Here is a 72,089-nt window from a genome sequence, read left to right as displayed (position 1 = left end):
TCCTGGGCTGTGGGCTTTTTATAATTTAGCTACCAGTCCAGGAGCAGCAAGTCAGGAGTTGACCTAGCCCTATAACTTGAGAGCAGGCCTCCGTAAGGAAACCTCACATCACCAGGTCACAATGTGGTTGATAGTGTCAACAATGGCATGAACTTTCTTGCTTCAAGGATGCTAAATGTTCTCAAAGTGCTAAAGAAGATGTCAAGAACTGCAAGCATAAGAGCTGTGTATCAAGAACCTCTCTCTTCCCCTGGGTGAGGCAGAACCCTTGTATTCATGCCTAATTAGAAGGGCCAGAGAGATGGAATTTAAGTCTTTGCACCTGTATTTATTTCCCACTTTCAATTCCACATCTCTTCAGGGTTGCTGCAATAGATCCTTACCAAGCTTTCACTTTTTATATTTTGTGCTACATGGGCTTGCTTTTAATTTTTTTTTTTCTTACAGGAATATCATGAACAAAGGACTAAGGGAAGGATTTTCTTTTTCTTTTTTTTTTTTTTTTTTTGAGACGGAGTCTCGCTCTGTCGCCCAGGCTGGAGTGCAGTGGCCGGATCTCAGCTCACTGCAAGCTCCGCCTCCCGGGTTTACGCCATTCTCCTGCCTCAGCCTCCCGAGTAGCTGGGACTACAAGCGCCCGCCACCTCGCCTGGCTAGTTTTTTATATTTTTTTAGTAGAGACGGGGTTTCACCGGGTTAGCCAGGATGGTCTCGATCTCCTGACCTTGTGATCCGCCCGTCTCGGCCTCCCAAAGTGCTGGGATTACAGGCTTGAGCCACCGCGCCGGGCAAGGGAAGGATTTTCTTCAGCTTCTCTGGAAACTTGCAGCCTTCTAAATGCTTTATGCTTCAGTTTCTTCATCTATAAAATAGGGAATTAGCAAAATTAATGAACCCTTGTCTTTCATAAAATGTCTTATAGGGTAGGTGCTGTGCAAGTAATATGCTATGGAATGATAATGTTTTGTTAGTGTTTATAAACATAATTTGAATTTTCCATTAATTGGAATTAATCCTGTTTATAAGAAAAGACCTTTCCAATTAAATCACTGGTGTGTGACTTCGGGTGGTTGAAGCCTTTATTTTGCTTTACTTCTAATAAAATGGGTTCCTACTTTTTTTTGGGTAAATTTTTTTTTTTTTTTTTTTTTTGAGACGGAGTCTTGCTCTGCCGCCCAGACTGGAGTGCAGTGGCCGGCTCTCAGCTCACTGCAAGCTCCGCCTCCCGGGTTCACGCCATTCTCCTGTCTCAGCCTCCCGAGTAGCTGGGACTACAGGCGCCCGCCTCGTCGCCCGGCTAGTTTTTTGTATTTTTTAGTAGAGACGGGGTTTCACCGTATTAGCCAGGATGGTCTCGATCTCCTGAACTCGTGATCCGCCCGTCTCGGCCTCCCAAAGTGCTGGGATTACAGGCTTGAGCCACCGTGCCCGGCTTTTTTGGGTAAATTCTTAATTTGCATCTTGCTTTGGCCAGTTTCAGTGAAGAGTCTCACCTTTTATTTAGTCTCTCTAAACATTTTTTGTATTAGACAATTTTCTTGGATATTATGCCTCTTATTATTGAAAATCACTTTACAGCTGAAGGTTAATAGCAATGTTTATTCAAGGTAATGTTACAATGTACTTAAGATTTTAAAACAAAAACAAATAACCTTTCATTAAACTGCTATTTTGGCTGGGTGCAGTGGCTCACACCTGTAATCCCATCACTTTGGGAGGCCGAGGTGGGTGGATCACCTGAGGTCCGGAGTTCAAGACCAGCCTGGCCAACATGGCAACACCACATCTCTACTAAAAATACAAAAAAATAACTGGGCTTGGTGGCACACACCTGTAATCCCAGCTAATTGGGAGGCTGAGCGGGGAGAATTGCTTGAACCCAGGAGGCGGAGGTTGCAGTGAGCTGAGATCACAACACTGCACTCCAGCCTGGGCACCACAGAGCGAAACTCCGTCTCAAAAACAAAACAAAACAAAAACCACTATTTTAGTGAGTCATATTTTATTTTTATCCTGGATGCTTGATGTTCCATCTCCTTAAGAATGAAAATTGTATTGAACACCACGAACCCAAAATGGTAATGAATTACAAAGCTATTTACATTTCGGCTTTCTTATAAGTAAACTATCACCTGTTTCTAACATTGAGCTATGTTTTAATGCTATTCCCCCAAGAATAAGTCTTTTAACCCTGGTATAATTCTTTCTTGTCTTGAAAAGTAAAAGATCTTTAACATTTCTAGATATGCTTTGAATCTAAACTTTAGTTTCTAATAGTGTTAGTCACTCAAGTCATACTTGAAAACATTAAATTGGAGTATCAGTTTGTCTCTTTCTAAGTGGTACCAATAAAATTAGCAGCCATAGAGTGTCAGAGTGTGTCCTGACCTGCTGTGACCTATTTACTCACTTGATGACTCTGAATTTGATGCTTTGAATTTGAACCCATTTGAATCCAGACAACTCATTGCAATCTAGAATCACCCAAGCTAATTTCTTTTGACTCAAGAAAGCCCTTGGACAGAAGAAAAAAAAATAAGTCTAGGTTACCCCTCTTTCATCCTAAAATTAAGAGTTCCAAATAATCTGAGACAGAGGGATGCTAGCTCTCCTCTCTGAAGCTCTTTCTGTTCCCCAGATAGCATGCTAACCTGACTAAAATCCTGAAGGCAGGTTTCAAGACGGTATTTAAGGTATATAGTCTATAACGTCAATTAGGAAGTTTTTAATAAATATAACCCCCTCCCCTACCGAATCTTTGTGATTGATATAAACTTGAACTGAGTACTCCAGAATGTCTCTAAATCAAAATGGTAGTTTAGACCCACTCTAAACAAGACCATTCCCTGTACCTCAAAGAGTCTGCTTACAAATAATCTTTATGGCAGGGATGTTGTAGAATCAGGCAGTGGTCTGGATGGTCCATCATCAGGTAAGATTTCTTAGCCCATTATTTCTTGGTACATAGTTATGGAAAAATGTGGGCCTGAGGTTAACTCACGTTAAGTATTTATAGCACAGTACCTGGCTCATAGACACTTAACATATATTAGTGTTTACTTTATTCCTTCTTGAGAGGATTTGGAATATGAGAAAGCTAGGAGAAATATGGCAGAAACATGGACTTTAATTCAGGCAAAAGATATTTAGCTTCATTCTCCCCTTTAGAAGAGTTCCAGCATACACATCTCCTGTGCCTAAAAGGTCTCCAACATCAAAGGTCTGCCGACTGCCACCTGCTGTGCTGGACTGAATGTGGGAGGAAGAGCAACACTGCTTCTAAAACAGCCCTGGTACAAAGTGTGGGGTGATGATGATCAGAGCTCCTGTGAAAAATGTCTTAAGGATAAGTTGACAAGTGGGTTTTTGAGCAGTGATTTTTCTGCTATCTGAGAAGCACAGCAGAATTGTTGAATGAATACAGTTACATGCCCCTCACAGAGATTTCTGTGTAGCCTCTACAGTCACTCTCAAGTCACTTATAAACACCCATGGTGTCAGATATAATCCACTCACACCCAAAACATTAGTCCATAATGTAAAATTTCCTAAGGATTTTGGAAGGGAAATGAAGGATGATTTTACAGTGTCCATGGGATACACTCTCATAAACCGTTTATTCACCAGGGCTTCTCTTCCCAAGTCTCTCTGGCCTGCACTAGACACACACCACAGAATATTTCCTCTTCTTTTCTTCCTCCCTCCCCCAGTAGTGTAATGCTCAGCCTTCCAGACCCTGTCCCTCTTCCCCAGTCCCTTCCAAGTGCTTTATGCATAGCCATTTCACCAAACTTCTCCCACTTCCCCAAACTTGCCTGCCCACATGCAGGTGCTCAGCACAAAATAATTCCCCAAAGCAACCCTCAGAAGGGAGAGGTAGGTGGATTCATGAATAACAACCCCATTTCCAATTATTTCCCGCACACATTTTCCATTTATAACGCCTAATTTTATAGTTATTAATTTGTTAATTGACTGCATGAAATGACAAAGCTAACAGAGACAAAGCCAGATTTAGAATGAAAGCTAGGTTTAGAATGAAAGATTCCAAAGATTTCACTTCCTCCTAGCTTGCTTGGATGACAGCCTGGGATGGGCTTATCTACTGAAGATGTAACCAAGTGAGCCAGCAGCTCCTTGCTGGATTCTACCTCCTAAGGAAGGAGGATAGATCTATGTGATCCGAAGACTTTTGATCGCTGGTGTCTTCACATTATAGACCTTAGAAGCCTGACTTGTTTGGAAGCCTGTAGAGAGACTCAGGAAGAAACGTACTTTAAAAAATGTGTAATAACCATATGCTGATTTCCCCCTTGTCCTCTTTGAGCTTCCAAAATCACAAAACTCTTTTTTGTATAAAAGCATTAATTATCAAAGTTAAAAAAAAAATAAAGGAGGCTTATTGAAGATTTACTAGGCTGGATGGAGAAGAGGTTTCCATCACACACCACATAGGAAACAACTTAATAAAGCCTTCATTGTGCATTTTCCCCAAAGTCTTTTCTAGCTGGGCCGTAAGCTAGAATCTTCTTTTCTTTGATTTCCTTCCCTGGGGAAGCCCTTGGCCTTGCACCTGGTTGCTCTCTCTCCTTTATTAGGCAGAGTCTTCTTCTTCTGCACAAAGCCTGGACCCCAGCAGGAAGCTTGCTCCTACCTCATAGCAGGCTTATCAGAGGCTGTTTATAGCAGAGCAAGCCTCTTCCTACAAAGGAATTCTCACACCAGCTGCCAAGAAGATAGCGTTTTCTCCATATGTTATATATCCCTTGTTATTTGAAAGATAATATTATGTTTTTGTTGAATTTAAGTGTGTCGATTCAGATTAATCTCTTCAACAGATAATTACTAAGGGTCTTTTATGAGCCAGGCAATGGGCTAGAAGCTGGGGCTACACCAGTGAGCAAGACCTGATGCCTGCCCTCAGTGAGCTCCCTGTTGAGTGGGGAAGAAGGAAAAGAAAACAGGCATTTCATCACCAAGTCTTCAGTGTGATATTAGGGTATATATTGGTTGATATGAAAGAGTCAGCCCACCCAGTTCTGAGGGAGGAAGGTCTGGGAAGGCTTTCCAGAGAAAGTGATATTAGCAGCAGCCTGCCAGATGACTGGTGTTGGGGGAGCGGGAGGGCCGAGGCAGCGTTCCAGCAAGGAAGCAGCAGGTCCAAAGCTCAGGGGGACAGGGAGCACAGCCTGACTCAGGCGACAGTTCACAGTTCTCTGGGGTGTGGGGTGAGGAGCAGAAGAGTGGAAAACGATGAGACTGGAGAAGGAAGCATGGCCAACCATAAATGACTTGTAACAAACACCACGTGGAAGTGTTCATGATTTTTTTCTCCTAAAATCAGCGAGAGAGATTTTGAGCAGGCCAGCAGCATATTTAGATTTCATTTTTTAAGAAAAATCTCAATGGATGCAATATAAACCAAACCAAACCCAAACAAAACAAAATAAGGCATATGTGTGATAACGGCTATGTGTGAACTGTGCGCAAAGTACTGCAAAAGCCCTGAGGGGCCAGGTGCCTCCCCATGGCTGTCGAGGGCCCAGGAAGGCCTTCTAGAGCAGGTGGCCTGGGTGGTGAGGGGGGCACCTCAACAGTGCAAATACCCCACCTTCTAAATGTGTTGGTTTGATTCCAATGCACATCCTTTCATTCTTGAGAACTTTGAAGACAGTATTACTCAAGCACCTTCTAAAACCGCAGTCCCATTTATTATTTATCCGACACTCCTGATGACTTTCTTTCTTGTCAGGTCTATGAATCTGAAGGAATTTTAGAGCCCAGATGATATTCTTTAATAAATTATTATAAAATTTTCAATTTCAAGGAAAATCATCAAACTACAATAATAATGCTAAGCACCATAAACGAATTTTGGTGTCATTTCCTGTATGTTCTACAAAAATTTTACAAAAAATAGTTGAAGAATGACGTTTGCATGATCATTAGTGTAGCTCTTTTTCCAGCCAAAATAGATTCTCTCTTCTAATGAGAGCATTAAAATAAAAAAAAAATTGAATCTAGTTAAAGGGATTTGGGCATATCATGTATAAAGATAATTTTGATGGAAGTGAAAGTCAAATTTTTGTTTGTCAACAAAGAACTATTTAAAATAAACAATATTGAGCAATTAGTAGTATACACAAGTGTGATTTTTTTTATTTTTTATTTTATTTTTATTTTTTTTTTTTATATTTTTTTATTTTTTTATTTTTTGGAGACAGAGTCTCGCTCTGTCACCCAGGCTGGAGTGCAGTGGCCGGATCTCAGCTCACTGCAAGTTCTGCCTCCCGGGTTCAGGCCATTCTCCTGGCTCAGCCTCCCGAGTAGCTGGGACTACAGGCGCCTGCCACTTCGCCCGGCTAGTTTTTTTGTATTTTTTAGTAGATTTTTGCATTTTGTCATTTATTACTCAAAATAGTCCTGTAAACCACATGCCAGTAACCATCATCCCCATTTTATTAACAAAGAAGCAGAGGCCCAGAAAGGTTACATAACTTGCCTAAAGTCATGCAGTTACTAAGCACCACAGCTGGGATTGAAAACTGAATTTGTCTCCAAAGTTTATATTTCATTGCATGGCTGCTGCTCTTTTTCTTAGAGATCTTGGGGCTCTTAGCCCGTTCCTTTGGGCTAGATATAAGATTTCAGCTGTGGGTACTTGACCAGACCTACAAGTAGGAGACTAGTACAGAAAGGATAACTTGTTTAATAATCTCATAATCACCAATGATTCAATAATTTAACATTAACATTAACCTCTATAGCCTTCCTTTCCATCAGCACATTATCATCTTTATTGAAGGATATAGGATATGGCCCTAAATTACTTATTTTTCCTAGATTTGTACAACTCTGCCCTATTGCATTGCTTTCTATTCTTGTCAATCCGTGGGGCATTATTGGCTAAGTGGGACTGAGTATTTCTTCCAACGTTAATTGTTTTCAGTTGTCAAAAGGGCGTTCCTGGAGTGGCAGGAGGGTAGCACAATGGTAAAGGGCAACTCTGGCTTTGAATTCCAGCTCTGCCATTTGCTTGTTGTATACTTCTCTTGATAAGCATGTACAGCATATGCCCAGAAAAACCTCCTTTCAGAGGGTAAAAATTAAGCCCCCTACTCCGTCATCTTCTAATATGATCTTTTCTCATTAGGTAGAGGTAGGAGTTTTAATACTCATATTGCTTCCTTGATTCAAAGATCCTGTTCACATTTAGTAAGAATAAATTAGTGTTTGCTTATCATATTTAAACTTTTGATTTAAAATATTTTACTTTCAGTGTAGCCACTATGACACTATCTTTTTAAAAACGTCGGTTTCTGAAAGAGTGGACAAATATGTGCCATGGCTTATATATATAGATAATACTATAATACAATGGACCAATAATGTCCATGTAAAATTGTCGTCCACTAGGAATGAAGAATTTGTATCAATATTATAATCAGAGCTGTAGGGAAATAAATATCACAGGCCAGAAGACTACCAGCCAGGTAATGCCAGTGATGGCAGAGTCATGTAGGCACAAATAGGTCTTCTGTTACTGGCTGATACGAAACTAGTTGTTTTTTGAAGGAAGCATCAGGGATGAACAAAGAGTCTAGAAGATTTCACATCAGGGCTACAGTTTCACACTTAATTCATTCAAATAATGATAAAAATGGTAATGAAGAATGAAGGCCATGCTAATAGCAGTTCAATAATTTTAGTGATGCCTTTGCTATATAGTGGGGAATCCAGTTTCCATTACACATCTATTGCAAATCATTCACTTGTACTAGTGTTTATTAAGCATCTACTATGTATGAAACTGTCTTAGGGACTATTTTGTTAAGGATCTTATGACCTAGTGGAAGGGTCTGTGCACTCCCACATGACAAAGAATATGGCTGCGAGGTCAAATTCCTTTACAACATAATTGAAGGAACATCCAAATGATTGTATTTCAATACAATCTTATTGTATTGGATTTCTGAAATAAGTAGGTTATTGGCTAAGGCTGGGGAATCTTTTTATAATAGTGAAGTTTTCATTATGATGGTATTTATTGTAAGGAGATCTGAACTGTAATATAATACAATTACAATCATAAATATAATTATGAGGTGTAAGTGCTAAGGGAATACAGGAGAGATTAATTAGAGACAGGTGGTTCCAGGGCTTCTCCAAGGGCTTCTGATAAGTTCAGGGGGAGATCTTGATTCTCTTCAGATTCTGCCTTCGCCCAAGGGACTCTTCTACACTGAGAGCTTACGGTGGAGAAGAGGGTCTTTTCCTCCACACTCAAGTCAGAAGGATTCTTTGGCTCCAGTTTTTAGGAGTCTCACCTTATTTCTTTAAAATAACTAATATTACTAGAAAATACTCTGTTATCCATTAAATAACTTATCTTTTGAGACCTTTGATGATGGCTCCAGATTTGAAAAATAGCCTTTTAAAATGAAGTGACATGCAGAGGACTGGGGTCAAACCCCCAAACGCTGTTGAGGAGAAGCATGCTTAATAATGGGCCCCGTGAGTTATGAAACATTAATGGATCCTGACACAGCTGTCACTGGGGCACCGTGGTCACTCTCATCTGGTCAGTCGTGCATGAGGTCTCACTTTCATTCAAATAGGGATGTGACCACTCTGCATCTTTTTATCTTCCCATTCACCTACACATTTCACAGCCTTGCACATTTAATATTAATGAGACTCTCCTAATATTAAGCCTCGATTGGCCAACTGCTGGGTGTATTTGTTTTGTAATAAGCTGTTTGGATGGATGTAAACATTTTGATCATGCTGACACTAAAGACAATTTTTTTTTGAGACTGAGTCTTGCCCTGTCACCCAGGCTGCGATGCATTTCATACATCTTCAAACACTCCCACTCTTCGCCAACTTTTCACCTGAGTCTACTAGTCTCTGCCTTTTTTCTCAGCCCTCTTTAATCCATCTTTTTTTTTTTTTTTTTGAGAGGGAGTCTAGCTCTGTCGCCAGGCTGGAGTGCAGTGGTGCAGTGGCCTGATCTCAGCTCACTGCAACCTCCGCCTCCCAGATTCAAGTGATTCTCCTGCCTCAGCCTCCCGAGTAGCTGGGATTACAGGCACGTACGACCACACCCAGCTAATTTTTGTATTTTTAGTAGCGAAGAGGTTTCACCATGTTGGCCAGGATGGTCTCAATCTCTTGACATCGTTGACATCGTGATCCACCCTCCTTGGCCTCCCAAAGTGCTGGGATTACAGGCGTGAGCCACTGCGCCCAGCCTTTTTTTTTTTTTCTTTTTTTTTCTTTTTTCTTTTTGAAACGGAGTCTCGCCCTGTCGCCCAGGCTGGAGCACAGTGGGGTAATCTCAGTTTACTGCAGCCTCCACCTCCTGTATTCAAACGATTCTCCTGCCTCAGCCTCCGAAGTAGCTGGGATTACAGGCGTGCGCCACCACGCCCAGCTAATTTTTGTATTTTCAGTAGAGATGGGGTTTCGCCATGTTGGCCAGGCTGGTCTCAAACTCCTGACCAGGTGATCCGCCGCCCGCCTCAGCCTCCCAAAGTACTGGGATTACAGGCGTCAGCCACTGCATCTGCCCAAGACAATTTTAAAACTAACTCAGGGAAATAAACATAGCACTAGGTTTTGCTGGATACTCTTAGCACGCTAAACTTCAGTATGCCTGTGCACGGCAAACAGCAATTGGAAGTTCCTTGATGGCCTTACGTAGAGCATCCCTGGCCTTGTGGTTATTTGAATGTATCGCCACATGTTTAATTGCCATTAATAAGAAGCAGAAACAAAACTAGTCAAAGCCCAGCTTAAACCAGAAATGAGAATTTTGTGGAGCTCTAACTCCCAAGGCCGTATAATCGAGTGTATCGTGCTGGCCATCAGCTGTCAGGAGCACGGAGTCCCCACTTCAGCTTGGTGATGACTCACTCTGCTGTCCTAGGTGAGTCACTTAAATCCTCTGCTCCTCAGTTTCCCAACTCGTCTCTCTTCACATGTATGCAAAGGACTTGCAGAAAGAGTCTTTTTAAAAATGATTTGTTTTCGGCCGGGTGCGGTGGCTCACGCCTATAACCCCAGCACTTCGGGAGGCCGATGCGGGCGGATTACAAGGTCAGAAGATTGAGACCATCCTGGCTAACACGGTGAAACCCCGTCTCTACTAAAAATACAAAAAATTAGCCGGGCGTGGTGGTGGGCGTCTGTAATCCCAGCTACTCAGGAAGCTGAGGCAGGAGATTCGTTTGAACTCAGGAGGTGGAGGTTGCAGTGAGCCGAGACTGTACCACTCCACCCCAGCCTGGGTGACAGAGCAAGACTCCGTCTCAAAAACAAACAAACAAACAAACAAAAACAAAAACAAAAAACCTATTTTCAAGCGTCTGAGTGGGTAATTGACAGGAACAAAGAAAAGAAACTTTTTAAAAAAGCAAATTTCTAGCTCCTGTTGATTTTATATCAGTAACAAATTACACTTTGTTGCTATATAGGGTTGGAAATCAGCAGTCAAGCAAAAGCGAAGTTCCAATAATCTACATTGTTGAAGTGCCAACAAGCAAAAGTCAGCTAGTCATGCTTCTAAACAACTGGAAAGATGGGAGCAGGCTGAAGCAGTAAGGAAAACCTTAGGCAGGATGGAACAGAGCTCTGGGTTAAGAGGAGGTGGTAAGGGTGAAGTGGGATCTATGGCTTAACAAAGTGGTTAATTGTCATCACATGATTCAAATATGTTTATTTCTTAAACCTTCACTCCAGACCGCGGCGGACAGGGGGCCTCTTTGTAATTACAGATGACTATTAGCAACCAACAGGGAGAAAGAAAGAAAAATGAAGACAAGAAAAAAATGAATGAAAAAGAAAAGCACTGTGATCCTTTGCATTATCAAAAGTGATCAACAGTCGGTTCTTTAAAGGCTATGAGAACAACATTTCAACATTATTTTCCAGTCACTGCTACCCGCAGAAACTCCCTATAGAAGGAGGCTCATAGGAGCTACACACAGACAACAGAGAAGGAAGCTGCTTGGTACAACCGTCACCTTCAGGACAACAGGCAGCCAACAGAGCATTTCATCCCGAAGGTGTACGTGTGATTACACAAAACCCTCACTTGGTCATTTTTTTACGGGTTTTAATTATGCTGATGCAAAATAAGAGTAAAATTACAGGTGCCAGTTCCCATTGTAGAATGCTGATAAACAACTTACCATTTTGCAGTGGCTGGTCACATCTGGAGCCTTTTGGGATGCAAAAGTACTGGAAGGATTATTGCAAAACTTAAAGACACTTTTGCTGCCATTACTTTGTTTTTAACCTAAATTAGTGTGGGTTTTTTTTGGGGGGGGGTGCTGGGGGGATGCTTTTTTAGAGAGTCTTAATGCTTATATTATAAACTTATTTAGTTAAACACTAACCAAATAACAAAATGAAAAAGGGGGTTAGGTTTAGAGTAGTTGCTTGAAAACTTTTCCAAATTGACCTCAAATAGACAGAGGCTGGTATAAAACTATGGATTGATGGATTATGACTTATTAATTTTGGTGCTATAAAATCTTCTATTTAAATAACCTGATTAAACTTGATTTGTCATTGTTGATACCTCTCTTACAAATGTTGAATTAGCGTGTAATGTGCACAGTGTAAGAATAATAATATAAATGGAAGTGCATTGTTCCTATTCTTTATGGAGCTATGGTTTTTCATAACCACAAAAGAATATTAACATAAGAATATAATGTATTAGGGTATAGTTAGTATTTTGACTCCTTTTTAATAAAACTCTTCTTTTAGGATATAAATATTTCTCTGTATTTTGTATCTGCTGCAAGGTAATTTGGGCTGGTACAAGACTAGACATGGATGGGTGGAAAGAGTCTGGGTCTTCCCCTTTAGGGTTTCATGATTCTTGTATGTTTTTCATCAGGTTGCTTAGGGACTAATTCTGCTTGTATGTAGCTAGTAGAGCATGATCCCCTTGTCTTCTTTTCTTTTTGTGCTCCTCAGATGAAAATATGCAATCTAAATCCTTAAAGTGCAAACTAGTCATAGCTACCGAAGTCCAGCTTCCAGCAGATTCTTTGCTATATCTAACATGTACGAAATCAGACATTTTAATGAACGCAGGTATTTTCCTGTAGTGTTACGTGGACTGACAGGCTGTGGAGATGTCTGAAATGATTTGGCTGGACTCATTGCAGTCCTCCAGAATCATTTCCTGTGATATCATGCAGTGCATTTCTTCTAGGATTTCCTTGTCAAGAATATTCCTCTTTAAAGCAAAATAATAACTTATGGAGCTTAATAGATTTTATAGCTGAACATTGAAGTAGTGTGCCCAGTACATGAAGCATTCTAGCTTTCTTCATGCAAATGAGCAGATACACTTAACAAGTCAATCTTGAATCTATTTGGTGAAACAAGCCACTCTGTTGACTGTGTGTTATTAGCACATGTAGACACAAGCACACACGGGCTTGGACATGTATTAGCATCGGATGTTACTTTACTGAGAAAGTGATCTGTTGACCGAAATATGCATATCTGAATGGAGGGAGGCCTTTGTGATGCTCTTTTCAATTCTAATCTGCTATGGTCTGAATGTTCACATCTCCACAAAATTCATGTGTTGAAATCCTAACCCCCAAGATGATTGTATTAGGAGGTAGAGCCTTTGTGTGGTGATTAAGTGAAAAGACCAGAGCTCCTATGTGGGATTAGTGCCCTTATAAGAGGCCCCAAACAGCTTATTCTCCCCTTCCACCACGTGAGGACCCAGACAGAAGGCACCATCTAAGAGGAAACGGGCCCGCACCAGGCAGCAAATCTGCCAGCACCTCGATCTTGGACTTCTCAGCCTCCAGAGCTGTGAGAAATAGATTTCTGTTGTTTATAAGCCACCTGTCCAGTCTATGATATTTTCTTATAGCAGCCCAAATGGACTAAGACAGCTATTTTAAGCCTACATAGTAGGAGACTTTCTGGCTGACTAGATCAAGAAGTCAAAAAGAGATTTCTGTTTTCTTCCAAATAATGCTTATTGATTTGGAGTAAAATTCTGTGATGGGCTGTAAAGTAATAGGACTCACATCATGAGTCAGAGGAAGGAGGAGATTAACATTTATTGAGTACCTAATATGTGCCAAGCTTTTTTCATAAATTAACTCATTTATTCCTTACAACAAACTGGAAGGGAAATATTGTTACTCTTAATGTATAGATGAGAAAACTGAAAGAGAGGTTAAATAACTTGTCCAAGTCCAAAGTTCATATTTAGAAGAGCCAGAACTTTAATCTGGGTCTAACTCTAAAGTGTATGGTGTTTCCAACTATAGTGTGCTGCTTTCTGTGGATTATGAAATTTCATATAGGGGGGCTCAGAGGGAGAGAATTCCTTTGGAGGAAAATATCTCATATTGTTTGAAGCAGATTTTCAAACCTACTTAGTAAATCTATGTGCTGCAAAGTGGGCCTGTTCCTCTGTTGTCTATGGTCCCATCTGTATTTTACATCTGGAAAAGCATATCTGGAAAGAGTTTCATCCTGGTAGCTACAAAGAACAGTTGGAAACTTCTGCTTTTTGTACAATAAAATCTGCAGTGGTCTTGGTAATGACCTTTTCAATTGTGGTATTATTGTTTAATCTCTATTGGTTACGAGGAAGAGTCATTCCAAGGGAGTTTATTGTGAGGTTACAATGGGCCATCTTCTGGCCATCCTAGGAAAAAAAAAATGATTGTACGGCCCATGGGCTGGATTAAGGACCGGACCTAGAACTAAGGTACTTCCTTTGTCTCCCCTGCCACCCGATGGCACTTTTTCCTTTTTTCTGGACATCTGCTTCTTCTCTTATTGCTCTTCTCTGTACCTCTGCTCCACTCTCCATTGCCTTCTGCCTGCCATCAGCATGCTCATGGTTGAACATGGCTACCATATATCTCAATTTCTTATGATCAGCATATTGCTATCTGAGGACACTCTTAAGTCTCTTTAATTTCAAGAGAAGATCTGAGTCCCCACTGCTATTGAGTGTCCTTGCTCAGGTGTCCATCCCTGCTTCACCAGTGTCACTAGGGAGGGTGGCACAAACATGACTGCTATGCCTACCACTTTAGCAAAGGTTATAGGTAAGGGCAGTTCCTGGAGAAAGGGGCTCTGAGTAATGCAGACCCTTCAAATACATCTCCAACCATAAACCAAAAATACATAAATGTGGCTTTATAGTTTTGTGAATGTTTTCATATAATCTTTGATCTGGAATAATTTATCCCCATTTTATACGTAAGGAAACTATGACCAATGGTTGGATGATTTGCCCAAGCTCATTTGGCAAAGTAAACTAGAGACCAAAGCCTAGGTTTCTGCCTGATTAGTTTCCACCATATTAGGCTGCCTCTTTGTCTACGCAAATGTACACAATTTATGGAAGAAAGTTGTTTTGTTTTGTTCTTTTTAATCTACAGTTTAATTCATAATTAGCATTCATGAATGAATTTGTTAATTTGAACCACAGTGGACTTTGGCTTCTCTTCCTAGTACCACACTTCAGTGTTGTACTTAAATATTTGTGTTGTACTCCACTGGAAGCTTGTGAATTCACTTTCTTATATTGGTATGGTACCAACTTGTAGGAATTATGGCTACTACACAAAGGAAAAGTTGAACAGTTTGTTTTGGGCTGGAGAGTAATTGAGTTCAATTTTGTACAGTAATAGAATATGCCTTTAAATTATCACGCGCAGTGTTTGGAGATGGAACATTTTGGTTAAGGGAAGCACCAGCTCCATAAAAGTGGGGATGTACTAAAAGACATCATTAAAATGCATAGAGAAATTAACCCTTAGTCAGGTCTACACCTGAGCACATTTATGCCAATTTTTTAAAATGACTCCTGAACATCAAACCAAAAATCAAGAAAAAAAATGAAATGAAAATGCTCAGAGTTATTCTTTTTTGCCCAGAGATAATGCAATTTCCCTGTGCTAAATTCTGTTAAATTTTCCAAAACTTAAAAAAGTGGTAACATTTTAAAGATGAAAGGAATTTGTTCCTTTCCTCAAGAAAGGAACAATCTGGTATAATGGACAAATTGAAATGCATCAAAATATAAAGTGTTTCTTTATTTCATTCCTAATGGACATATCTGTTGGCAGTGGCCACCATGGCAGAAAATAGATGTCAATTTTTCATGCAGGAACATTACAAATAAATTCCTGTATGCTTGAAATGTCTGGAAAAGTCTATGGAAATGGACCTTAAATGGTTACGCAGTTAACATTCAGATATCAAATAATTTTGCAAAATAGAAACTGTTTAAATATTAAACATCAAATTTTCCTTCTTTCAAAGGACTAATAACTTAGCAATAAAAATTGTCTTTGAATCTTGCCATCACAAGGTCTCAGTCAGGCAGTGGATTTTAAATGAAAACTTGCAGGCAGTTCTTATTTAAGCAAAATTAACAGCTGAGCAAAGAGGAATGAATTAGTAGACTGCCCCAAACTCACCTTGACCAGAAAACAGTCCACCTCCCTTGCAGCACAAGCCTCTCTGTGGAGCTGCCTGCAAAGTGAAACCGGGATCAATGCTGTCAGGGAAATGCTTCTGCACAGAGACAAGGCACTAATCAAGTTCTCCTGCAGCTGCTAACCTGACCCCCAACCGTTAAAGAAGAAACACACAGCCATGAGAGAGGAGCAGATGGTGTACAAGGAATCAGAGAAAGGGAAACAATAAACGAGGAATCTGGGGGCATGAAAATATTGGGCCACCCCAACAATAAAAATCCTCTGTCCATAGTGATCAGGAAACGTTTTATTAAGATGTTCTCAAATAGGCTCACCCACATGAGGCAAAGGGTAAAGTCTGCCCGTACAATACCTGAGGCTGTTTCTGGGTAGGCAACTGGGGCCTTTGTACCAGTTTCCAAATGGGAGCCCTGTTACCGAACCAGAGGAAGAAGGCAGGGCCCAGTCAAAAGCAGCAGAAGGAGTCATAACCTGCGAGGAATGGAAAGTTAGGAAACATCAACATTTTTTTTTTCTGTACAGTCATGTGCCATAGATAAACGTTTTGGTCAATGACTACATATAAGAAGGTGGTCCCATAAGATCATAATAGAGGAAGCAGAAAGATGCCTATGGCCTAGTGACATCATAGCCAGTGCAGCATAACACATTACTCAAGTGTCTGTGGTGATGCTGGTGTAAACAAACCGTCTGTGCTGCCAGTCTTATAAAGGTCTAGCATGTATAATTATGTACAGTACATAATACTTGGTAATGATAATAAACCACTAAGTCACTGTTTTATGCATTTACTATACCATACTTTTTACTATTTTACATACCTTCTACTTATTAAACATAAAAAACAAAGTTAAGTGTAACACAGCTCCAGGCAGGTCCTTCAGGGAGTATTCCAGAAGAAGGCATCGTTATCATAGGAGATGACAGCTCCATGACTGTTATTGCCCCTGAAGACCTTCCAGTGGGACAAGATGTGGAGGAGGAAGACAGTGACATTGATGATCCCAACCCTGTGTAGGCATAGGCTAATGTGTGTGTTTGTGTCTTAGTTTTCAACAAAAAATTTCAATTAAAAAAAAAAAGAAAATTTTACAAATAAAAAAGGCTTGTAGAATAAGTTTACAAAGAAAGAAATTTTTTTTTGGAGACAGTCATGATCAGTCGTCCAGGCTGGAGTGCAGTGGCATGATCTCAGTTCACTGCAACCTCCGCCTCCCAGGCTTAAGCAATTCTCAAGCCTCGGTATCCTGAATAGCTAGGACCACAGGTGTGTGCCACCATATCCAGCTATATTTTGCATTTTCTTTTTAGTTGAGATGTGGTTTCACCGTATTGGTCAGGCTGATCTTGAACTCCTGGCCTCAAGTGATCCACCCACCTTGGCCTCCCAAAGTGCTGAGATTACAGGTATAAGCCACTGTGCTTGGCCAGAAAGAAAATACTCTGTACAGCTGTACAATATGTTTGTGTTTTAAGCTGTTATTATAAAACAGTCAAAAAGTTAAAACCTTATAATGTTCATAAAATTAAAAAGTCATAGTAAACTGAGGTTAATTTATAATTGAAGAAAGAAAAAATATTTAATACATTAGCGTAGCCTAAGTGTGCAGTGTTTAAAAAGTCTACTGTAGTGAGCCAGGTGCAGTAGCTCACACCTGTAATCCCAGCACTTTGGGAGGCCCAGGCAGGTGGATCACCTGAGATCAAGAGTTCGAGACCAGCCTGGCCAAAATAGTGAAACCCCATCTCTACTAAAAATACAAAAAATTAGCCAGGTGTGGTGGCTTGTGCCTGTAATCCCAGATACTCGGGAGGCTGAGGCAAGAGAATCGCTTGAACCCAGGAAGTGGAGGTTGTAGTGAGCCAAGATCGTGCCACCTCACTCCAGCCTGGGTGACAAAGTGAAACTCTGTCTCAAAAAAAAAAAAAAAAAGTCTACCATAGTGTACTGTAGTGTACTGTGATGTCCTAGGCCTTCACATTCACCTGCCACTCACTCACGGACTCACTCAGAGCATCTTCCAGACCTACAACCTCCATTCGTGGTAAATACCCTATACAGGAATACTATTTTTTATCTCTTATACCTTATTTTTACTGTACTCTTTCTAAGTTTAGACAGATTTAGATATACAAATACTTACCATTGTGTTGCAGTTGCCTGCAGTATTCAGTACAGTAACATGCTGTACGGGGTAGTAGCCTAGGAACAATATGCTACGCCACATAGCCTAGGTGTATAGTGTGCTATACCAGGTTTGTGTAAATAAACTCTGTGATGTTCACACAATGATGAAATTGCCTAGTGACACATTTCTCAGAACATATCCCCATCATTAAGTGACACATGACTGCATATTTTAGAATCAGCTTATGAATTTCTACAATAAAGCCTCTTGGGATTTTGCCTGAAATTGCATTGAATCTATAGATCACTTTGGAAAGAATTGGCATTATGACACCATTGAGTATTTCAGTCCATGAACATGTTATCTTTCTATTTATTTAAATCTTTTTTCATTTCTCTCTGCAATATTGTATCCTTTTTCAGCAGAGAAGTTATGCACTTCATTTATTAAGTTACTCCTAAGTATTTACAATGTTTTTGGAATCTATTGTAAATTTTGTTTCTCAATGTTATTTGCTTTCTTAAAATGAAAATCCTCATTGTTTTCTTATTCTGGAAAATATAAAGATATACAGAAGAAAGTATCAGTTATAATATTACAACCTAAAGATTATTATTAATATCTTGGTGTATATCCAATACTCTTATTTATATTCATACCTACATACACATATTTTAAAAATATAAATGGTGACTCTGTCCTTTGAAAATAAAAATTAAGCCAAATCAACATCAACGTAACCTAAGAAGCACTGAATGACAATCCTAGACCTACTTTGGGCATTGTTTTAAAAATCCCTGTATATAGTCACTTTGGGGATATCAAAACACATTTTTTTCCAACAGAAACAATGTTTAAAATGGTAGATTATCAGGCCAAGCACAAACAAACAAACAAAAAACCCGAAAAAACCCTACTTAATCCATAATGGCTTTTAGCCTTCTGTCCTGAGCCAATTTTTATTTATTTATTTATTTATGTTTATTTATTTATTTTTTTTGAGACGGAGTCTTGTTCTTGTTGCCCAGGCTGGAGTGCAGTGGCATGATCTCAGCTCACTGCAACTTCCACCTCCCAGGTTCAAGTGATTCTCCTGCCTCAGTCTCCCGAGTAGCTGGGATTACAGGGATGCGCCACCATGACTGGCTAATTTTGTATTTTTAGTAGAGATGAGTTTTCACCATGTTGGCCAGGCTGGTCTCAAACTTCTGACCTCAGGTGATTCTCCCCACTGGACTTCCCAAAGTGCTGGGATTACAGGCATGAGCCACCACACCCGGCCTGTCCTGGGCCAACTTTTAAAACCTTCTAAGGAAGCACAATCCCTATGCCTTTATTCTCTGTAAGCCTTGGATCTCTTAACACACTCTAAGGAGAAAGACCCGGGATGGAACTGGTGGAGGAGCTTGAGCAACAGCAGAAGCTGGGAGTTGGGCAGGGAGCCTTGTAGGATACTGACTCTAGGGTTTCTGTGTCTAAGCCTCGGAAGTCAGGTGGACTCTGGCAGTAGAACGGAGTAGTGCCAACTTTTTGTCTGTGGTAATCATTCCCAAAGAAATTCTCCTGAGGCTGAAATTCAAGAGGTCTAATCTCAAGGTAGTCATGTTGACCAAGAAACATAGCCAATACCTAAAAGGTAATTTCAAAATAATTGATTGAGTTATTTATTTGCCGTTCTCCAACACCATGCTGTCAGCACACAGTCCACAACCTCCTTTTGTACCCCTCTTGACTTCATCCTGTAGCTTTTCAAGAATTCTATTCTCTAAATCCTGAAAACCTTTTTTCCTAGATATATCCCTTGTACCCTTTTCCTTCTTCTCTTCTCCTCTTTCTCCCAATTCTGCATTCCCTAGCTCTAAAGAAGCATCTGGCAATAACAAGACGCTCCCTGTGGACCCAGGGGCAAGGGCAATGCTGGGAAGGCCCCCAAAGTGCTGGGATGACCAACCTCCACCAAACGTCCCTGAGTGGAAGCTTCCTAAGTCAGGAAGAGCCTGTGTAGCTTGAAAGACCTGTGAGAAGTTCTGAAGGCTGGGAAAAGATAAAACTTATTCATAAAAATGTATAGCTCATTCTCCTACGTAAAGATCATAGATACCTCAGAGGGAACTTTAGAGGCATGTCATTTTCAGGAATGTTTTATCCACTTTGCTTTGAGCCTCCATTACTAAACCACACAACACATTTTCTCAGCCCTGAGCTCCAGAAGGGCCTAGGTTTGGAATTCTGCAGAACTGCAGGTCAGGAGGGAGCTGTTTGGGCAGCGCAAAACAGGGAAGCTGGCGCAGTGGCTGTCTGTGCCGTGTTGATCTTTTGGTCTGATACTTGTTTTTAGTTTCACTTTCTTTTAATTATTGTCTCTCCATATCTGACCTTAACAGCACCATTCTTTTGGTTTGTTGGTTAATTTTAATGATAACAGTGTATTACCATTAGAGTGGTTTCTCAGGTCACAGTGTATTGCAGAGAGCAGATTGTTAATTAAATGGTAATGTTTTCTGAATTTGGAAGTAATTTCTAAAGTTAATAGTTATTAGTTACCTTGAAATTGTAAAACAAAATCATCAGTATATAAAATCAGTACGTAATTAGCAAGCTGTCCTCCAAGAAGCAGATCGCATCACACTCTGTCCAAAAGGAACAGCTTTGCTGACAAGGCACTGACATAGTTAAGAGAAACCATGAATCACGCAAGGGGCCAGGAAAATGGTGCTGCCCAGCTCACATTCAGAGGCAGCATAATTTATGAAGCTCTAAGGACAGTGGGAGGTAGGCTGTCAGAAATGCTAAGTCCTCTGTGGAATTATTACATTCCCTTTGAAAGATTCGATGTCATTGAAACGAGGTAATCTGGGGAAGCTTGGAGGTTCTGTGCAATTGGGGAAATGTGCAAAGATACTTGGAAATGAAGCCAAATTTTTTTCAGCCCTTTTCCCACTGGAAATCAGGCCCAAGGTCTTATGAAAACAGACTTTCTTTTCAAACATCAGGAGGAAATACTGCAAGAAGGATGCCCATGGCACTTTGAATGTTCCGGATCCACCAATATCAGAAAGGTCAGAGCAATGTAGAAACTGCATGGACTGTGACTTTCAGATCTGTGTTTGCTTCCTCTCTAAGCACATTCTTTTCAATTATTTAAGATCAGATATTGTCTATGAGTTCAAGGGGAAAACAAAATGAAAAAATTAGCACTATGTGTTCATGAGTTGTGCAAACTTATCAGTTATTATATTTATTATTACTTTTGATAAGTAATTTCTAACACCATTGAGTGCTTACTGAGTGCTGAAAACAGTGTGGAGAGCTTTGCCTGGGTTATTTTACTTAATCCTGCCATAAATATAAGCACCACCTTCAGTTTAGAGATGAGGAAACTGAGGCTTAGAGAATCCAAGCAACTTGCCCAAGATCACACAGTTTATCAGTGCTGGAGTCTGTAATTCCAGTCAGTTTCTTTAGCTTTTATAAAGGTATCAAGTTTTAATCTAATAAAAAGATTAAAATGGCTAAATCTACTTGACATTTTGGAATTGAATATGATTCACCTTGAGGTAGAGCACTCTGGATTTTGGCATAGCACACTGACTTTTTTGTCAAATCATTTTTATACAATTCCTGTCTGGTCCATAATGGCTCTGTGCATGTCCTCTCTGAATATAGATGCAGTCACTTCACTGTTAATGGCTATGGAATGTTTCCTCAGTAAGAAAGAAAGTTTATGCAACTTTGGAAAATGGTGTCTGAACACCAGTCCAAAACCACCTCATATGACTGTCAGATTCATTTTTTTCCCCTTTCCTGTTCATATACACAGTTCATCCATTACGACTTGGATCATAAAAAGATTTCTTTTAATGAGTTATATTATCTTCTGTCACACAGTCACTTATTTCCTTGGAGGTCCATTGTATACACTATCCATTTTCCATGGGAGTGGGTAGTCCTGTTTCTGAAGTATTTATAAGAAATTTTATCATGGTTTCTATGGCAATAGAGCATGAGAATATTCTTTCAAGCCATTTAAGATAATAATTCACCAAAACAAGTGCATATATTTTTGCTTACTATCCAGCCATTGAAAGGTCTGGGGTAACTTGGTTGGCAGTTTCAAGAAACCTTTTCCTTCTCACTTCTGTGCATCAGGCAGCTACCTGGTCAAAAAAATGATTTTAAGAAACATGAATGGCCACAGAGCAATTTTAGCAACAGTCTTTGCTGAACCTTTTGTGGTAAACATTGCCATTTCCTAGGTGCAGAGTGATTGGACTCCAAAATGAACCATCAAGCCCACAGGCAAGCTTAGTACAGAAGACAGGCCTGCTTTCCAGGATAGTAGTTAAGCTTTTCTCTTCTGAATCAAATATCAGAAATAAGCCATTCTCATTTGTGTATGATACCAGAATAAATAGAGGCCCCTCACAAGGGAAGCATTTTGATTCAGCTCAATTCAAGAGATGGTTATGGGGACGTAGTGTGGCATTGCAGAAGGACAGCAGGCTTTGGGCTCACCAGAACTGGATTCAAATCCTAGCTTTAGCTGGGGAGCCCTGAGAAAATGACTGGCCTGCTTTAAGGCTCTTTCCTCACTTGGATATTAAAAACAATAATGCCTACACTGTCAGGGTGTTTTAAGTATTAGAAATAATACATATGTAAACTGGGACCTACTTGGTCCTCTCTTGGAGAAGAGACAGAGGCTGGAAACAGAAGTAAATCACATTCTTTACCTGGGTTTCTTAGAGCACAATAAAGGATACCCTGTTTGTAATCTATGACAAATTGATTGGGAGAAACATGAATGGCCACGCCTTTCTCTCATCCTTCTCCCCAAAGTTCTGCTCTCCTAGAGCTAATCTTTCCTTTCCTTCCCCTTCCTCTCACCTCATTAGTTCTGTCCCTCTGGCTCCAGGTCTCTTAATTCTGCATCAGAAATGCCTAGGAACCTGGAAAAAGTCTGATTCTCCTCAGAGCAGAGAAGAGGAGAAGCTGCAGAGCAAAAGCCAGAATTCTCTATAGATGGCAGAAAGGGTGTGGCCAAGGCTGCAAACACACACCCATAAAGAGGTATGCGCTGGCATATGCACAGAAAACTCAACTCAGTGCCTGGAACCCAGCAGGTTCTCAATGAAAAGGTCCTAGATTAATAAGCATCCACAGTGTGCCAGATACCTCATGAGTATGCAGGTTAGAGCTCAATGAGGAGGAAAATAAGATCCCTACTTCAAGGAGTTCATAGGGTAGAAGTGGTTCTTGAATTTAGGTGTCTATTTTAAGCTGCTACATCATCGCTAAAACAATGAACATGCGCTCAGTTATTTCCATCAAATACCCTAATAGAACATCTACATGGCATAAATGACAAATTAATATATTAGTTGCATTCCAGACAAGGAATTTCAAAATGACCAAGAAACATTTTTTAAGAAACAAAAACAAACAACAAATCAAATCAAAACAAACACAACAACCCAACAAAAGCAAATTACCTAACGTGTGCATTTATTAGTTTTATGTTTAGCAGCAAATGTTACTTGTGGGCTGTATAATAACTAAAGTGTTACCATCACCACTTTTTGCCAATTATGATATCCTGACTAGAATGATAAACACATAGACTTCATTCACTTTTTGCTTCCTTCTGCTTTTATAACTGCCACCCTATTCTAGTTTTAAATGGATTATGGGATATGAAATTAGCTACTTATTAACTCTATTTTGTGGCAGATTACTTAACCTCTTTGAGCTTCAGTTTCAAATCTGCTAAATGGGATTAAATTTAATAGTAGCGGGTACCTCACGGAATTATTGGAAGGACTAAGTAAATTAATGCATCTTTAGCATCTAACAGTCTGGCACAACTATAAATGCTCAACAGATGGTTTTTCTTATTATTGCTGCTATTTTCATTGTTTATTATTGCTTTCATATCATGTCATTATTGGATCTGGACTCTATGAGGTACGAACAGGAAGTAGTTTTATTTTTAAATTTCATTGCCTTCAAACATGCTCTGTCTTACCTCCCTTTCCTACTCCTGAATGATACCTCAGGCAGATTCTGTGTATTTTCCTGTTACTTGAGGATATTAGACAACAGTTCATTTTTAGAATTTGAAAACATCTAGTCCAACCTAAATCAAAACTTCCATTTTCCACCCATTTGAAAGCGTTTCCCCTTTCCTCAGCTCAGGCCAGGCCAGGGATCCCACAGATCCACAGAGGCAGCAGCGCGGGATCTGCTCCTTGGCCCTCCTGGTTCTACCTTCTCTGTCACCTGCCTCTGGCCCCTTTAGGGTTGAGGATAGGATAGTGGCATGGGGCAGGATTGGGGGGCAGCATGGACAACCAAAGGAGATGATAGCTGCTGTCCTTGTACTTCTTTTTCGGTTCTCTCCTGATGGACTCTCTCAAACGGCCTCCATCCAGGCAACTGTCCATCTGCTGGCCTTTCCTTTCATGGAACACTTTTGTGGGTTCTTCTGAGACTCTCACCCCTCCATCTGGTCACTGTTAAGAATGTCAAACACCACACTCTTCTCCCAAGAAAGCAATACTCTCTGGTCCAGCGTGCAGTCCTGGAACTCAGCTACCTTCCAGGTTATCTGTTGAACTTATAGGAAATTCACCTGCCTTTCCCTGTCAAATTCTGGAAGATCAGGCTCTCCCATTGCTGTCCTCTCTGTCCCTGCCCACCTCTAGTCAAGGGTCAGGCATGAGCCTCTGTTCTTTAAACTCCAGGGAACATGTGATTTGAGGGGAGAGAGAAACCACAGCACTTTCCATTTTCCCAAACTCCCTTACACGTTAGAGTCTTCTCTTTAATGAGTCACTAATTTCCCATATAAATAGGATGAGAGCATGATGGAATACACAGTCAAAAACCTGGTGAGCAAGTCCCGCATTGATGTGCTCAGGAATTGTCATGAGAATGAACAGACTCCCACTGCCTATTGTCTCCAGCTCTGGTGCTTCAGCGGAAACCCTGAGACAACAGGAAAAGTCCCATCCAGCATCCTGTTACATTTTTATTATGACAACATTTACAATAGTCTCTTAATTGGTTTTCCTGCTGCCTATTTGCCACTATTTCGTTCCATCCTATATGCAACCTCTAAATTAATCTTTGCCCCAAAACTCTCTGATTCTTGTCATATTTCTCTTTTCAGTCAGTCACTGTGGCTTCTACAGGTTGGCTACCATCCCAACAGCCCTTTTAATAATACAGGAAAAAGCTTAGGGTCCCCAAATTGAGTGTAAACACCAGATATCACAGTAGCAGAGTTTCTGTGGTCTCAGAAGCCCATGTGACAATGGTTGTTTTCAACTGCTTATTATGTCAAACTCCCCCGGCTACAAACAAAACATAAACTCCACTAATTCAATGAGGCATTTACAGTATGATCAGAGATCCCTAAGGCACTAGAAAGTATGTCTTTAATATGTAATTCCAGCTTCATCATTTCATCAAAGTCCTCTAAATTTTTACGAGTGACCTACAGGCTGAATATTACCTAGATTGCTTAGAGCTGATTTCTCCAAGAGCCAAACTCTACGTCAAGAAAGTGCAAAACACATAATCTAATGAACTAGAATTTTGGAACCCAGAGAACATCGAATTCAACTTTCCTATTTTACACATGACAGAATGGTGACTCAGAGAGACTGTGACTTGCACAAAGTCCCCAGGTCACTTGAGGCACGACTGGAGAAAATACCCAGCTCTCTTGATTCCTAGACTCAGGCTGGTTTCACTATCCCAGGTGATCACTTGCCTGTTAGTTTCATTACTTTGTAAACCACCGTCCAATTAGTCCCCATACTTCAGAAGGTCACCTGCCTGTAATGGAAAGGGAATGCTCTTTCTAAAATTGGTATTAAAGCCTTCTCTGATAGCATGTAGGGAGAAGAAGAGTACCTATTAAAAAGAATTAAAACAGACTGCAGACACAGAATTTGTTTCAGAAGATGTTGATGGATCTTTTTGGTTATGAAGGGGAAGGCCCAGGATTTGGCCTGGATAGGAAAAGCTAAGATAAACCAAGCCAAATTGCTTTAAATAATAAAGTAACAGGAATTTTCCATTTCCAGTGAGGATTGGGAGGGAGGTATTTTGGCAGGCCTGGGGCTTGGAGAAGAGAGAATAAGAGGGAAAAATTCCCTGGAGATGGGGAGAGTGGGCAGACCAAAGGGAAAATAATTATTAAAAAAAACTCCCAAAAATCTTAGAGCAAAAATACATGATATTCAAATGTGAGTGCTTTTCTGTGATACTGTGATCACCCTTGGTGATCCACACATCTTCAGTAGAAGTCTGTTTTATACAGCAATGGGTATTACAGATGCCTTGAGGAATACAGGATGAGGCAATTTGCCTATGCTTGGGGCAGGAGCTGTGGGACAGTCAAAAAATCATGGAAGATCCTGACTGCTAGGTTGCTATGGTAGGCAGCAATAGTAGCCGCCCCCCACCCAAAAGATGTTCCTGATGTTCCTATCCTAATCTCATGAACCTGTGAACTTGTGAATATGTTACTTACATGGCAAAGGAGAATTAAGGTCCCTAATCAACAGACAGGGAGAGTCTCTGGGATTACTCATATGGGTTAAATATAATCACAAGTGTTCTTAAAAGTGAAGAGGAAGTCAGAAGAGGAGGTCAGAGTGATAGGATGTGTGAAATCTCCACCCACCATTGCTGCTTTTTAAGATGGAGGACTGGGGCCATGAGCCAAGGAACGTGAGTAGTCTGTAGAAGCTGGAGAAAACCCAGGAACATTCTTACCTCAGACCTGTAGAGACTTTTCTCAGGCCTCAAGAGGCTTCTCTAGAGGCTTGAGGGAAGGATGTTCCTGCTGACACCTTGATTTTAACCCATTGAAACTCATGTTGGGCTTCTAACCCATAGAGCTGTAGAAGAATAAATTTGTATTGTTTTAGGCTAGTAAACCTCTGATAATTTTTTTTTTTTTTTTGAGACAGAGTCTCGCTCTGTCGCCCAGGCTGGAGTGCAGTGGTGCCATCTCGGCTCACTACAAGCTCCGCCTCCCGGGTTCACTCCATTCTCCTGCCTCAGCCTCCCGAGTAGCTGGGACTACAGGTGCCCGCCACCTCGCCCGGCTAGTTTTTTGTATTTTAGTAGAGACGGGGTTTCACCGTGTTAGCCAGGATGGTCTTGATCTCCTGACCTCATGATCCGCCCGCCTCGGCCACCCAAAGTGCTGGGATTACAGGCGTGAGCCACCGCGCCCGGCCAATGTTTTACAGCAGAAATAGAAAGGTAAAATGAGTGCCTAAACCAGATTTGATAAAAATCTTTATATTTATATTTAACTCATATGTTTTGAAGTCCCTCAGCTTTCTGGCTTCAACCTTGTAAAGGTGCGGAGATGGCCCCAACATTTCCAAAGTTTTCCAGAGCAGTAAGGAGCTGCCGTTCTACTTTGTGGTTGTCCCAGTCTGCTACTATATAATCAAAGTTTTCAATTATTTCTTGAATTTATTATATCCATTTGCTATATGTTAGCATTTAAGTCACCTACACCGGCTTGCCCAGCTTAACTTTCTGAACTTCACCTCCCACTTGTCCTCTTCACGGATCCTCTACTGCTGCCAAATTGCACCATTAGCACCTCAAACACACTCTTCTGGGCATCTGCTGTCCTGTCACCTGGAAAGGTCTATCTCCCCTTCCCTGTGCCCCCAGACTGTGAATAATTAGCTTGTCCCCCCAGGCCTAGTTCAAGCATGGTCAAATCTCCAAAGTGTCCTGTAGCCTCCCCTCCTCAGAACTTCCCAGCATTTTGTTCTTAGTGCTCTGATAACCTTCTGTGATCATTTACTTGCAACTTGTGTATTTGAGCACATCCCCTAATTCACTGTGTTGACCAGAAGCTCCTTTGGAGCATAATGTGTATTGCTTATCTCCACATCGCCTATAGGACGGAGCACAGTGCTTTTCCCATCACAGATGCCCAATACATATTTGCTGAATGGGGTCATGAAAACATTTTTGGCTAAATAAATTATTTGAAGTGGAAGTCATTATAACTAACATTATCAATACATACTTCCTTTTCTTTTTTCTGAATGCCATGGTTCATAGTTCAAAAAGGAACCACCACAATCTCCAAATAATTCCTCCATACTTTCAACTATCATTTAATATTGGATAAGGTGAACACATATCTTTGCATGCCTGGAATAGGCTCAGTTTACATCTGTTGTCCTCACATGGTGATTAATAGTGCAAAAATGTCTTTGTATGGATGACAAATTGGATGGTCACCCGACTGTTGGAGGACATAGGGTACAAAAGCAGCCTCTGGTTTTCATCCTTTCCTGAGAAGAACAATTGGAAGCCAGTTACTACTGCTAGATGTCCTCTTTGCTCCAGCTGCTTGGCATTTCTCTCCTCTGGTCTTCTCCTTCCATGGCAGCCCTCAGTGCTTGGGTCCACCCCTCTGTGCCTCTGCCACATCCCTGCTTCCCAGTCTTGATTTTGTCCAGGAGTGTGTCTGTAGTGGCAGGACCAGAGGAGGGAGAAGAACGAGGAAGACAGGACAAATCCCAAGCTAGCCGCTCTCTTGGCACTCACCATTTATGTGTCTCCAGCCTGTCCTCCTAGTCTCGTCTCGGTGTTCCAAGGCATCATTCCTCACCTTTATCATTGTGTTCCTTATCCTTCCATGTCTGGCTCTGCGTTGTATGTCCCAATAACACCCATCACTAATTCTAGTCTCTGACTGATATCAAGGGAATGATCACCAACATCCCTCTTGCCTTCAGGGTAACCCTTAATCTCACAGCAGAAAAAGTGCTCCAAATATCTTAAATCGTCATGCATTTTATTTTTCTATAGCAGCGATTTCCAAAACGTGTTTTGGGCAACTGTAGTTTGGGGTGTTCGTATGTTTTACTCACTAAAAAGATTTCAAAATCAAAGAAAGTTGATGAATTCTCAATGGAACCATTTTAAGCAGTTTTCTTTTCTTTAAAGAAAACTTAAAGCCTTTAATATGCAAATGTACATTATGAATCTCTGAGAGGGATGTATGCTATGCTGTACTTCCCAAACTTATTTGACCTTGAAACTTTTTTCCTTGAAACTTTTTTGAGGGAATATTGTTCTGTGAAGCATATTTTGTTTTGAAGTAACGTACTTAACTCTTGTGGATCAATCATAGGTTTTTGAGAATGGACACGGGTTTATAGAACATAGGCATGATTGCTCTAGTGGGACAATGCATTCTAAGTTCTACAACAGCAGTTTTGGAACCTAGAAGGTTGTGAAGGGGACAATTGTATATAAGACCCTTCCAGCTAAGAACTGTGCGACTGTCCAGAGAGCAGAGGCAGATGATCCAGCGGAAAGCATCTAGGACCATGGGTCAGAAGAGCTGGTATCTAGTCTCAACTTCACAACTGTTAGCTAGGTATTCTCAAGCAAGCTTCAACCATTTTTGTCCTCAGTTTTTTCATCTACTAAATGAGACAATTCATGATGATATTAAAATAAAAAATAAATAATATCAGCTCAACATATGTCACAGGAATTTTAGGAAGATCAAAATAAATAATTATGTGAAAGAACTTTGAAAACAGTAAGGCTTTTGTTAGTAAGTACATCTAAAAGTACCATTATTATTATTATTATTATTATTATTATTATTATTATTGGGTACAGGGTCTCACTCTGTCCCCCAGGCTGGAATGCAGTGCTGTGGTGTGATCTTGGTTCACTGCAACCTCTACCTCCCAGGTTCAAGATATTCTCCTGCCTCAGCCTCCCAAGTAGCTGGGATTATAGGCATGCGCTACCATGCCTGGCTAACTTTCTGTATTTTTAACAGAGACAGAATTTCACCATGTTAGCCAGGCTGGTCTCGAACTCCTGGCCTCAAGTGATCCTTCTGCCTCAGCCTCCCAAAGTGCTGGGATTACAGGTGTGAACCACCAAGCTGGGCTTATTTCTTAATTAACTTGGTTTTCTAATAGGGATAAAGATGCAGACCCACAGATAACGTTCAAACCCTACTTTTTGTGCAAAATACTTTGATCCAAATAATTTTCCCCAACATTAAGCACAATTAATAAACTAATTTCACTTTTTTTCTCCTTCTAGATCTTCAGTGAGGTGGAGGAGCAGTGCAGTGGCCAAGAGAAAGATGGGATTGACAGAGGGAAATAAAAAGAACTCTGAAATGTAATAGACTGGATAATCAGGATACAGTAGGCCATGGTCACATTTGAGCTCCAGGTGGTGTCTGATTGACTTGGAAATAGTGCAATAGGGGCAAATTTTGCCCTCACATTTCCTGGCAACTTTGGGTTCAAAGATATTAGCTGTTACTTGACATTCCTACTGGCAAAAATGAAGGGCATGCCTCTGTTGACAAAGCATGAAATGTCATCTATTGCCTCTGTAATGCCATAAATAAAAATAAGTCATTGATTCCATAGAAGAGCAAGAAAAAAGAGCAGGAAGAGCAGTAAATGTTAGTTACCATATTTCTCCATCATCCATGTCATGTGATGGGGCAGAACATGTCTCCAGGCAACAGCAACATGGGACTGTTTCTTGGCCCTCTCAGCTCCGGGACTGGAATAATCCATTAAATCATCTCACAACTTTGTGGGTATTCTTGAGCCCTATTCATCCTCTTTGGTTCCGAAACTGATTTGGAGAAGGGGGACTCTGAGTAATCTGTAAAGTATTGTTTATCTACAAGATTTTGGTATGCTAAGCCTGAATCAGCAATTAGGTTTAATGCCTTGCTATATTTGCTTGAAAATGGAACCTGTAGCAAAAGTGATGTGCTATGCTGAAAAGAGCATTTAAAAAATAATCTCAGCTGGGTGTGGTGGCTCATGCCTGTAATCCCAACACTTCGGGGGGTCAAGGCAGGAGGAATGCTTGAGGCTAGGAGTTTGAGACGAGCCTGGGCAACATAGTGAGACCCTATCTCTACAGAAAATACAAAAATTAGCCAGGCATGGTGGCACAAGCTTGTAATCCCAGTAATCCCAGCTACTCAGGAGGCTGAGGTGTGAGGGTCACTTGAGCCCAGAAGGTCAAGGCTGCAGTGAGCCATGTTTGCACCACTGCACTCCAGCCTGGGCAACAGAGTGAGATCCTGTCTCATAATAATAATAATAATTTTAAAATAATTGTAATTGTTACTCTAGTGATACAAGCCATGGACGATAGTAGGAAAGTGAATTACACATGCAACTATGGATAAGGGGGGCACTGCATTATAAGAATCACATGCGTTTAGGATAAGGGGCTACTTGGAGAAGGGGAGTTTCTCTGTACATAACACAAATAGAGAGTTTTTCTCTAACTCATCTGCTTGCTTTTCCTTACTAGAACCTGTACTTTGAATATTCCTTTGTTTTATTTTTTTTTTACTTTTATCATTTGATGTAAAGACACTAACATTTTATGAAAAAGCATGGCTTACATGGGATTCTTTCCAAATTGTTTTATTTTTATATGACCACTTTCATTTGTTATGTTTCTTTCTAAACAAAGAGTCTCAAAGCACATTACGACACCAAATTCATTAATCTGAATGTATGGTGAACCACTTGTTTGCCATTTCATGAACACAATTACTCTTGCTTTTACCTCCCCATAGTGATTCAGTGTTAAAAAATGATAACAGAACCCAGTCTCCCCTTTATTCCCCTGCTCAGGTCCAACTTTGATTACTTAGCACATGCCGCCACTTCTAGGCATTAAATTGAATTTTTCAACAGGGAATCAATTAACACACATTCTTTGTTGTGGTTGAGGAGGGTGTGTCAATAACAGAGAAACAGGATGGAGAAGAGTTGAGGGAAACAGGTTATTTTATCTTTCAAAGACAAAGTCTGTGCAAGGAAGCTTCTTGGTGCTCATTAGGAACACAAACCTCCATACATGCATGAAGAATGGGAGCAAAAGGAATTTCAATCCCTTTTTCATGAAATCTGACCCAGAGTTGAACAAAGAGCATTCTAAATCTTTTGCATATGCCATTTTTAGGGGCAGACATCAATCTTTTCCCCCCTCTCTTGTGTTCCTTGAACACAAAGAATTATTGAAACTGAACTTGTTCAGGTTTTTATAAATCAAGATGTCAACAAATACAAGCACTAGTCTAGTTACAACAAGAGATTGTAGTTTATAGAATAAAGCTAACCTTTTTTTATTTTATTTTAAGCTCCACAAAGAATGCATTGTTTATTCTTATGTAGAAATGTCATGTAAAGCAGCTCTCTGTCAGGTATTCTATTTTTATTTAGTTGTTTCATAACTCAATTATAATGTTCTCCTTTACCTAATAATTAGGAGATATAGAGTAACAAGGCTGGAAACCTCTTCTTTACCCCACTATGTGTCAGTTACATTTCCAGATTGTTAATGGAGAGCAGGTTATGCCTGTGTAGGTGAGTCCTTGTCCCCGCTGGCCTGGCAGCTTACCCCTGCACAGTAGCAAGGGTCAGTTCGTGGAGAAAGGCCCGGCCAGAGGCCTGAGCAGGAACTTCCTGCCATCTGGAATTGTCCGGGACACAAGGAAAGATGTCAGCAAAAGGTGCTCAGATGACTCTTTAGTTCCCCTGGGAATACCAGTATTTTCCCCTAGTTCCATGATTGGGAAAATTTAACACCCACTACCGGTAATTTGATGCACACATTTCAGGATCTGTATTTGGTTGCATTTCACTCTTACAGAGACATGCCTAGGTTTTTGTGGCCACTTACTACCTTTTGAACACCCTTGCTGTGTTTCAGGAATCCCCCACAGCAGGAGTCTGGTCTTTCTAAAGTATGAGCCCCAAAGACACTTTCCAAGCTTTTCTTATAGCAAAGTTGCACCCTTAAATATATATATATATATTTTTGCACACATGTGACCTAGACTCAGCCAGTACACCTTAGTTGGAGAAATTGTTTTGGAAGAGAACAATAAGAGGAAGTAGGTGCTGCACAAAATCCATTTTCTGGCAAAGGTGACAGTCGAGCTTCTAGCTGTGGGGGACAACAGTGGCAGACGGTCTGGCATCCAGTGCCAAGTGTTAGCAGCGCTCATCGTGATAGAGCGGGAGGGCCACAGGGGTCTTCTTGTTATACTCATGATGGATACTGTGCCTAAGACCAAGATTTTCTTTACAATTAAAAAAAGTTACAGGCATCTAATGTAATTGTTCATTAAATATAGACACTTTTAAAATAAATGCATTTAACTTAATTTGTTGGATTTTTTAAAAGTTATTAAGACAGTAGCTTTTATGTGCATTATTTTCCATAGGCAAGTAATACAGCTTGTCATAAAGAAACTCAAGGACCGAAGTGTTTGTGGGAAACTGGCCTGGTCTGGTTACTCTTGAGATATTTTGGGGGCACATATGGGTTTATATTTAGTTTAGATATTATAATTTACCCATTTCTGAACCTCCTTCCTCCTTTTTCCTTCTCTTTTCACCCTAGCATTATTGCACCAATCTGTTTTTTCTGAGCCTGAGTGGACAGAGCTCTCTGAAATACAGAATGGCCTGTAGACAGAGTTCCATTAGTTGGGTTGGGAAAGGGGTTACAATGGGACCTATGATGTGAAAGTGGAGCAGAAAACCCCATATCCAAATTTTGGTGAAAAATACATTTTTTGAAGTTGATGCTACTTGTAATTTTCTAAATAATTTGCATTTTATGAAAAAATGATATTTTCTAAGAATAGGTCAATTAGTTTAAAAAATACAAGTCATTATTGGGCCATGATAATGTATCATGACCACACTTGACACTATGGAAATAACTGCTGGGCTTAGAATCTGAAGGTATGCTCGAAGGAGATTAGTAGGCCCCTGCTTTATAAGGGGGGAAACCATTGTAAAATATTTTCTCAGCCAGAATGACATACTACAACTGTATTACTGCAACATTACAAATTTATGGGATCTAAATCAATGAGTTTTAACCATAGAGATAAATTCCAGGGGATGAGGAATTTATGAACTCAGTGCATAGTACCAAGTTACAGGAATCACAATTAAAGATCTTCACTATTTTCTGCCTCACTCTACCATGATGTTAAAAAAGACTGATATTCTAAACTCTAATGAGCTAATCTTTATTTAGTCATTCTATTGGTTTTTAAAATTATCTCCACTTCTATCCTGTACCTTGTGTCATATTTCTACATAATAGTATTCCTGTTATAAATACCGTTCAGGTATTAGTGATGCAAGCAAAGAGAATTTAAATGTCTTGGTAAAGGTCCCTCAGGTGAGGCTGTAACTGACTGAATGGAGGAAGGAAACCAGTTTTCTCCTAGCGTTCAGGAGGGCTCTGTACCCCTTTCTAATCTGCCTTCTAGTTCTACGAACCTACATGTTTGCTTTGTATGTCTCATTTTGTGATTTCCACTATATACACTGAAAGGTATGAAAACAATAACCTCATATTAGTATTAACTTTTTTCTGCTTTTTTTCATTTCATTCCCACTGGTATCTTATTATTAATAAATGATTTTAAACTCAATTTTGAATTCTTTTCTCAACACAATTTTCATGTTTCTATAACTCCAAAATAGTACTTCTAAGTATAGGAGATATAGCCATCTGGCTGGAGCAATCTAGATATAGTTCTACCAAGGCCAAGAATATGGCCTGGTTCTATCTTTGAGCGCCATCCAAACAGGGGTGTGCAGGTGTGGGAGACACAGAGATCTTCTTTTAAGAAAAAACATGCTACTCTGCTCTGGGGAGTGCCAGCATCTTCAAGGTCTGCCTCAGTTGCAAAAAACCACCTCTCGAGAGATCACATCCTCCCTGAGGCAGCTTGCAGCTGGAAAATGAGGCTGGGATGTAAAGACCAGGACATTTTGGCCAGACAGAGGACACTCTGATGGCCAGTGTTTGCTCCAGAGATCTCTGCCAGATTGGTTTATGCGTTGTCAGGCCTGTAATCCACGTAACGTCTTTCTCTGTCCAATCCTACTTCCTTCACTTTTTCTTCACAAGGTCGATCCCTAATAAACGTATGGTATTCCATACTCATCTCAGAGTCTGCCTTTGAAAACCCAACCAAGACAGCAAGTGAGTAGCATGGGATCTGGAGGCTTCTCCAGCCAAGGTCTGAATTATCTAAGTCAGAATTTTGAGATGTTGTTTGTCTTTAATCTATTTATCTATCTATCTTTTTAAAAATACTTTTTTCTTTCGTTTGGTTGCTGTTTTAATTTTTTTGTGTTTGTGTATCTGTCTGTCTGTCTGTCTGTCTGTGTTTTTCTTGTTGTTTTGTGTTTTAGGGAGAATTAAACCTGAAGAAAGTAAAATGTTGATTTCCTCATCGACTTCCATTGTTATTAAAAAGATGTGTTCTGCAAAAGGTACTTGGTTCTATCATGTGAAATAATTTAGTTAAAGGACATGTATAGGCGATATAAGTAAATGCATTGTAATAAAAGTAAATGCTTTTTGCCTATGTTAAATCTATGGGTGTTTAATTAATATTATCTTGCTAGACGTTGGTCAAATAGATCATCTTTGCCCAGTCTTTTGAAATGGGCACACACTAGTCCCAGCTTTTTGAAATCTTTAGATTGCATGCAATCCTCTCCTCTCCGTTCCTTACTCTACCTAGCGTGGCTCATACTTTTATCAGTTCTCACTTGGATCCTTGTGCTGTCCCCTCCACTAGCTTCCTCTCTCTCTCTATCTCTCCACACAGCTTTCAGAGTGAGTTTTCTAAATTGCAAATCTGATCAGGTCATTTCTCTACTTAAAATCCTCCAGTGGCTCCCCAAGGCTATTCAAGGATTTAAAACCCAGTCTTTTTCATGGTACTTATAGAAAGCTGTTCATGAATCAGTCTGCTTACTCTCCAGCTTTCTCTGCACAACTGCCTCACAATCACCCCACTCCAGGCAAATTTCCTGTAACTTCTGGAATGTGCATGGTCTCTCTTCCCCTTTTGCCTTTGTACATGATGTTCCCTTTGTTCAAATGTCCTTCTCTACTTTTATCCATTTTTTTTTTATGGTAAGTCATATTCTTCCTTTAAGTCTCCACTCAAGCACAAAGCAAGCTCTAGGTGGGAGTATTCTTCTGTGGCCCAGAATATTCACTGCCACTAACATCTTTCACAGCACTTATAAGACTATACTGAACATATAAGACTCTTACACTCACCTCTAGACTACCGAATTCTCAGTCAGAAATTTTATCTGTACACACCAAGACTTAGTGCAGTGTCCAGCCCATAATAGGTACTCAGGACATTTTTGTGCCTTTCTCTAAACTTCTTTACAGTTGCTTCTGCTTCCTATACATTTTTGCATGCCCTTCATTGCTTAGCAAACACTGTGTCGCTGAATACTGCACACTGTAGGTGCTCAGTGAATGTTTGTTGAGTGGACGACTATACTGCTGTTGTTGTATTTCCATTCTACCACCAATAAATGCTTAAAAGACTGCAATTACCAGGGGCAGCTTAGAAAAATATTTGAAGTGTTGATTGACCGGTAGAAATCTCTGAAGATGTTTTTATTTCACTCCAGAACAGTCACCTAAACCGTGAACTACAAGCTAATAATATTCACAGGAGAGCGACTTTGTCTGTTTGCCTAGACCGTTTGTGATATTAGTTATGCAAATAAATATTTTGATTGTACATTTGGGAGAAGAGGATTACTTGATGACTGTCTTAAAGTATATGTAGGCTTATTATTAGGAGAATGATGACTAATTTTTCCCCGATTGCTACAGCTGATTCAATGAGGAAAAGTACTTAAGTTGTATCACTAGTTAAAGGTAAGAAAGAATTTCTTTACTGGAATCTAGGGACATTGTGGAAACTCCTTTGCAGATGTTACTAGATGACATCAAAATTCCAGTTTTCACCCTTGAATCTGTGAAACTCAAAAGGATATCATTACAATGACTAACTGCTACCCATAAAAAGTCTGTTGAACTTGGTGTTACATATACTATTCACTACATTCAAAAATGGGTTAGCGGGTACATTCTATGAGTACAAGACTATCTTGGGCACTGCTGGAAAATCACAGCATTATCTCTGCTCTTATATCCCTGTTTTTATGTCTTGGGACAAAAAGACACAGGAAAAGTTTAGTTCTACTAAAAGGCAGTTTGTCTGTATGATACAGATTGTGTCTACGGCCATACCATCCTGAACACACCGGATCTCATCTGATACAAATTGTAAGTGCAGAGAATGGCTAACAGAGGAGCTAGAGTCGGAGGGCAACAGGGAAAGCCATTCAAGGTAAGGAGAGTTGTATGCATCAGGTATGTGTTTGTGTGGTTACAGACCCTATAGGTTATAGACAAGCTCTACTGAGAAGAAAACATTCATATTTACTAAGCACTTATGATGTGCTAAGCTCTGTGCTAAACCCAGTATGTGCATTTTCTCATTTAATCCTCATGACAACACTAATATGTAGCAACATCATCTCACTTTGTAGTTCATGAAACTGAGGTTAAATGACTTGCCTAAGATCATACAGCTGATAATTGGTGGAACGGGGCATTCAAATCTGGTTATCAGACTTCAGCAAATGGGACTAAAATTTAATTCTAGAAACGTTAGCAAGTAGCTCCCAAAAGCAAGGCACAAATTGAATTGGTAATTTTGGGGCTTGAAAGCAGTGACATGTCTTCCTCAACCATGTATTTTCCCCATATCAAGCTCAACATGTAGGTAAGCTGGAAATGCCTTTGAATGAATAGACTGTTTTCAAGGAGTACATACTCTAGTAGGGAAGACAGACATGCCTAAGTAACTATAATCTCCCCAAAGCTGTAGGTGCTGATGGATCATACTGGATACAAATCTGAGGAGAGAGGAAGTTATCCTATAAGCAGTGGGGAGGCATTGAGGTTTTTGAGCAGGAGAGTGACATGATGAAAGCTTATTACTGAAAACTTAATCTGCTGACTCTGTGCTACTTGTTTCCTTATTGTCAGCAACATTAAGCCACGTGGAACTTCAAGCAAGTTAGATCTGCGATGATAGAAAAGAGAGGAAATATTTCTCTCTTTCATGTCCTGCTCACCAAAACACTGCCAAATTGGTTTAGATGCTGGAACAATAAATTGGAGTAAGAGCAGAAGCCTAAAATCTAAATGTGTGCTGACACTTTCTGTTCAATCACTGTTGTTTCTAAGAATACAAGGAGCCCCACATGGTGGGGGTAGGGTAGAGGGCTGGAAAGATTGCATCCTGCAAATATCTAAGAGAGATAAGGTCTCAGGTCAATTTTGTGTGATATTTTTAGAGTAATCCATTTATTCATTCAGTCAATGAATATTTGTTTATTGAGAGCCACTGTGTACCTGGTACAATTCTGGGTTTTGGGACTCTAGTACCCCAGAGAAGAACAATAAGACTGCTGCCTCTGTGAAGTATGCGAGCTAATGAGTAATTCAGACCACGAACATTTCAGATAGTGACATGTGACTATAAAGAAAATAAAACGAAATGACAGGATGAGGAGTGACTGAGGATGAGGCACTAAGCACTCTAGAAAGGACTCTCAGAGAAAATGTCTCTGTGGAATTGACCTTCCAGAAGACTTGACTAAGGAGAAAGAAAATCAGCCATGCAAAGAGCAGAGGGAAGAGCATTCCAGTCAGAGGAAATAGCCAGGGCAAAGGCCCTGAGGCTGGAAGTTAGAAAAAGAGGCAGCAGGAACTATGAGCTTTGCCATTAGCCACATTTAGGACTCGGAAGAGCACATCTGAAATAATACCTCTTCAAATACCAAGCCAGTGAAACATTTTAACAATGAACAATTTGATGAAACTCCTTGTTAACGTTGTTCTTAATAACCAATTTAAATTTTCTATCTAAAATGGGTATTTAAAATATTTTGGTTATAAACTGACAAATAGCAAAAAAGAAATAGAGATTATAAATAATAAAAAGTCAACAAAATGGATAAAGAGTTTCAGAGGCCGGGCGCGGTGGCTCACGCCTGTAATCCCAGCACTTTGGAAGGCCGAGGTGGGCGGATCACAAGGTCAGGAGTTTCAGACCACAGTGAAATCCCGTCTCTACCAAAAATACAAAAAATTAGCCGGGTGCAGTGGTGAGCGCCTGTAGTCCCAGCTACTCAGGAGGCTGGGGCAGGAGAATGGCATGAACCCGGGAGAGCTTGCAGTGAGCCAAGATCACGCCACTGCACTCCAGCCTGGGGGACAGAGAGAGACTCTGTCTCAAAAAAAAAAAAAAAAAAAAAAAAAAAAAAAAAAAAAAAAAAAAAAGACTTTCAGAAGATCACCTTGGGGAGAGTAATAGTGGTTGGTGAGGGTTGGAAATGAAAGGCTGAAAATCATGTACTATTTATTAATTTAATAAATCTGTCTTGATGTCAATGTAATCGAATGTTGCCACAAAATAATGGTCTCCTGCTGCTATATAAATGTTGAGGCCAAGCTCTGATGTTTATTTTCAAGACAGGAGACATTGATCCTTCACTAATAGAATATTACAAGTTTATTTCTATTATGCTAAGTAACCAAAGTTGATTTCATTGTTGGATTTGATGGATGTTGGTGCTGTCAGAGTTCAGAACGGTCTGGGGCTAGGAAGCCAAGAGGATGAGTATTTTCTTGTCCTAATTAGGCATACTTGGATTTCATTCTAGTATGAAATCAATAAAGGAAAACTTTGGGATACGGAGTCTCTGGGATCCTTCTTCTGACGTCCCAGGGAGTGGAACTATTTGGCATAAGATTGCTCTTCCCCTAAGACCAAGACGACTCTGGAGCCAGGCAGTGAGTGATTTGATGGGGCCCCACCGAACTGGAAAGGCAACAGGAAATGTGATGAGAGGAAAAAGACAGCTATAACAATAGAAGGAGGAAGTGAAGCCAGAAAAACAAGGCAAGAAGAAAAAGTAACAGTGAACTACAATAATCCGTGAGGAAACGAAAACCAGACAGAAAACAAAACAACACAACAAAAAACCCAAAGGGAATTGCAACCTGCTGATTTAGATGCAGAGGACCCGTTTTTGACCATTTCCAAAGGTAGGGCTCTTATTTGCAGTGATCCGGTAAATGGATGGTACTGCCCAAGTTTCCCTTTTCCTACGCAGAATGTGAATTAAAACAAGGTTCTTTGTTTTCAGGTTTTATATACCACAGATCACACAACCACATGGAACTGGGAAATGTGATCGACTTGAAGGAGAATGAATACAGCCAAGATTGGAAAGCAGACATGAACTGATCAATTTTGTAGGAGTAAGGAAAACACATTTTTTTCTTTTTCTTTTTTTTCTTTCTTTTTTTTTATTTTTGAGACAGAGTCTCACTCTGTCACCAGGCTGGAGTGCGATGGTGAGATCTCGGCTCACTGCAAGCTCCGCCTCCTGGGTTCAAGCGATTTTCCTGCCTCAGCCTCCCAATTAGCTGGGATTACAGAAACACGCCACCATGCTTGGCTAATTTTTGTACTTTCAGGCCGGGATTTCACCATGCTGGCCAGGATGGTCTTGATTTCCTGACTTCATGATCCGTCCGTCTTGGCCTCCCAAAGTGCTGGGATTACAGGCATGAGCCCCACTGTGCCCGGCCGGAAAACACGTCTTTTAAATATTGAAGGAGAAATGGATACACACCAAATCATTTCTCTTCCCCATTGAATCCTATAGGGAACCAAAATATTCACTTTATAGTGGTGAAAATGGGAGGAAATGATGGACTTGAGGAAAGATGAGTCTCCAATAAAGCAGGATATGGCTTGGTGTTTCTGATTCCGCCTAATCAGGAGGTTTAGGGGCCAACTGTGCTGAAATGAATATCCATAAGCCCTATTTGAATGGCCCAACTGTATTTAACCCAACCTGAATTCACAGAAAAGCTTGTCCTTCTAGAATCATAGTACATGAAGGAGTAAACTTTAAGGGGTAAGGGTGGTTGGAAGAATTTGTGTATCAGATTCCTGAAAGGCTTGATGAGATAGGGAGGCTGCATGTGAATCTCAATCTGGTTATTTACTGGCTGTGTGAACCAGAAAAAAATGTGCAAATGATAACTACCTCACAGGATTGTGGTTTTTTTGGTTGTTGTTGTTCATTTGTTTTTGTTTTGTTTTGAGACAGGGTCTCACTCTGTTGTCCAGGCTGGAATGCAGTGGTACAATCACGGCTCACTTGAGGCTTGACCTGCTGGGCTCAGGTGATCCTCCCACCTCAGCCTCCCGGGTAGCTAGGGCTACAGGTCCACACCACCATGCCCAACTAATTTTTTATTTTTCATTTTTTTTTGTAGAGATGGGCTTTTGCTATGTTTCCCAGGCCGTTCTGTAACTCCTGTGCTCAAGTGATTCTCGACCTTCCAGAGTGTTGGGATTACAGGTGTGAGCCACTGTGCCTGGCCTCAAAAGGTTGATAAAAGCATTGAGACACTGTAGGTAAAACACTCAGTGCCCGGCACATTGTATGAGCTTAATACATGTTAGTTCGTGTTAACACATAAGAAGTCTGTAGCATGGGATGCAAGAACTGAAATTATTGCATGGTTGAACCATATAATGTTGCCAGCAGTCACTACCTTTGACTTACAAAAATAGTGATTTCATTCATCTTTGTTTCCTCCCTCCCTCCCTCTCTTCCTTCTGCCTCTTTCTGCCTCTCTCTCTCTCTCCCCCTCCTTTCTCTCTCGATGGGGTCTTACTCTGTTGCCCAGGCTGGAGTGCACCAGTGTAATCATAGTACACTGCAGCTTCAAACTCAGAGTAGCTAGGACTACAGGCGTGTGCCACCAGGCCCAGCTAGTTTTTAAATTTTTGTACAGACAAGGTCTCTCTGCATTGCCTAGGCTGTTCTAGAACTCCTGGGTTCCAGCAATCTTCCTGCCTAGGGCTGCCCAAAGTGCTGGGATTACAGGTGTGAGCCATGCACCTGGCCAATTTCATATATTCCCACTAAACTTTCCTCTTCCTTCCATATATATATATATATAAAATATTACAGATCTTACATATATATGAAAGATTATATATATCCATTCCATGTCTTATATACATATGACACACATATATATGATATGAAATATATATAGTAACATATATAAACTAGGAGATAAGGTGATAAGATGTAGTACTGTGCCTCACTTGCTCATTACCCTTTGGTAAGCTCCTTATGTCTTCAGAAAATTTCTGGGGGCATGGATGTGTCTCCTTGTATAACAAGTGATCAATGCTTCTTTAGAATAAAGAAAAAACCCAAACTATAAAACAGAACTGGCATCTTCTAAAAGGACACAAAAGCCAAGGCAAGAACAAAGGAAGCAGTATTGGAAAGTTGGGGTGTAGGGACAACTCTTTCAGAGAGGTAGGAGAGTGTGCCCAGACTTTGGCTTGCCCGGGCCACACTACTCCCCAGACTACCCACATCCGTTCCCACAGTGTGCTCTTTGATATCTCCCTTCCAGAAACCAGACTAGGCTGAAAAGCCAGGATAAATGGATATAGTGCCCCTGAGTCTCTAATTTCTGGGCACCTCAGGGTCAATAATAGTACTGCAGAGGAATATTCCAAAGGTCAGTATCTTTGGCAAAAACTATCTTTAACCCAGAGAGTTGCAGCAACTTTAGCTTCAGGTCAGATCCATAGAGTTGTAGACATTGTTTAAGGTTCTCCTCAAAGAACTGAAAATCTCATGAGAGTTACAGGGAGAACAGTGCAGGAGGTAAGCACAGAATAGTAGAAGACTGACCATTAGACAGAAATATATTCTTTCTTATCTTCCTTTAAGTGGGCCTCCAAAACCACAGACAACATGGGTCTTAGAAGTTGGGCAAGGCTGGTGGGAATTTGCCTTGTTACTGTCAATACCTCAGCACCATATAGCAGGTGGATCTTTCTGCTCTCTGCCTGAAGAATTTAGGTGTAAAGAAAAAACCATGGCCGGGCGCGGTGGCTCAAGCCTGTAATCCCAGCACTTTGGGAGGCCGAGACGGGCGGATCACGAGGTCAGGAGATCGAGACCATCCTGGCTAACACGGTGAAACCCCGTCTCTACTAAAAAGACAAAAAACTAGCCAGGTGAGGTGGCGGCGCCTGTAGTCCCAGCTACTCAGGAGGCTGAGGCAGGAGAATGGCGTGAACCCGGGAGGCGGAGCTTGCAGTGAGCTGAGATCTGGCCACTGCACTCCAGTCTGGGTGACAGAGCGAGACTCCGCCAAAAAAAAAAAAAAAAAAAAAAGAAAGAAAGAAAAGAAAAGAAAAAACCTGAAGCGTTTGAAAAGCATTTGAAGACAATGACACTGTAAAATTAATTTTCTGATGAGGAATCTGACTGTACATGTATCACCTAATGGTATATGATGGTGCTGGCAGGTGGCAATTGCCACCACAGAATACAAATAATTCTTAAAAAACGACTGTACTGGACATAGCCCAGTTGGTTTCAAAGACTTGTTGAGGAACCAGCCCTCACCCCCAAAATTTAAACTGTCCTCTATATGTTTGACAAGTGTATATGACCATGATAAGATTGTTTATACCTTATAGCTTATGATTGGCAATGGCAATACTCAACCCTTGTCTTAAACAGATATTACTTGGCATAATATATTTTTAACCACTTATTTTAAAACTATCTAAAGGCAAACAAAATGCAATAGTAGTATAAGGTGTCGTCACCTTCCTTTCCTGCCATACTTGGTTAAGAGGATCTGATTATGTTGGAAAATTATGAAAAGCAAATGTAGTAGGTGTTTTTTTCTCTGTTTCCATTTCTAACTGAAGGGAATGACACTGTCTGGAATGTTGCATAGCCTCCCTCTTGAGACTGGGGCTTTTGTTAGCTCTGAGAGTGCAAAGATATCATATTGCCATAACCTCACTAGGTGAAAAACCATTGTGAAGATTTAGGAATGCACTAAAAAAATAGTAATACTTTTGAATAAAGAACACTCTTTGGCACACTTCCTATTACATAACTCTCAACATTTAATGACAAAAATCCAGCCAGTGAACATGACAACACTTGGAATTTGTTTTGCAAAATGCTACAGTGTATGAAATTGCCATACATGGTAGCCCTGGTTTTTCATTTTTCATCTTCAGCTTATGTATAATTCTTTGTATCAGGATAATTTTATTTTATTCCAAGTCACTAAACTTTACATTCTTGGTAGTGCTAAAAAAGACTAGACACTCTAGGGCTGGAACTCCTTGGAACTGGTAGATCTGCACCCCATGGCTCCTAACACATTGGTAAGTGTTTATGAATATGTAAATTGGGATTTTAAAAAGCCAGGGCAATAGGTTAAGGAAATAGTCATTGCCTCAGATTAACTGATGTTAAACCAATAATAGTGTGTCAAAAAATGTTAATTTGAGGCCCAATTTCATTTATTATTCTGGTGTAAGTGAGTAAATTGCACAGTAGTATAGTTGCAATGACTATTCATTTCATTACTTTGGTACATGGCACTTCAGCATTTTGTGAAATCTGAGCATGCTGGTCTGTTCTGCCTGTGAGTGAAGTTTCACAAGGTAGTCTGAATGACAAACATCTCAGAGCTTGCTCACATTCCTTGGTGGAATAGTCACTTTTGAGAGAAAGAGGTGTGGCTTCGTGGTCTGGGAAAAGGACTGCCAGCCAGGAACATGGAGTTCTTCTTCTGGAACTAGTTCTGTTTTCTTTTTGGATCAGCTAAGGCTAACGAATATATCTAGAACTCAGTTTACCCAGTTTAAAAAGCTGGTTAGGGAAATCTAATTAACTGAGATGTATTGAGTAATAATGAATGAATATCTGTTAAATGATTTGAAATGAAAAGTGAGGCCGGGCGCGGTGGCTCAAGGCTGTAATCCCAGCACTTTGGGAGGCCGAGACGGGCGGATCACGAGGTCAGGAGATCGAGACCATCCTGGCTAACATGGTGAAACCCCGTCTCTACTAAAAAATACAAAATCTAGCCAGGCGAGGTGGCAGGCGCCTGTAGTCCCAGCTACTCGGGAGGCTGAGGCAGGAGAATGGTGTAAACCCGGGAGGCGGAGCTTGCAGTGAGCTGAGATCCAGCCACTGCACTCCAGCCCGGGCGACAGAGCGAGAGAGCGAGACTCCGTCTCAAAAAAAAAAAAATGAAATGAAAAGTGGTATGAATGCAACTGAGTTATTTGTATAAACTGATTAGTTTTATGAAACAAATAAATAATAGAACAGTTTTATTTTGGAGAATATTACTCTAAAACAAGAAAAATTTATTTTAATGTTTAAATATATTTATAAATATGTTTAGATCTAAGTGAATTTCTTTTTTAAGATAATAAGCTAAATGTTCTATATGATGCACATAATTAAATTCATGATTAGCTTCCATTTAAACATAAAGAGGTGGTCTCTTTGTTGTATATAACACTTTGTTATATATAAATACTTTGTTATATATATATACTTTGTTGTATATAAATCTTTTCTGAGGTCCTGTGCACTGTAAGAATGTAGACATTTTTAACCTTAATGTTCTATTGAAAAAAAATTTAGGATCAAAGAAATGTATAGTCAATCTAGAGCTTGAGCAGGGTGGCATAATGAACTGCCTCTTTTAAAGTGATAAAGACTTCCAAGAATTACATGTAGGTTCCAGAAAGAGAAAATTGTGCATACGTGTCCAAACGAAATGGGGGTAGGGATGAGGGAGACCTAATGATTGAGTTATAGTCATGTTCTAGATCTGAAAGAATAAAGTTTTTTAAAAAAATCAACCTCAAGTCCAAATGTTCCATTCTGGTGACATTGCTGGTCGGGGTTCCCCTATCCCAAATCCAGGCTCCCCAAATTAATCAATCTTATATGTGGGTTAAGAAAAAACTCTCTAAAAATACATTGTGATTCTCTACACTAGGAAGCTTTAAATCTCCAACCTTTCCCCCCTTTTTAAAAAATGAAAACAAAACAATGGATCTTCAATTCTGTGTCTGGGATCTTAAATTTGGCTCTGAATATGTGTTTCAAATCTCATTAATTACAATATTGGTCCCAGGAGATACAGTTGCTGATGCAAAGAACACTCTTTGTACTCAAAATAATTTGAACAAGGGCAAAGAAGCATTTTATTTACATGTGTAAACATTTAGAGGAAAATAAAACAGAGATGGTTCAGGTAGCTGCTGAGCTGTTTTAATGATAATTGATTTGATTACTTAAGCTTCAAGGTTACTATATACAGGATACATACACATATAAAACTCATGTTTTCACTTTGTATATTTGTCAGATGAGAACATTCTTATAAAGCTAACTCTGACATTAACTTGGCAAGTTCTGAACTAAGACCGTTTAGCATTTTATTCAGAGACTAAAACCAAATTGTTCTCAATTGCATACCCCACTGTGCAGATCTATAATGTATTTATTTTTTAAACATCAGAAAATATGCCATTACCCATAGGACTTCTAAATGTAACAAATCTGGGTAAAAACCAATCAAATGAATAAATTACAGCAGTAGACAGCAAACAGTTTCTCCTGTTCTCTTTCTTCATTTTCCTTTCTCTATAGGAAATAGCAAATTAAACCATGGCTATTCGTGGTCTTGTACTATGAGAACACATATGCGCACACATTTTCATCCTATAAACAAGTTTGTTGGCTTGGTGGCAGAAAGTAAAGTACACTGTAAAGACACCTTAATGCCTTAGTTGAGTAGAGTCATTTGTTAATGCACAGCCCAATCTAAAAGTCTTGTACTAAACTCTTACGGTAACCACTGGCTCTCTTTAAATGGATACTGAAGAGCAAAGGCAGGCAGCCCTGGTTATACACAAGAACCACTTGGAGCTTATAAAAAAAAATGCAGGTACCTGGGTCCATCCCCGAGGTTTCTGATCCAGTTAGTATATAAACAAACAAACAAACAAAAACCAACAACAATGAAAATAAAGGCAATTCTAATGTGCCATGATTGAGAACCATAGTTAAGAGAGTCCCAACACCAATGCAAGGATAATATCTACTTTGTTTTTGGATACTAGGACAAAGCCCACCCTTAGTTCGTTTTTTCAGGGGCAGGCAGGAGGGTGTCCGAGAAGCTGCCAGAGCTCTCTGAGAACTGAGAGCATTCTCTGAGCAGCACCTTTCTAGGGAGTATTCTATGAGTGACGGAGCCTTGAGATACTAAAAATTTTCTGGGTTAAAGCCAATGGAAGTAGATAATTGAACAACAAATTACATAATGCTAATCTTGAAGTTGAGTCTGTAAACTGTGGCAACCTTATACACATTAGAGCATTTTGAGAAAAAGTTCATTAAGAGAGGCTGACTGGCTCAGCTTCGTTTCAATCTCCCAATCATTGCAGGTCACTAGAAACAAAAAGGAGAGTATGAATGCCATATCCCAACCACCCAATCACTGTAGTTCATTAGAAACAGACAGGAGAGGCCGGGCGCGGTGGCTCAAGCCTGTAATCCCAGCACTTTGGGAGGCCGAGACGGGTGGATCACGAGGTCAGGAGATCGAGACCATCCTGGCTAACACGGTGAAACCCCGTCTCTACTAAAAATACAAAAAAACTAGCCGGGCGAAGTGGCGGGCGCCTGTAGTCCCAGCTACTCGGGAGGCTGAGGCAGGAGAAGGGCGTAAACCCGGGAGGCGGAGCTTGCAGTGAGCTGAGATCCGGCCACTGCACTCCAGCCCCGGCGACAGAGTGAGACTCTGCCCCAAAAAAAAAAAAAAAAAAAAAAAAAAGAAACAGACAGGAGAATTCTTAAGTTAGAAATGGCAAATTACATCTCTTGGAAATTAATCTACTTAAGCCAATGTATTTTCTCCCCACTTTCCTCCCCTCATTTCCTTTATTGGCTTAATTTTGTCCTTTTAATAAAACTGCTTTTTATATCTTTTTTTTAACGATAATGTTTGTCCTCTACTACTTTTAATCTTTTGCTATCACATTCTATGGTTTCTTCATTTAATCCTGTATCTTCTAGTCTTCTCATCTTTTTATACCTCACTTTCCCCATTTTTTTTCCTTTTCCTTAACAACAGTATAGAAACTCCGTCCTCTTCATTTTCCCGTCTTTATGTTTGTTTTCAACCCGTTTTTGATTCTCGACCTCTTATTTTTGCTAACGGCCCTTCCTTAATCTTGTGTTGATGTTTTATTCCTATCACTTCTGTCAATGCTCACACCCATTTCTTTCCTTTCCATCTATCTGTATATCTCCATATGCATTTTATGATCCTACTACTAAATGCTTAAAGCTGTATGTGTGTGGAATAGAACTGCACTTTCCTCCACGCGAATCCTATTTCCCTCTCCTCTCATAGCTACTTGTCTATTCATCCTTTCCAGATGTCGCCCTGTCCCACCCCCATCTGTCCCCTTCTTCCCCGTGTGAAGCCCATCTTCTTTCTAACCCCATTTGCACCCTTCTGATTTTACAAACATTTCAAGATAAAGGATGCAGAGTTATACTAGGAACCAGGTTGTGTGTGTTTCTGAAACTTTTGCGCGTTTACTGAAATGGGATTAGGGATTTGGATACAGAAACATTCTCGGGCAGCCTTTCAGCCCTGGCACAGCTTTGTACACCTTGGGGCGCGCTGGGGCCTATTCTAACGGGCAAGGACAGGGAAGTCTTTCAAGACCCTTTCTGGCCTTTTCCACTCCAGGGATCAGGATGAATAGGCATCACCGACCCAAACTGTTAAACCAGGCCGGGTGGGGAAGCCTGGGGCCCTCTTCTGCGGCAGATCTGGCGGGGTGTCCAGGGCGCCGCGGGGCTCCGTGCAAGGAGGGGTTGGGGCAGGGGCCGCTGCGGCCGCAGGAGTCACCGGGCCTCTTCGGGAGGTCCGCTCACCTCTTACAGAGGAGGCAGACCCCAGGCCGGGTGCTCCCCTGAGGCGTAGGGTGCGGCCCCGGGCGCCGCCACCGCAGCGGCGCCGAGGGCCGGAGGTGCAGTCCTTCCCCAGGAGAGAAGGCGAGTCGCTACCGGCCGCTCAGTCAGAAGGTCGAGGGAATAGCGCGGGTGTCCCTCGCCAGCCGGCCCTCTGGGAACAAGGCGAGGGCGACAACCCAGGGGGTAGGGCTGAGGACGGCAGAAATCAATCGTGGGTACCGGCGCGGGGTCACGCATAGGAGAGAAGCGGGAGAGGGCTGATGGGGGCCCCAGGGCGCCTGGGGCCGTGGCTCTGTCTGTGGACTCGGCGGGCGCCCCAAAGTCTGGGGCGGCCACAGCTCCAGCTCCGCCGGCTCCGGCTGGAGACTCCAGGCCGCAGTTTCTCCTCCTCCCGGCGCCTTCTCTCCAGTGAGGAGCCGAGCGCGGGCGGCGCGGGGGGAGGGGTGGCGGCGGAGAGAACAGCCAGTTGTTTAAAATCCTTCTAGAGCAGTTTCTAATTCCCCCCTTGCGCCCGGGTTCGGAGGGGGGAGGGGGGAAGGAGAGCGGGTGGAGGGAGGAGAGCGGAGAGGGAAGGAGGGAGGGAGGGAGTCGGGGAGGGAAGGAAGGAGGGAGGAGACTGCCGCTGAGGCTGTAGCCGCCACCGCGCGCTTCGGCAGGCCGGAGGGAGGGGGAGACCTGTCAGTCTCGCGCGTTGCCTGGGCGAAGAGGGCGGAGCTTTGGCGTGGGGCGGCCAATAGTGGGGGTGGCTGCGTGGGTCGCCATGGGGACGGGGCTGTTCCCGGGGAGGCTGTGATGGGTTGACAGGTGCGTGACAGTGGGAGCTGCTCTCGGCACAAGCATGTACGGCAAAGGCAAGAGTAACAGCAGCGCCGTCCCGTCCGACAGCCAGGCCCGGGAGAAGTAAGTGTCTCCGCTTCTCACCCACCTCCGCCTTCACACGCGCGCACACTCACGCACGCACTCGCACACTCTGAGAGACACAGACACTCTCCGCCCGGGGAGCGCCGGGGGTGGGCTGGCAGGGGGAGGGGTACCGCGATGGGGCGTGTGGTGCGGGGAGCCGCGCTTTCCCTGGAGGTGCGGGCGCGGGGCGGGCGGCCGCAGGGGGCTGTCGGCGGGAGGGAGCGGGTGTGTTGAGGGGCGGCGGTGGTGCTGGTGGCGAGGATGGAAACTTGTTTGGGTGATTGAGGGAAATAACCCGCGGGTTCACCTTCCAAAGTAACTTTAGAGCTGGGGTCCGGGGCTCCGGGGACCCGGGAAGCCGCCGGGAGTGGCGGGAGGGGCAGCTGCGTGTAGGAAGGCGCGCGGTGGGAATGTGGGTGTTTGGCGGGCCGGCCAGGGTCGGGGCCGGGTTCGGGGAGGGCCGCGCGGTGAGCGCGGCGGCGGGGGCCTGGGCGCTGGGGCTCGGCCGCGAGCCGCCGGGGCGAGCGAGGGCCCGGCGGTGCCAGGGCCGCCGGCCGGGCGGAAAGCGGGCGTGGAGCGCCCGACGGGGCCCCCGCGGGGCGCGGAGACGCGCGCGGGGCGCGGAGGGCGTGGGCTGGGTGGGCGTCCGGGCTTTCCTGGGCAGCTACGGACGCTGCGCCCGCAGTCCCTCGCGCGGCGCGGAGCTGGAGCTGGGGCGGGGGCGGGTGGGCGCCGGAGACGCCGCAGAAGTTTGGGAGTCGGAGAGGGACCGAGTTCCCGGGGAGCTAAAGTGTGCTGACGAGAAGCCGGATCCGCTGGAGGAGGCTGGCGTTTCTGCCTCTCGCAGCGGACCCAACTCCGCTGCAGCGGCTGGCGAACTTTTGTGAGGCTGGCAGCCCCGAGCGGTGGGAGGGGCGGCCCCGGCAGGGCGGTGGTCGGGGGCGCGCGAAGGGGAGTTGTGGGAGCCGCCGGGGGCGTCCGAGGAGGGCAGCTGCGGCGGGGAGGGGCAGTGGTCCGAAAAGGGGTTTGTGGGAGGGGAGAAGCGTTCAGGTGGGAAGGAGCCGCTTGGTTACAGTTGTGGGGGGATACAGGTGTTAACTTCGGTGGGAGCCCAAGAGGCGGCTGGCGAGAACACAGCCCCTCCCGGCCCGGGATACCACTGTCACGGCACACTGCAAAGCAGAGCGGTTTGCTGCTATTCTTGTGCACTTGTAACGGTAATTTGGTTGTTACTAAAAATGAGAACGAATAGTGACTGTGACCACTGAGGAAGAACCCCCCTTCTTTTTATTTTTTTTAATTTTTAAAAACTGTGCAACAGATCAGTGATTCCCAGTAAGCACTTAAACTCTGAGAGTCAGGGTTATGCTTGTCATTGAACGCACCCGTCTTTCTGAGGGGGTTCAGACCAGAGAAAAAGTCTGAGAGCATCTCTGAAAGGTACTTTGGTTACCTTGCGCACGGAAATAGCTGCGTGAATAAAAACCGAATGCGCAGGCGACTGAGTTTCCCTCCTTGCTTTAGGCAGTCAGTCTCCCCCTGAAAGTTTCGTGTGCCCTAGGGATGGGAACATTTCCTAATCTTTGTATTGGCAGCAACACACTCAATTCCCATAGGATTTAGAGGTATCAGGCCTTGATATAGCAAAGCAAAACAAAACAAAAATTTAGAGAGGCTGGTTTGTTTTTTTCCCAAGAGATATTTTCTGAGCTGCATTCAGGATTTTGTTGCTGTGACAAGGAATGTATAAAAGACATAGAGTTATAGCCTGGTTAAGAAACGGCAGTTAACTAGAATTGAAGTTTTGAAATGCTGTCTCATTTGTGTGCATTAATCATTTTGTTATAATGTGCCTGATAAAAACATCTGAAGGAGGATGTTTTAATGATTACAGAATATTTGAATTTCACATTAGTCAGAGTGAAGGAATGGAAATGTATTGAGGCATAATATTTTGGGGGTGACTGAATTTGAGAATCAAAGTAATTTTAGATTTTAGGTGAACTCCCAGGAAGGGGTGAACTTAAGCTGAATCCCACTCAGTATCCTGATGACTGTTTATTATTTTTTTTTGTTTTAGTTTTTTTAGTTTCTCAGATAATAACAAGGAAGTTGGAACTTGTATAACTGTGGTCCTTTCTAACTCTGATTCTGTGATTTCCCATCAGGAAAACAAGTAATTGCCACTTTGCTGTCAAATCTACCAAACTGAACACCAAGTAAGATCTACTCTTGTGAGCAGATGAGGGTTCTGCTAGATGGTGCTATTTGATTTAAATATGTTTCTTCCATTCATTTCAGTTGGCAGCAGGAATTCTTGACTGGTTTGCCTTGTGAACTAAATATAGGTGAAGAGGCCGCTTTTGGAGAATTGACAATGACTGTTCTGGGTTAATTGTCGTTGCATTAATTTCTAGGTGAATGTTGTTTGAATCTAAGACAAACATCGACGTAGGTTCTGTCTTATAGAATAAACTTAATTTCATTTTGGTGGGAGAGTTGATCTAATCTCTTGGTTTTTCTCTTTATGTTTACTTGGACTTTAATGGCACTATTCTGCAACAGTGTACTAACATCTGAAGGTAGGAATCTTGAAGTCATTAAAATGGATGTCACCAGATTTTTGTTCTTAATTTTTAAGGTAACAGATTTTAAAAGGTGAAGAATTCACCTTTAGTAAGCAAATTAGAACTGTTCTTATCTTGAAAATCACAGAAATAGTTTGTTTCTGTAACAAATATGCATTTTAACAAAAACATTCTGCAAAAGGAGTCATTATTATAAATAATGGCATGCTTAGGAAATAAGCACATTGGTTTTGTAATCTATCAAGCAATGTGTTTTCTAACATGAGTTCACAGTGAATAGTTGACAAGTGCTTACCTGTATTAGATCTTTGTTTTGTCTTTCATTAGGAAGTTACTATATGAAATACTTGAAGTGAATTCTTGGTTTGACATAATTCCTGTAATTTCAGTATACAGTTCTGAACATAAAAATGACCAGGGTAAGATGAGTTACTTACTCTGTCATTTTAAGAAAAGCAGATCAAGTCTTAATTATAGAGGGAGTGATTGAAAACCCTTGGAGGGAGGTGGGATGTAGAAATTGTAATTCTGCTCTTGTTAGGTCATTTCTTCCTTTAGCAGGCTTTATAACACTAATCGCAGTTGTAATTAAGTAACTGTGGTTGGCTGTTAAGGTCTTACTTTCCCTAAAATATAAGTTTCTTGAGGGTAGGAGATTATGTAATGCTGTTCCCTAAATCTGTAGCATCCTACCCTAGTTCAGGAAGACAATCTGGTACACTGAAAAATGTATCTTTCAGCTTCAACCACAGGTTCTAAAGTTAGAGAAATTTCTTATCTGAGGTATCTTGAAGATTAAGGTGCCTTCTAATATCAAAAGCATCAGTAATTGTTATTGAAGATGTTAGACTCAAAGGAATTTTTTCAATGACCTCCAAAATAAAGACTTGTAAGTTTGAGTTTCACATTCTTTAGCTTAGTTGTATTTCAGAAATACCCCTAAACAACAACACAACAAAAATAACTATTATATATTTGCCATCCTGTGTGCCAGTCACTATGTTCAGTGTTTTATGTATATTTTTTTTCTGATTCTCCCAACAAATCTACAAGACAGGTGCTTTTTTTTTTTTCTCCATTAAAGAAATATGAAAACTAAGGCCCTAAATGGTTAAAGAACTCACCAAGGGATACCATGCTAGAAAATAGGAAAGCTGGGTTTCTAACACAGATTTCTCTAACTTTAGAACCTGTGGTTGAAGCTGAAAGATACATTTTTCAGTGTACCAGATTGTCTTCCTGAACTAGGGTAGGATGCTACAGATTTAGGGAACAGCATTACATAATCAGATGTAACAGACTTTAAAGATTTGATCAAATATGCAATCTTAACCACTGGTGCACCCTGATGCTTTGCAGATATGTGTATGGTGTGGGAGAAGGCACAGAAATTTTAGGAGTGAAAGTTGGAAGCCTAACATAATGAGGAAAACTTGTTTCTTCAGATCCCTCCCCCCAGGAATTTGGTTTGATTACTTGTTTTAAAGTTAAACGTAATAGTTGTGAATAATTCCTATATGAAATGTTGCTAAACTTAAAGCCACACAGTATGCCACACTGCAGAAAGAGTAACTGGTACCTGCAAATGGATGAGTAGTGATATTAATTTTTTATTAAACTAATTTGATTCTTTATGTAATAGCACAGAAAGATGAATCTGCTAGAAAGCAAAGTTGGACATAGAAGATACACATAGTATGTGTCGACTTTTATTTAGTAAACTAGCCAGAAACTACAAGAATCAAACTATCTAATCTTGAACTCTGAAAAGTAACTTCGGCTTTTAAATTTTCAATCTTAGTTGAATATACCAAGAAGCAAATACCATATGCTTATTTCAAAGTAATTATAGTGTAATGAACATTTAAATGCCACGTCATATAAAAGAGTTTATAGGGATTAATATCTGCCAGCATCACCTTGTTCTCCCCTTCTACCATTAAAGTAATTAAAGCATTCTCCCATCATTCAGGTACCCCCTACAAAGAAAAATGACAAACCTTTCTTCCTTTCAGAAGGAATAAGGCGAGAAAAGTAATAGAGATCTTTTCAGAAACTTATTTGACAGCAACTGGCTCAATTCAGGATTTCCAAAACTAATGAAGGAGTATCTTATGGAAATGAAATTTTGTATAAAATATTAAATTGCCCCTCCCCTTTCAGTCTCTAGGATGTTCCCCAAAATACAAGTTGTTTAACTTGTATCCAAAATGTCATGTTAGCTTTTGATTGATCTTTCTCTGTTGTTTTAGAAGTATCAAAAAAAACCCTATTTTTAAGGAATGTATCTAAAGAAAGAATCTGTGTAAGATGTTCAGAGTTAAGTTTTAGTATTGTTTATCCAGAGATTAATTGTGATTCTTAGAAGTAGTAGTAATATTGTAATTTTTTTTCAGAGCTGTGAAAGAAAAAAGTTGAAAGTTTTTAGTTTCATCTTTCAAAGCCATTTTGCCACATAAAACTAATTTAGGATGCAGACAAAATCACTACACTTTAGTTGTTCTGCAGTAATAGACCAAATATGCCTTTCATCTTTAATCACTACTAGAATTATTTTGTTTTAAAATTAGAGCATACTCTGTGGGGCAGGGGCTGGAATACCCAGGTTGCAGTTTATTAATGTTTATTAATATTTCGCCTCAGTAGTTGAGAGTTAAAAGAAAAATTTGGGGGAAAAACAATTCAAATTTAGAATCTTCTTTCTTCCATAGAAATCGCAACCATTGCATTAATCCTGGGACATAGGATTAGGACAAAAGTACTGAGTTTGAAAGACATGGAATTACTGGGAATATGTAATTTAAAAATAGGAATTCAAAATTATTTTGGAACACATGAGGTTATTCTCTATTATTGTGTGTATGTTATTGCTTTGCCATTGGTGTGGGAATTACAGATTATATATTTGCATGCTAGTGACGTGAGCCTCTGTAAACGTATGCTAAAATATTAATATTATTAAGAACTTACTGTTTCTGAAAGGGTGGACTTAAAATAGTGTTGGAGCAATAGAATAAGATTCATTTGTTAATATCTGAAGCATTTGGAATATAAGTAATATTCTGATTTTAAATGTTATCAAACTTTGTGTGTATTTTACAAATGTAACATGTATTCATGCAAGGTTTTGTTAACATGAGTATATAACCTAGCATAACTTGGACTGTGAGAGTTACTTGACTATTAGATTAAAACCCTATACATACTACAAAAGGTGATCTGAAGGGTGGTCCACCAAGATTAATGTCTTGCCTGTTTTCAGTAGTTAGAGAAATAGCAGAGGCTCTTCTTTTACAAACTGTATTTTATTCCTTGTGTGAGAACATTAAAAAACACGTGGAAATACGGACTACCCAGGGAAGAATAGAGTTTTTCCAGATAACTTTAACATTTCTGATTCGTCATAATTGGTAAACGCTAATTTTTGTCATATAGGTTAATAGTTAGGAATTTTGAAAAGTGGAAGTATTAATGTTTTTCTAATAATTATAGGACCAGAAATTCATCTGAACTCAAATCAGCCTGGGCAGTCTCAATGCAGTGGAGTAATTAATATTTATTGTTTTGTTCATTTTTTAAAGACAAACTTCAGTCGGTGTCACTTCTTTAGAAATGACAAAACTACTCTCATCGTTTCCTTTAAGAATGTTAATTACATTTCATGTATGACCCTAAACAGCTTTCAGACAATAATGAGCCATTGTTAACGTTTTAAATCACAGTTCAGCTAGAGTGAGCATAAACGAATGACCTGGCAATCTCCTATTTTTGATCTTCTCTGTTAATTTTGCTTCATGGCTATAATGTCAAACAAGTAGTTCAGCACAGAAAAAAAATTGTAGAGGCTAAACTATAGCCCTTTGTTTTTTTTTCTAGTTTTAAATATTTTTGTAATTGTAGGTGTTAAAGAGTATGGTTGTAATTACAAATATAGCTTTCATTTTTAATTAGTTTTGAATCTACAGCATATTAAAATACTGATGAAATATTTGTAAAGGCAAGAATAATAGATGAAAATATATGTGGCTCTGTCCATGTAAGTTGGGAGAGGAATTGATGCCAGAAAAAGGCTCTTACCTGAAATTAATATGATTTATTTTAGTGATCTGATATTTGCCTGATTCTCCTTTTATTTATCTATTTTAGATGAGAAAAAAACCAAGAGCTGCTTTATTAATGGAAGAAATCTAAGTAAATATCTATTAAAAATGATCTCATTTTAAATAGAATTAAAGTGAGTATTTTCTGTAAAATAACAAAGTCCTAAATAGTATATAAAGAGTTTGTGGAGTTTTATCATAGAAAATTATTGCTTAATAGTAACATTAACAGCAGTGCTATCATTTGAGTATCTTGTTTGTTTGGCACTTGTCTGCATTATCTCGTTTAATCCCCTCAAATCCAGTAGGCTGTAGGTACTGTTTTCTCTTAATGTTGTAGAAGAAACAGAGGCTTGAATTTATTAGGCTTTTGGCTTCAGGTATCAAAACAGGAGACAGAAAACAGCTTAATTAATCAGGTTTAAAATAAATCTCACATAACAGGATGTCTAGAAGTGGTGGAGTGTAAGAGTTGATTCACTGAGTCAAGAATATCAGGGTTCAGGATCGGGTTCTCTGCCATCCTCTTGGTCTTCCTCTCAAGAATGTAGCAGGCTGCCTCAGGTTCCCAGCATCACTCCCTTACACACTCAAGTGTAAAGGCAGGAGGAAGGACAGGGTTTTTCTTTCTTTGTGTCTTATCAATCAGGGAGGAAAACTTTCCATTGAAGTTGCTTAGGAGACATCTTCTTATTCCTTATTAGAGAGAACTACAAAATTTCTTCCCCTAAACAAATTAGGCTAGATGTAATGGGATTACCATAATTGGCTCACGTGAACTACCTAAACAAAACTTGGGATCTTTAGCAAGGAAGATGTATTTTGAGGATATAAGGAGAATAAAAGGAATCCCTGCTTTCATGAGACTTTCAAGTTTGAAGGAGAAATATATAATAAGCAAATAAATGTACTAGGCAACTTCAAATAGTCATATATACTATAATAAAATAGTGTGATGTAGTGTAGAGAATGATTGGGAGGCTATGTTAGATTGGGTACTCAGGGGAAGGTTCTTGGAGAGGACATTTAAGCGGAGAACTGAGTAATTTTGAAAGAACCAGCCATAGAAAGACCAGGTTACAGGATATCAGGCATGTCTAAACTAGTGAGGAAACTTCTCAGCATCAAAATAATTGCTCAAGGATATGTTAAATGTGAGTGAAAATTGGGATGAAGAAGCTATACTTCCCTTGTTTTGTTTTGAAAATGGAGGAATTGGGTGTTGGATTCAGTTTATCTGATCTTCCTAGATAATAGGGTTGATGTCTTTTATCTTTCAAACCCTAAGGATAAACTTTTTCTAAAGGACAGTGGGGCTTTTATAATAATGATAATAGAAATAACTAAGATTTATTGAACACTTACAGCCTACTGGGTTAACAGAGGTTGGTACAATTGGCATTATTTTTCCTAAACCTTCTAGATTGGATTGGATACCCTCATAGCAGACTCTTTTATTTCTTTCTTACATTTATTATAAATAACGAATTATTTGTATTATTATTATTTTTTTGAGACAGAGTTTTGCTCTTTTGCCCAGGCTGGAGTGAAGTGGCACAATCCTGGCTCACTGCAACTTCCACCCACCCCTTGGGTTCAAGCGATTCTCCTACCTCAGCCTCCCTCGTAGCTGGGATTACAGGCATGCAACACCACACTTGGCTAATTTTTGTATTTTTAGTAGAGAGGGAGTTTCACCATATTGGCCAGGCTGGGCTCGAACTTCTGACCTGAGATGATCTGCCTGCTTCGGCCTGCCAAAGTGCTAGGATTACAGGCATGAGCCACCAAGCCTGGCCATTTGTGTGATGTTTAATGCCTCATCTTCCAGTTAGATTGGAAACTCCAGGAGGGCAAGGACCATGGTGTCTTCTTTACCATCATATTCCCACTGCTTAGCACAGTGGTTGCAAGGTTTTGTGATTATGTATTTGTGGAATAAATGAGTTAAGGATGTAATGAATTGGAAATGTGTCACAATAGTCTATCACCATATCTAGCTCATTTTCTCCCCAATACGCCTAGTATTTGGTGTAAAAATTAATGTATTTTCTAAAAAACATTTTTCTATAATATGGACATTTAGTATTCTTTCTGTGAATTTCAGGACTATGGAAGATTATATTATGATGAAATGTGTGTATATTTTAATGTGAATTTTGACAGATTTTTTTCATTTTCTTTGTGTTAAATTTAATATAAATGAAATTGTACTTTATAATTTTCAAAATATTTTAATGTATAGTACTTTGTTTTACTTAAGTCACACTATAATCGTATGAGCTAGGTGGTATTTCCATTGACTAGTAATATTTATAAATGGAGATTGACTTATGCAGCTAGGGTAATACAGATAATATGTGGCAGACCTGAGCCATATTTAGAGTTTTTTGGTTCCAAGGTCAGTATTTCTTTCATTATGCTACAGCTGCCTCTTTTATGATGAGAGATTCATATATATTTAAGAAGGTTTAAGTGTGGATTTGATTCAACAGAGAACCATAGATTAGATGATAGTTAAAAGTTTATGTCAGTACTTTCATTAAACAAAAAATATTGTTACAGTGTGTTAAACACCATCTGTAAAATTACTTACCTCCAGAAGTGCCACATCATGACTAAACGCTGATTTTTGTTTGAAATCCTTATGCTTTTGTTACTTAAGTGGATAGGTACGGGACTTAGGATAGTTTTGGGTTTTGAATTTGTTAAGACAGGCTAATTTTTATCAGTGAACTCTTCTTTATTCCTTTGCCATTTAGCTTCAATTTGGAGTACTGGATTAGGGGTAGGGAAAGGTAAGGTTTTTTTTGCTTTTATACCTCTCTCTAACAAGGGAGGAAAAGTCTTTCAGTATGAATTGTTGAGAGAATATTCTTTTTCTTTTTTAATGTGGTAAAATATATATAACCTAAAATTTACCATTTTAACCATTTTTAGGTGTACAGTTTGGTGGCATTAAGTGCATTCACATTATCGTACAGCCATCGCCATTCTCCATCTCTAGAACTTTTTCATGTTTCCGGACTGAAACTCTGCACCCATTAAACAATCACTCCCCACTCTCGCCTTCTCTGTGCCCTTGACAACTACCATTCTATTTTCTGTCTCCAAGAATTTGACTAGTCAAGTTATCTCATATAAGTGGGATCATACAGTATTTGTCTTTTTGTGGCTGGCTGCTTTTGATAGCTTAATCCCCATAGCAGCTTCGTAGATATAATCCCCATTTTACATATGGAGAAATTGAGTCTCAGAGGTTGTATATTTTGTCCAGGGCCACAGAGTAAATTGTATAGCCTGGATTCAAACTCAGGTTTCTGACTGCACTGCCCATTTTAACTATTTTGACTCAGTATGTTTCATCGCTTAACATGGGGGAGAAATTGTAATGGAAGTTGTGGAAGGTGGCCTGAAGGTGCTATGGGATTCCTGAAAAAAGGCATTGAATCTAGCCTAGGGCTGTGAGACTGTCAGGAAATACTTCTAAGAGGATGTTTATTGAGAGGCTAGCATTAGTCAACTTGGAAGATGGGGCAAGTAAAAGGTATTTTAGCCAGAGAGAGAAGCATGACAGCAACACGAAGGCATTTAAAGGTATGATGGGAGGGGAATGTACATATTCACCATTTTTAGTTGGGGTGGGAGGCAATAGAGGTTAAGAAGTTAAGGGAAGATTAGAAGCATTTTGTATCTGCTAGAAAGGGGGATAGAATTATAGGTACCAAAAGTGCCCCACAGATAGCTACAGATTCTTTGGCTGGTATCTGAGATTTAACCGCAAGGATGTAGGTGCTCACCAGAGAGGAAGATGCCAGTTAGGAACTCAGGTTATAATTTCAGATAGAGCTGTTTCTCATTCTGTAACTAGAGGCGGAGTAATCCGGCATAAGTTACTTTATTTATTTATTTATTTTTTTGAGGCGGAGTCTCGCTCTGTGGCCCAAGCTGGAGTGCAGTGGCCGGATCTCAGCTCACTGCAAGCTCCGTCTCCCAGGTTCACGCCATTCTCCTGCCTCAGCCTCCCGAGTAGCTGGGACTACAGGCGCCCGCCACCTCGCCCGGCTAGTTTTTTGTACTTTTAGTAGAGACGGGGTTTCACCGTGTTAGCCAGGATGATCTTGATCTCCTGACCTTGTGATCTGCCCGCCTCGGCCTCCCAAAGTGCTGGGATTACAGGCTTGAGCCACCGCGCCCGGCCATAAGTTACTTTAAACTTTGGAGTCAGGAATATGTGATATCTAGGAAAAAAGGATCCTATAATTATGAGTCTCTTTTGTTGTCTCTTCCAAGCAGCATATAGCCTGTTGGACTTTTTTTGTTTTGTTTTTGGACGAGGGCACCTGGGAAACTCCGTGTGATACAGGGAGCAGTAGTAGTGCAATCATACTGGTTCTGTTACCTAGTCATTTCTGTAATACTGGCTATTAGAAAAAATAGAAATAATTTCTTTGTTTTATTTTTTTCACATCATTATATGCTATTTGTCATTTATAATTGGATTAAAATTATTTGATGATTATACATTATCAGTATATTTAAGCGATAGCTATCCTGGGAAGCTATTAAGGTGTTTCAGTACATTTTTTTTTTTTTTTTTTTACCCTGGATTAAACTTAGTGACTGATACTGTTATTCCTTCACTTAGCAATATTGTAATGGAAAAACTTGAGTGATTTTCTTGCTATCAGATATATTACACATACATATACACACATATGTGTATGTGTGTATATCTTGATAGTAGTTTTCAGGTAGGTGTTCATCTTGGGAATGACTTAGTAATTAATTTTGAATTCAGATTTTACTGAGTCAGTTATGTAAGTAAGTGAGTTGGACTTATGAATTCAGTGCCAGAAAGATTAGGGTATAGGCAAGTTTTTACTGAATTATTAAAGGTTGTTGATGCTTTTCTATAAGATAGGAGTATAATCGACAAGAGTAATCATTGACAAGATAACATAGAAAGTACTGGCAAAAATGCTGCTGGCTGACAAAATGCTGTTGGGTTTGTATTAGGTCCCCAGCAGAATAGCAGAATGGCTCCCTTGAAGGGTTAATTGTATAGAATCATATAGAATTGTACAGAATAATAATTGTATAGAATAGCCTAAGAAAATAGAGCTTCTTAAAAGGCTGGATTTTGCCAAAATAGCATTTAAAATGTTTTTAAAACTTGTTAACTATTTTATACTGTAAATGTATATATATATTTTATGAGATGGGAATCATATTTATTCTGCTATCTCCCCACTCCGTTATTCATTAAAAAAATGTTAACCGTCTGTTATATGTCAGCCTCTGTTGAGCCTTCCTGAGTTAGATCTTAATAACCTGGCAATCTGCCCATCAGGAACTCCCCATTCAGAGGGGCCTCACTATCAGCCACCACCACACTGGGTAGCAAGCACTATAATGGGTATGCTGAAGGTGCTATGAGATTCCTGAAAAAAGGCATTGAATCTAGCCTAGGGCTGTGAGACTGTCAGGAAATATTTCTAAGAGGATGTTTATTGAGAGGCTAGCATTAGTCAGCTTGGAAGATGGGGCAAGTAAAGGGTATTCTAGCCAGAGAGAGAAGCATGTACAGCAACATGAAGGCATTCAAAGGTATGATATATTTGGTGAACTGCAATAAAGCTTGTAGGGATCAATCTGGCAGATTGAATACGAGCTATTTCAAGAACAGCCTTAAATGACAACTTGACCTGGGAGATAAACAAATTTTTGTTTTTGTGTTTGTTTTTTGGAGACGGCGTCTCACTCTGTCACCAGACTGGAGTGCAATAGTGCGATCTCGGTTCACCGAAACCTCCACCTCCCGGGTTCAAGCAATTGTCCTGCTTCAGCCTCCCAAGTAGCTCCCAAATATGTAGTCTCCCAAGTAGACTACAGGCATGCGCCACCATGCCCGGCTAATTTTTATATTTTTAGTAGAGACGGGGTTTCACCATGTTGGCCAGGCTGGTCTCGAACTCCAGACCTCAAGTCATCTACCTACCTCAGCCACCCAAATTGCTGGGATTACAGACGTGAACCACCGTGCCCACCCCGAGATAAGCAATTTTAAGCAGAAAAGTTACACTGTCTGAGGTACATTTTAGCAGAATTGTTTTGGAAATCATGTGGAGCGTGGAGTAAAAGGGGAGATTGATCCATTAGGAAACTATTGCTGTAACAATACAAATGCTTATAGTGTCATCATTTTTCTACACCAATACAGTGGACATTTCAGAATGTAGAATAGATCAGACCTAGTGGCCTAAGTGTGAAAATCGGGATTTTTAAAGACGGCTGCAATTGTTGGTAGAAGTTTTAGTCATAGACTTTGGGATACAGGAGGAGGACCAGGTAATTTTAAATGTGTAAGGAGGAAGATGCTGAGTTTAGTTTGAGATGCCATTAAGACCTAGCCATGGAGAACTTTGGGAGGAACTTGGATATGTAGCTTTTGAGTTCATGGAAGAAGTCTAGGCTGGAGATAAAGAATTGAGAAAGGGTAAGTATAAGGACTAAGGCTTTAATAGGGTAAGTAATTTAGCCAAAACACACATGTTAAAGCTGGAATCTGAACTCAAGGTTTAGTTTATTATTTCTCTCTTTAAAAAAAAAAAAACCTGATTGAAATCTAACATTCATACAGAAAAGTGCATATATCCTAAACGTGTAAATTTGATGAGTTTTCACAAACTGAACACACCAGTGTAACCAAGTACCCACATCAAGAAAAAGAACATTACCAGCACTCTGGAAGCTTCATATGTGCTACCCACCTTGCTTGATTTTTAACAGCAAAGATCAGTTTTGCTTGTTTTGGCTACTTATGTATGGCCTATTTGTTTTTGCATCTTATACCATTTGAAGGCACAAAATGGGGATAAAGCCATTCTTCATGGGAATGTGCAGGGAGAAAGTGTGAGGAAATTAGAGATGGAAGTTCGGGGAATATTTAAGGTATAGGTGGAATAAGAGTTTGAAATTGGGATAGAAAAGAACAGAGACATATGAGGGAAACGATAAAGGACTGGCATCAACAGAAATCAAGAAAAGGGAGTATTGAGAATGGAAGGGTGAGCTACCATGCCAGATTTGTAGAATGAACAAGAAGGTTAAACAGGGCTGAGTTTTGTTTTGTTTTGTTTTGTTTTGAGATGGAGTCTCACTCTGTCGCCCAGGCTGGAGTGCAGTGGAGTGATCTCAGCTCACTGCAAGCTCAGCCTCCTGGATTCATGCCATTCTTCTGCCTCAGCCTCTCGAGTAGCTGGACCTATAGTTGCCCACCACCACGCCCAGCTAATTTTTGTGTGTGTGTATTTTGTATTTTTAGTAGAGATGGGTTTCACCGTGTTAGCGCCATGATGGTCTCAATCTCCTGACCTCGTGATCCGCCTGCCTCGTCCTCCCAAAGTGCTGGGATTACAGGTGTGAGCCACCACACCCTGCCAAACAGGGCTGAGTTTTTAAGAAACCATCTGTGACCTCAGGGAGGACAGTTTCAGTGGAGTGAACTCAAGTTAGCATACAGTGTTTTGGGAAATTGATATAAGATGAGGTGGTGGAGATGTCAAATGTGGACAGCCTTCATTGGAGAAAGGAAGCATAGAGAGAAGACTTAACCGGAAGGGGACATACTTTTTTTTTTTTTTTAACTTGGAGAATTTTGCAAGGAGGGGCAATAGTTGAGGGAATGTTTTTTGGTTTTATTGTGTTGTAAAGAGGTTTTGTGAACTCCAAAGTATTTTAAACCACTTTTATTATCATTAAAGGATGACCATAATGGGATGCTACAGGGGACATGGAAAGGAAAGCCAATAGGTAAAGTGGTTTTTAGCTTTAGTTAGATGGGTGTTGAAAGTGACTGAGTGTATGAATTTTTAAAAAGTGATTTTTGGGATGGATTACACTTGCTACCTTTTGTCAACTGATTTTTAAAAACTTTTTGAATTGTAGGAGATTAGAATTAAAGGGATCATTTCAAAGCGATGACTAGAAAATAACTTGTGGTACAATGAAGAAAACTAAATTAATAGCTGCTCACCCTCGCTACCAATCAGGCTATTAGCTTGTAAAGCAAAAATTTGATGGGAAATTATTTTTTAACTCTCCCTTGGTTAGCCAACTCTAACTTTTCTTTAGAATTGTATCTCTAAATTTCCTTTCTACTTTTTAAATTGGTAGAAGAGACAAATGAGAATACCTGAATAAAGTCCATATTTACAGAGCACAAATTGAGTCCATTTGATTAGCTTACTAGTACTCTTTAAAATACCTTTTATTATTTGAGTAATAAATATTCCAAGAAGAAAATTTAGAGATACAGATAAGCAAAATGAAGAAAATAAAATAACCATATACCCTTCTAGACTTTTAATATCCATACATGCATATACAGATTTTGATATTATTTAATAAGAAAAAAATCAAAGCCACTTGACCAAAAGCACCCTTTTAAATACCAGGAGAAAAGGCAACAAAAGATAACATTTGTGAGCATGTATTGATTTCCAAGTTCCAATAAATACCTCCCTCAAAAACAAGTTTTTCAAAAAAGTTTAAATTCACTTACTGTTCATTTATTCATTAACTACTTTTTTCAGCATCCTGCTCTGTGCCAGGCACTGTATAAGGCAGTGGGCAAGGTAAACCCTGCCAGAAAAGCAAACAGGGCTTTTGGCATAGGGCCAATTTTGTGCTTGGAAGAAGTCCAGAAGTGAGAGAGATGGTGATGGTTTCTAGAAGCAAAGTATTCAGTAGTGCTGTAGTGTGTGTGTGTGTGTGTGTGTGTGCGCGCGCGTGTGTGTGTGTTTCAGGGTAGTAGGATGTTTTTGGAAAAGAGGTAGAGGCTACAGAAATAAGCAATGACCAATTCTTGAAAGCCAGCCTAAGAATTCTGAACTCATCCTGAGGCCAGTGGGGCCCACTCTAAGATTGGGAAGCAACTTGATCAGAGTTTGTTTTCTACCAACCTGAGAACAAGAAACAAGTAATCTGAAATACTCATTTCATTTTACCCAGGTGTAACAAAACACAGATGGATTGATAAATTCCTTTTGTCATTTTTAAGAAGATAAGCTTAACCTCAGAGGAAAGCAAATGTACATATAGAAGAAGTGATATAAAGTATGGTTTATTATCGGTGTTCTATTTTATGATAAAATTAATATTTTTCTCTGTCAATAAGGGAAGTTTATAAAATGTTGTGAATTATCATTTGTAAAGCATGAATTCTTTATTAAAATTATCTTATTATTTAAAAATACACAATCAGTCCTTTCTATCTGTAGGTTCTACATCTGAGGATTCAATCAACAGTGGATCAAAAATATTCGAAAATCAAAAATGGATGGTTTCATGTTCACTGATCAGTGTAGACTTTTCTTCTTGTCATTAGTCTCTAAACAATACAGTATAAGAACTGTTTACATAGCATTTATATTGTATTAGGTGTTATAAGTAATCTAGAGATGATTTAAAGTATAGGGAAGGATGTACATAGTTTATATGCAAATACTGCACCACTTTATAGAAGGGACTTGAGCATCCATTGATTTTGGTGTCTGCAGTGGGTAGGGGGTGGCCCTGGAACAAACCCCCTATGGATATGGAAGGATGACGGTATTTAAATTTAAAATTTAAGTAATTAAAACAAAGTTCTATGTAATATATTACTAATAGTATATTTGACTTTTACACAAATCTCGTGATTGTCTTATCAGAGCTTTGAAATGCAACTGATAGTATTTAGGGCTATTTATTTTTTGTTGTAGTTATCAAAGATACAATAAATTAGGTTTATCTCTATGTATTTAATATAATTTGCAACATCCAGCATGAGGGGAATTAAGTACAGTTTACAGCCATTGCTGTTCTAAGCAAAATTCTTAAGTGCTTTGATCATTAATTTAGCATGCTTATATTCATTTAAAATCGGCAATGAGGAGCATATGCAGGTCAACTTGATTTTTCTCTTGGTAACTGGAATAAAGTGACATTATTTGAAAAATCTTCAATAAAGGTAATGATCTTGGTATTAATTGTAAATTAGCTAGTTATTGGTAGGAGAGACAATGATTGCACTGGCTTCCATTAAACTTTGCTAGTTGATTATCTATATGGTGTGTACTGGGATTTGTTTATGTTATGGATATATACTTCTTGTCTGTTTTGCTTCTTTTCTGACAAGTCTAGGAGCTTTGAAGTGTTTAAGAACTGTGTATGTGTTGTAGTGGCCTGGTGTCATTTAGAATATACCTGAGAAATTGTGTCAAACTGCAAACTGAAACCAAAGTGAAAAATAGTTTAGTTTTGCCAGCCCTTTAAGGTATTAAAGATTGCTTAAAGATACTTTGTTATGTTACTCACTTTACTTATCACATTTTTTCTTAGTATGGAAGTTTTTTCTTGTTAATATGGAAGTAATATGACAAATTAAGTAATGGTGTTTTTATCTGTGTATTTAAGGAATTATAGAAGGCAAAGAAACAGGTATAAGTTAATGTCAATTTTCCATGTCTACCAATTCACTTAAGTAGCTTTAACCCAAATAAAAGGGTCTTGACTTTTGATTCTGATCAGAAAATGTCATCCTTTTGTCCATTTACTTTAAATAAGTAGTTATTTGTGGTACAACTTGCATATTTCTGATTGTTTCTGTAGTTACCTTTGATTTTTTTCGGATAATTGCAAGGCTGATGATACTTTGAAAATTTTTGGACTTCCTTTCCTTTGACAGAGAAGAGAATAGTTTCGTATCTTTTTAAATGCATGGACATTTAACTATTTGAAATAAGTGCTATTTAGTATTCAGGGCCCTATTCAGACAAAACTAGTGACTGTAACTGAGGCTTATGGGAAGTTTTCAATTTCCTAAGTTATATTGCTATAGCCACTGTACTGAGAAAGAACTACAGTACTGTCTAATTATGGCATTTGGTCCGATCAAGGTGAGTTATATAGAAAGGAAAAGGGAATCAAATATAGGATTAATCATTTTTTAGATTTTATAACAGATATGATTTGTCAACAAAGTTGGAGGATTAAAGAACAATTCCTGGGGCTGTTTGATTTTAAGTAATCCAATCTGGATAGATTATAATACATATTTTTTGAAATATGTAGCTTACTAGTGAGACTATTTCAGTTTTAAGACCAATGAGTTTCCCCCGTGTGGCTTTAATGGGGGTTTCTGACCTTTTTTTTTTCCTAGCTGTTGATGTATTGATGGGAATCCCTACGACCATAAGTTACCATGGCTAAGACACTCATTTTTCTGTTGTTTGAAAGTTAGAGAGAGAAGTATCTCTCTTTTCCCTCTATACTTTTTTATTACTGTATGATTAGTTCTCTTCTATTAGTCAATATAACTGACTTCCAAGGTGCATTTTGCATTGAGTGAAATCCTGAGATTGTTGGAGCCTTCATATTTTTTTCCCTGTCAGTCATCTTGCTGCTTGACACTAAAATGAGCTTAATAAGATTTTTATCTATTATTGGAGGATTCCAGGCCTATCTGTTTTCCCGAGGAAGGCTACAATATTTAACAAACAAGGTTATTGAAATATTTTAGAACTTTAAATCTTTTGACGTTACCCAAATTGGAGGGCCTTGTAACTTTGAATTACTTTCTAAGACCTCTTTCCTTCCAGTAATGGGAAACTTATTTATTCAACATTTTAAAAGGCAGAAATCATTTTTATAAAATGTACTGCTTTCTAATTGTCTAAAATGACAAGCGATCACTTACCCAGCAGTGCACAAGACTTCCAAAATAGTTGAGCAGGGGGTGAGGGACTAGAAGGGGCGTGGGTGGTGGTGGTGGTGGTGGTATCGGTATGCTTTTTTAAAAAAGTATATTTACTAGAAAGGGCTTAAGATACTTTGCTTTTGTGATAGGTGCACTTGCACAAAACTCATTTTAACCTGTAGTCATGATTTCTTCTGTGTGACCCACCCGGAGTAACCAGGCTGCAAAGCATTATACCACATATAAAAGCAACATTCAGATGCCTGTTTTGCTTTTATTTATTTGCATATGTAATTTATTGTACCCGTGAAAAAAGGAAGTTCTTATAAAAGCAAAAAAATAGGAAAACAAGCAAATTGTCATTTCTTGTAGATTATGATTTAGAATTTAGGTAAAAAAATTAAGTTAGAGCGATTCCATTTAATCTTAGTACTGAGTTTTGATAACTGAATGTGTAAAAGCAAAATAATTTTATTTAAAACATTATGAAAAGATGCTGACAGTAAATTTACAGAGTGCATTGGTATTACTATTTGTTGGACGTGTTGGATTCCAGACTGTAAATTATTGTTACTCTGTTCCGTAAAGACTACTAATTTTTAATATATGTTTATATTGAAGTATTTATTCATATTATAGATCATGGATTACCACTTCATTCTGAAAAAAGAGAATTATAGTTTTCATATTTAAAAACTGAGAAAGGATTTTTTAAAATTGAAGAACCAGATGGTTTAACATCATATGCTATTAATTTTTGCATATTTTAGTTTCTGAAATAAATGTACATTATGGTTCTGATTGAGTATGTTTTCCTTTTAATGTAGCATTTCAAGGATTACTATTAAGACCTTCTAATTCACATAGGTGGATGATATTAGAGGTAACCTTGATTTGATGTAAGGCAGCAAATCAAAGACCATCTTTTGAAGCCCATTTTAAGGCCTTGAAATCCAGTGCCTCAGTGCACTGCAGTGATGAAGCAGCGGAAGTTTTTGTTCTCCTGACATAATTGAAATGAAGATAAAACTTTTCATTTCTCTGTTTAAGTTAATATTATACTATCAATTACATTATATAATTTATTATAGCAGTATTATAATAAAAGACAATTCTGTTTGGGGTTTATCTTATCACTGTCATATCTTACATAAGCAACGGAGGAGAGAAACAAAATTTTGGGTATGATTCTTCCCAAGTAATCTACAAATTACTGGTTTGTTCTTTTTTTTTTTTTTTTTTTTGAGACGGAGTCTCGCTTCGTCGCCCAAGCTGGAGTGCAGTGGCCGCTGGATCTCAGCTCACTGCAAGCTCCGCCTCCCGGGTTTACGCCATTCTCCTGCCTCAGCCTCCCGAGTAGCTGGGACTACAGGCGCCCGCCACCTCGCCCGGCTAGTTTTTTGTACTTTTAGTAGAGACGGGGTTTCACCGTGTTAGCCAGGATGGTCTTGATCTCCTGACCTCGTGATCCGCCCCTCTCGGCCTCCCAAAGTGCCGGGATTACAGGCTTGAGCCACCGCGCTGGCCGGTTTGTTGTTCTTAAGGGAAAGGAAAGAGTATCTTTTAACTTGGATGATAATCTCTTCTATAGATGTGTTGAAACCTGGAAATTGAAGAAAATCCTATTAATTGAACTTAATTTGAGTAAGGTAATTGACTTTGTGTTGTTTAGGGTTCTTTACTGAAATGGCTACTGCAACACTAGAAGTAGATAAACATTTTTGCCTGAAGCTTGTTAAGGCAGCCAGGAAATCTTTTCTCTTACTTGGCATAAGTAAAGATATTTTTCCATAGGATATTGCCAAAGATTCATTTGGCTTGGCAGTCGCATGGATTGTTTTGTGTTTGCTTTTGAGGGCAATAATTCTGCCCCATGAAAATATTAGTCATTATTATTACTTTTTAAAAAAATCTTTGGTCTTCTAAAAAAGATAAAGGGCCAATGTATAATTTCTTAGTAAACTATTAACATGTTTGAATGACCCAAGGAACATAATGATGTTCTGCTAATGACTTCATTCATCATCTTGCTGTCCCAGTGAGGTAGATATTGTACTCTATATTGTGGACAAAGAATCTGAGGCAAAAGCAGTTAGAAACTTAAGGGCACACATTTCAGTATTTATAGAATCTAAATTGGAACCCACTTGTTTCATTGAACATTTGTAGTTTAATGGGTATAGAGTTTCAGTTTTGCAAGAGGGAAAAGTTCTGGAGATCTGTTTCACAACAATGTGAATACATTTAACACTACTGAACTGTACACTTAAAAATGGTTAAGATCGTAAATTTTCTATGTGCACAATAAAAAATCTATTAGAAATTATTTTCGTTTGCTTATTAAGTACATTTTAGTGAAGAATATTCTGGAGGTGAAATGTTCATCATTTGGCTCATCTCTTATCCAATATGAAACTGCTTCAATTTCATCACTTAAAAGGAACCTGAGTTTCTACTTCGGTTTGGACTAAGCTATAAAAGTCTTTTCTTTCCTTTTACTAGATTGTATTTCTTTTAAAATCTAGTCAAGATAAGATATAAATCAGAATTATGACTTACAATTTATATTATATGACTTATATTATACAAAGAATAAACATATTTGTCATTCTGAGAATCTCCCGCCTTTTTTTTTTTTTCTGAAAGCTCAAGTAAAACTGGATTTTAGATTTTAGATTTTAGATGTTTTGACTATGTAAAATTTATTTTAAAGACCAGGTGTGGTGGCTCAGGCCTGCAATTGCAGCACTTTGGGAGGCTGAGGCAGGTGGATCACCTGAGGTTGGGAGCTCTAGACCAGCCTGGCCAATATGGTGAAACTCTGCCTCTATTAAAAATACAAAAATTAGGCATGGTAGCGGGCTTCCGTAATCCCAACTACTTGGTAGGCTGAGGCAGGAGGATTGCTTGAACCCGGAAGGTGGAGGTTGCAGTGAGCCGAGATTGCGCCACTGCACTCCAGCCTGGGTGACAGAGCGAAATTCCATCTCAAAAAAAAAAAAAGTTTATTTTAAAGGTACACTTATTCTGTAATTTTGGTAATGATGAAGCATTTGTTTTAAAATAGAGTAAAAGTACTTGCGGTTTATTTTCATGAAACGGGATAGAAATCGCTCGTCTCATTTAATTAAAAAAAGAACCACTGGTGAAATCCAATCTTTTCCTTTCTCCAATATCTGTCAAGATTTGTTTTGTATATCTGTATTTTCTGAAATTGTTACCCTTTATCTTTTACATTAAAAAGATTAATAATATAGGGTCAATTCTTTAGGTATTTTAAATTATGTGATTTACTCTATCTAATGTATTTGCCTATTTATATAACTATTTATTTTGACCTATTTATGTAACTACTTATTTCTAAGTCAACCCTCTGTAAGTGTAGATGTCTAAGTCTAGCTTATATATAACTTATAAGTTATATGAAAATACCACGTTGTAACTCATAAATGTATACAATTATAAAAAATATTAAGAATAATTGTAATTAAAGTTAAAAAAGTAAAAGTGTGCCATCCTAAATTTCTCAGTGCTTTTAAAGTGTGAAACGTATTCATTTTTGTGAATCACAACCTAATACTCTCATAGTATTTAATACTATGAGAGTAAGCCTTTAAGTATAGAGTATTGAGTTAATACTCCTCAGTTCATGGCATGATATCATCGTTGGTTTGTGTCAGGCCTTTCTGCTGTTTAATTGACATTAATTCATTTACTCACTTGTTTATTCTCTATTCCTGTTCCTCATTTCTACAACCCCCAGCCCCACAGGAAATCATTTAGACCTACCCATCTTGCTGTGTGTATATCCAGTTTCTATTTCTAACTGCCACAGTGGGGATTTACTATTTTGCTTTGTTTTATAACTGCTTGAAAATTCCTATCTTCACGTTATTTCTTTATTTTTTTCTTTGAGACAGAGTCTCGCTCTGTCACCCAGGCTGGAGTGCAGTTGCACGATCTTGGCTGACTGCAAGCTCCGCCTCCCGGGTTCATGTCATTCTCCTGCCTCAGCCTCCTGAGTAGCTGGGACTACAGGCACCCACCAGCACGCCCAGCTAACTTTTTAAAAACTTTTTTTATTTTTAGTAGAGACAGGGTTTCACCGTATTAGTCAGGATGGCCTCGATCTCCTGAACTCGTGATCCGCCCGCCTCGGCCTTCCAAAGTGCTGGGATTACAGGCGTGAGCCACTGCGCCCGGCCTTCTTTATATTTTTTTAAAGAGAGAAGC

The 72,089-nt window shown here is 39.9% G+C and overlaps 1 protein-coding gene and 2 long non-coding RNA genes across 4 annotated transcripts in view; all 3 read left to right on the top strand.

The window, feature by feature from the left end:
* Window positions 1–13,694: 13,694 nt before the first annotated feature.
* On the top strand, window positions 13,695–37,738 carry LOC108528895 (uncharacterized). 2 transcript variants are annotated; one of them, XR_001885330.1, is made up of 7 exons: window positions 13,695–13,765; window positions 20,635–20,700; window positions 22,557–22,711; window positions 29,768–29,848; window positions 34,942–35,022; window positions 36,802–36,920; window positions 37,625–37,738. It is a non-coding gene; the product is annotated as an uncharacterized LOC108528895 (long non-coding RNA). The 2 variants fall into 2 exon arrangements; XR_001885329.1 differs by lacking the exon at window positions 22,557–22,711.
* An 11,411-nt stretch (window positions 37,739–49,149) lies between these two features.
* Window positions 49,150–72,089, top strand: part of SSBP2 (single stranded DNA binding protein 2) — a 338,402-nt gene continuing 315,462 nt past the window's right edge. Inside the window, exon 1 of the mRNA XM_017870897.1 lies at window positions 49,150–49,422. Within this exon, the coding sequence (XP_017726386.1) occupies window positions 49,361–49,422 (62 nt within the window). The 5' untranslated portion in view covers window positions 49,150–49,360. The remainder of the gene's footprint in view (window positions 49,423–72,089) is intronic.
* On the top strand, window positions 50,397–56,249 carry LOC108528920 (uncharacterized). The gene is made up of 3 exons (XR_001885337.1): window positions 50,397–51,842; window positions 51,991–52,007; window positions 56,160–56,249. It is a non-coding gene; the product is annotated as an uncharacterized LOC108528920 (long non-coding RNA).

The sequence above is a fragment of the Rhinopithecus bieti genome, unplaced genomic scaffold (assembly GCF_001698545.2).
Source record: "Rhinopithecus bieti isolate Rb0 unplaced genomic scaffold, ASM169854v2 scaffold_5216, whole genome shotgun sequence".
Taxonomy (NCBI): Eukaryota; Metazoa; Chordata; class Mammalia; order Primates; family Cercopithecidae; genus Rhinopithecus; species Rhinopithecus bieti.
Note: the sequence above shows the minus strand (reverse complement) of the source record. Positions and strands in the feature narration are given on the sequence as shown.